This window comes from Rosa rugosa, chromosome 2, assembly GCF_958449725.1.
Source record: "Rosa rugosa chromosome 2, drRosRugo1.1, whole genome shotgun sequence".
NCBI lineage: Eukaryota > Viridiplantae > Streptophyta > Magnoliopsida > Rosales > Rosaceae > Rosa > Rosa rugosa.
The window spans coordinates 7,193,407-7,263,899 of record NC_084821.1 but is presented as its reverse complement, the minus strand read 5'-3'; the positions used below and the strand labels follow the sequence as shown (position 1 = coordinate 7,263,899).

The 70,493-nt window shown below is 39.9% G+C and overlaps 7 protein-coding genes and 1 long non-coding RNA gene across 11 annotated transcripts; 2 read left to right on the top strand and 6 right to left on the bottom strand.

Annotated features, from left to right (window-relative positions):
- Positions 1-604: 604 nt before the first annotated feature.
- LOC133730252 (uncharacterized) lies at positions 605-1,324 on the bottom strand. The gene has a single exon (XM_062157879.1). It carries the CDS (start codon positions 1,322-1,324, stop codon positions 605-607), a length of 720 nt encoding a protein of 239 aa, XP_062013863.1.
- A 5,925-nt stretch (positions 1,325-7,249) lies between these two features.
- LOC133731696 (WPP domain-interacting protein 1-like) lies at positions 7,250-10,647 on the top strand. 2 transcript variants are annotated; one of them, XM_062159094.1, is made up of 3 exons: positions 7,250-7,410; positions 7,552-8,697; positions 9,497-10,647. In XM_062159094.1, the coding sequence occupies exons 2-3, from the start codon at positions 7,638-7,640 to the stop codon at positions 10,231-10,233; spliced, it is 1,797 nt and encodes a 598-aa protein (XP_062015078.1). In that variant the 5' UTR covers positions 7,250-7,410; positions 7,552-7,637; the 3' UTR covers positions 10,234-10,647. The 2 variants fall into 2 exon arrangements, with proteins under 2 accessions (XP_062015078.1, XP_062015079.1); XM_062159095.1 differs by having other exon boundaries at positions 7,253-7,410; positions 7,509-8,697.
- An 8,800-nt stretch (positions 10,648-19,447) lies between these two features.
- LOC133734370 (uncharacterized) lies at positions 19,448-21,781 on the bottom strand. The gene has a single exon (XM_062162005.1). It carries the CDS (start codon positions 21,252-21,254, stop codon positions 19,731-19,733), a length of 1,524 nt encoding a protein of 507 aa, XP_062017989.1. The 5' UTR covers positions 21,255-21,781; the 3' UTR covers positions 19,448-19,730.
- Positions 21,782-34,437: 12,656 nt separating this feature from the next.
- On the top strand, positions 34,438-40,064 carry LOC133730251 (uncharacterized). Its single transcript, XM_062157878.1, has 3 exons — positions 34,438-35,322; positions 35,560-35,794; positions 36,046-40,064. Exons 1-3 carry the CDS (start codon positions 34,438-34,440, stop codon positions 40,062-40,064), a joined length of 5,139 nt encoding a protein of 1,712 aa, XP_062013862.1.
- Positions 40,065-40,909: 845 nt separating this feature from the next.
- Positions 40,910-45,176, bottom strand: LOC133731851 (high mobility group B protein 10-like). The gene is made up of 6 exons (XM_062159281.1): positions 44,880-45,176; positions 43,277-43,355; positions 42,772-42,934; positions 42,616-42,684; positions 41,793-42,145; positions 40,910-41,261 (listed from the first exon to the last, which is right to left on the bottom strand). Exons 1-6 carry the CDS (start codon positions 45,113-45,115, stop codon positions 41,187-41,189), a joined length of 975 nt encoding a protein of 324 aa, XP_062015265.1. The 5' UTR covers positions 45,116-45,176; the 3' UTR covers positions 40,910-41,186.
- A 3,274-nt stretch (positions 45,177-48,450) lies between these two features.
- On the bottom strand, positions 48,451-49,151 carry LOC133728887 (photosystem I reaction center subunit V, chloroplastic). The gene has a single exon (XM_062156325.1). The coding sequence runs from the start codon at positions 49,024-49,026 to the stop codon at positions 48,547-48,549; it is 480 nt and encodes a 159-aa protein (XP_062012309.1). The 5' UTR covers positions 49,027-49,151; the 3' UTR covers positions 48,451-48,546.
- A 404-nt stretch (positions 49,152-49,555) lies between these two features.
- Positions 49,556-53,998, bottom strand: LOC133728886 (uncharacterized WD repeat-containing protein C2A9.03-like). 3 transcript variants are annotated; one of them, XM_062156324.1, is made up of 10 exons: positions 53,782-53,998; positions 52,566-52,715; positions 52,204-52,371; positions 51,995-52,081; positions 51,747-51,881; positions 51,542-51,652; positions 50,992-51,083; positions 50,806-50,911; positions 50,461-50,547; positions 49,556-50,367 (listed from the first exon to the last, which is right to left on the bottom strand). In XM_062156324.1, the coding sequence occupies exons 2-10, from the start codon at positions 52,692-52,694 to the stop codon at positions 49,954-49,956; spliced, it is 1,329 nt and encodes a 442-aa protein (XP_062012308.1). In that variant the 5' UTR covers positions 52,695-52,715; positions 53,782-53,998; the 3' UTR covers positions 49,556-49,953. The 3 variants fall into 3 exon arrangements, with proteins under 3 accessions (XP_062012308.1, XP_062012306.1, XP_062012307.1); XM_062156322.1 differs by having other exon boundaries at positions 52,566-52,717; positions 53,794-53,933; XM_062156323.1 differs by having other exon boundaries at positions 52,566-52,717; positions 53,787-53,917.
- A 2,030-nt stretch (positions 53,999-56,028) lies between these two features.
- Positions 56,029-65,423, bottom strand: LOC133729204 (uncharacterized). Its single transcript, XR_009856306.1, has 4 exons — positions 64,884-65,423; positions 64,621-64,787; positions 56,772-56,858; positions 56,029-56,308 (listed from the first exon to the last, which is right to left on the bottom strand). It is a non-coding gene; the product is annotated as an uncharacterized LOC133729204 (long non-coding RNA).
- Positions 65,424-70,493: the final 5,070 nt, after the last annotated feature.

Sequence of the window (70,493 nt, the reverse complement as noted above, 5' to 3'; positions counted from 1 at the left end):
GGCAAGAACGACCCGTCATCGTTGTGGATCAACAACAACCAGGCCAGCACAATTAAAGTTGTCAAGGAATCGGTGAACATGGGTCCGGTGACTTCAGGACCCAGTACCACTAACCATCACATCTCGAAGCTGATTCAGTTCGATAACCACCCTAGTTCTAGTAGCTTCTCGAAGCTTTTTCACCAGGGAGCTCAACTTCTCTGATTACAACGGTTGGGTGGTGGATCGGTTGAGTTGTGGATGTGATCTACTCTACCTCAGTGGTCTCTGTTGTGCAGGTGGTTTAATGGAAGAGGATGAAGGAACCCTCGAGGAGGACGGAAGGAACGAGAAGGGACGAAGTCGGTGAGTAGTGAACAACCCAAATCAGGTGCATACAGTTGCAGAAGAGTGGGTCCCACGCAGGATCCAATTCTTGTCTAGGCTAATTAGAAGTGCACAAATTATTATTATTATTTTTTTTTTTTTAAGGTTTGGAATCCAGTGGGAGGCTCATCCTCACGCCTTTATTATTTTCAATCAAAACATGCAACGGAGGGGACATAAAACCAAACCCCGTAAATTAAAAACTACAAGCATACATTTGTTGTAAAACAACAATAAACTAACTAAATCGTATCCTACGAGGCCCACTCACTTCAAACTTAGCAATCACAGAATCATTATCAATGCTATCGGCAAATTCTTTTTCGATGATTACTTTTTCGATGTAGAGAACCATCAAATCATCGAAAAACTCATCTTCCATCTTATTTCGAAGTTTGTTTTTTATGATGTTCATAGATGAAATTGTTCTCTCTGTTGTTGCTGTAGAAACTGGCAGAGTCAGCACAAGACAAATCAATCTATAAATTATAGGAAAGAATGCTGACTTTCTTGATTCAACTAACCGCCGACACAAATCAGACACAGTAGTTGTGTTGGCAAATCTTGGATCCTTCTGAATATCTGCTAGAAAATACCCACACTCCATATCTAGAGCAAACATATCATATGATGTAAAATCATGAGGATAAAACCTCAAAACAAGATTGCAAACATCTTCACGTTTAAATGATCGAAAATTATCACGTGGATCAAATGTAGCACTAAGAATAAGGAACTCCAACGAATTATTTGTAAATCTACTATCCAACTCTGCCAACTGAAAGTCTATCAAAGTATTAAGTGTCTTGACCCGATAATAATGCTCATTTGTAATATTTTGTTCACAAGCCCTTGTACTTTTCTTGTAAGGAGCAGACATATCTGGCATAATAATATCATACTCACAACAAAATGATTCAACTCTCATAATCAAATCATCCCAACCATCTTCTCTCATATCTTGAAGTTTTGATTTTGTTATTAAAAGAAGGATTAAATACTGCTTACTCCCTATACTTATAGGGTTTCGTCGTTTCAGTCCCTGACGTTCGAATTTCACCTAAAAACTCCTCGAACTCTCAATTTCCTCCCAATTAGTCCCTGCCGTCAACCTCCGTCCAAATTATCCGTTAAATAGCTGACGTGGCATTCTTTTCACGTGAAAATGTCTATTATACCCTCACCTACTGTTTTTTTAATATTTATTTATTTTCTTTTCTCTATTTTTTTTATCTTGTTCTATTTTTCTCCCACCCACTCCTCTGTTTATCTTCATCTTCTTCTTCCAAAAACAAACCTAGCTCTCTCTCCATTTCCAAACCTTTGACAACGCCAACGTCAGGTTAAAGATTTGAATTCAACTCATTTGAATTCAATTAATGTCAGGCCAAAGATTTCATTCAACGCAAACAAGCAACAAACAAACTAAAACTCAAAATTGACAAAACAAACAAGCAATTAGTCAACAAACTCCAAACCTGGCCTTTCTAGGCAACAACAAAAACTAGATATAGAGTAATTGCAAGAGGCTACCATTTAATCACAAATTCAAAAGCCGAATTCAATCACAAATTTGAACATCAATACCATTTACCATCATAAAACCCAGATAAGCAACAAGGTTAGATTATCATAAAACCCATATCGAACTGTTGCTGGTATTTTTGCAGAAGCACTCGAAGATCCTAATCCAAAAAAACCTGAATTGAAACCTTAAACCCCCAAATCAACCACAAAAGAATCAAACTTTAGGAATCAGCAATGATTTAGATCAAGAAATGCAACTCGAAAAAGAAGAAGAAAGACTTACCAAGCTGTCGAGATCAGAGGAGTCTCCGGTTGGGGAAGTGAAGATGAAAGTGAGGGAGAAGGAGAAGAACAAGAACAAGAAGAAGACGGTTGAGGCGGTAATGGTGAGGGCCAGTATTATGAAAGACGGGCTTCACCGGAAGTCATTAATTCATTACCGGTTTGGACGAGAAAGGCAAAGACGCGGCTCCCAGACTTTGCCAAATACCCTGCCTTGCTGCGCCGCCGCATGGCATCATACCCTGCGTCCCTCCACCGTCAGATCACGGATCAACGCCGACACATCAAAACCCTTAGCCTCCTCGTTGGCCTTTGAATCAATTGGCCGACCACTTGCCGCCCCATCACCTCTACACCACTGCATCCGAAACAACCTCCCATACCAGATCAGATCAGAACGATCTGATTGATGAGAAGAGGAGATTACGAGCAAGGCCGCAATTGGAACCACCAAGCGCAATCACCGAAACCCAGCGCCTCGCTTATAAGTCTCCATCCTATGGCAGCGATCTCTACCCTAGCCGAGAGAGAAATCAGAAAGAATGAGGAAGATGCGCGATGGTCTGGAGACAGAGAGAGAGCAAGAAGACGTAAAAAAAAAAAGAGAAAGAAAAAAAAAAAGAGAAAAATAAATAAATAAATATAAAAAATAGTAAATGAGGGTATAAAAGACATTTTTGCGTAAAAAAAATGACACGTCAGCAAGTTAACCGATAATTTGGACGGAGGTTGACGGCAGGGACTAATTTGGAGGAAATTGAGAGTTCGAGGAGTTTTTAGGTGAAATTCGAACATCAGGGACTGAAACGACGAAACCCTATAAGTATAGGGAGTAAGCAGTAATTTTCTCTTAAAAGAAAATTGAGAGCATTCAAGATGTCTATGGCTTTTTTTTGCAATGACTGACAAAGAAAATCAGTAATTTTCATGACATCATGCATCAAATCTGCAATGTCAGCTGAAATGGGAAGCTCAAGTGAAATGGAATCAACCAGAGGACAACTCAATGTAATACGCCAAACACCCAAAATCAAAACATAAGTGGTCAAGTGGCTCTGAGGTTAAATTTGGTTCTTAAATCAGTGAGATAGCATAGAGATGCAAATGATTAATAAAAAAGTGGAGCAACCCACATTAAGAAAATCGAACAAGACAAGAAATTGGCGTAAAGGAGAATGAGAGAAACCTTAGGCAGTTGGGCACTGGATCGGGCAATGGAAGGGAGAGGTGGAGAAGAAAAGGCGGAGGAGGGTTATTTCCGTTGAGTGAAACATACGCGAGGAGGCGAAGAGAGGAGAGAAGCACTCGATGTCTCGACCACAGAGGAGAGAAGTGAGCTGCTGTGGTTGGGGGAGTACGCGACTTTTACCTCCCAATTAAATTTTTTTTTTTCCTTTGGGTATGGGCTGAAGGTAGATATATATATATACTCAGTGGTTTTTGCCCAAAAAATTGTCTAGGCTTGAGCCCATATAGTCTGCCACTTAGTTCCGCCCCTGGTCCCACGACTTCAGATTCCTTCGTCCACTCTCCAGATAACTGCGCGTGCTGTTCAGGCACACGCACCAAATATAATCGTGGTTCACCTGCACTGTGGTCTATAGTAGAATTTTCGCTTTATATGAGGATATGAGTTTGCTTAATTGATTGTCTCATAATTAGACCACAATGTAGCTAAGCTAGCAAGAGTGGGATTAATCTCTCTGCATATGCTTTTTGCTCTTTGATTAGCCTCTACAAGAATTAATTACATAGTCTGAGTAACGAGACGACAGTGACCGAAGTCCTAATTCTAAAGTATCGATAATGTGTTCACAATACTTTGAAATTTTTGTTATATGGTCATTGAAGAAGACCCATTATGCCATCAAACCTAATAAGCTAGATTGAAGGAATACATATCAGCTAAGCTAGCTTAGGAAAGAAGATAATAAATAGGTTGTGGGTGAGTAGATAGATATGAAATTTGTGCATGTATTATGTTATTTTGACTCGATACGCATTAGGAACGTGTATAGATGACACTAAATATTCTGGAAAGAAATGAGCAGACATACATGGCAGTACCTTTGTCTGATAATGTGGTATGAGAAAGAGCCATTGCCACCATTTCACCTCTTCCACTACCGTTTACAAGTATTAGCACCGACACCACCTCTCAGCAGTACCCTACTTATACAAACCAAAATCCTTACAATACTTAAAAATAACCTCCAACTACCAAGCTCCACGAAGCTTCACCACACAATTAACCACCTCCTAGAGTCGATGCCGGATCCAAACTCCTCACCGGCCGCCACATATAGGAAGGCGATCGATGTCGACTCCGATCTTGCATGGTCGTAGACATCAACGTGAACATAACCTCCAGATCGGCCTTGCATTAGCAGTTCTAGTCCAAACTCGAAAGGCATGGGAAATATGTCAGTCACATCAAAAAGTGACAATCACAACAAGGTAGAAGCCGAGCACACCCAATCTCGGCCAATGCCGAACGTCCGATGAAGCTAGCAACCTTGAAAAAAGATGATATAGGAAATGAAAGCTGATCCACCACGTAACATTCATTGCTATTACGGTTTTCAAGCACCTCCTCATTGCAAACTCTCGACGCTAAAGCTGTCTTTTCTTTGAATATAGATGGCACATCAATATTGTTGTGCAAAATTATATGTTCTTGTCATAAGTTTTCTTCTTGTAAGTGGAAGTATGTTCCTTACTCCAACCTGTTGTTATAGTATTGTTGCATAATGATTAATGAGGTCGCTTTAATTTGAAAAAAGAAGAAGAAGAAGGTATTATTGCATGATGAGGTAATATTGCAGTCACGTTAAAATATGTATATTGTTACATTGGAGGGAGTGGAACCTTAATCAACAAATTTTAACTCAATTTTCCACTCTCCCTTACCACTTGGACTAACCATAAAAACTCAATTCAATTATTCGGTTTTGGTCTTGGATAAGTTGGAATCACATTATTGTTACGAAGTTGGACATGTTTTTTTTTTTTTTTAAAGGAAAAGTTCATTGAATTAGCGATAGAAATCGCTCATGAGGGCATCCCCATAGGGAGCATACAAAGGCCATATCCGACATGACCCTAGAGCTAAGAAAGGACAAATCAGAAGGTGTACTACACCAACGTACAAGTTGTCCTTGTACAATAAAACAAGGCTCTGAAACACTAACAAAGAAACTAGCAAAAACTAAAGGTAAATCCTCAGCCTCCTCAAGATAATTACCAACAATAGCATTGTCCCGACCTTGAGATTTGTAGACCATACCATCAGAATCTGCAATCCGGGTGTGCAAGAAATCGGCGAACCAATCAAAACTAAACTCGTCCCAGCCTAAAACACACTGCTCGCCAAGGCACTCAATTGTGGTACTCACAACATGATTGTACTGAGACTCTTTGTAGAATGTAGAAATGATCAATCTACCTGAAATTAAAAGCAGCACACCCAAAATAGAGATAATAGCAAACTTGAGCAAAATTACAATCAAGATGTCTCCTGGGTCCCAAATCCTACGAAGTTGGACATGTTAAATCACAGATTCCTTAAATAAGATAGATATACCACTATTTTGGTGTGTACTACTCTTTCACATTTGCACTCTGTTTCTAATTACTTTAGAGTTCAAGTTTTAAATTTGTCGGGAGAATATCACAAATGGTCACTCAACTTTTACATGTTTGACACTTTGGTCACTCACTTTTTAAATATATCACTTTGGTTACTCACCTTTAACTTTATTATTCACTTTAGCCACTCTGTTAATTTTTTTCATTAAAAAAAAAAAATTACAGTTTGGGTGCTGTAATTGCGGGACCGTTGTAATTACAGTTTTATTGAATGATATTTCACTTGATAAAAAAAAAAAAAAAAATTATATATATATATATATCAAAGATATTTTCGTCCGACCAATTGTAAAAAATTGAGAAGTATGAATTGGAATGATTGGGAGAAGTGATTAAAGCGAGACAAGATGTCCATTTGGTGACTAAAGTGATTGACAGAATAATAGTTGAGTGACCAAAGTGATATACTTGAAAATTGAGTGACCGAAGTGTCGAATGAGTTATAGTTGAGTGACCATTTGTGAAATTCTCCCAAATTTGTCAACATGTAATTATAATAATAACTCCCCTAAGAAAATAGACGTAAATTATGACACAAGGTAACATGTGTTTGTATATTTGGTAAACATGTGTTGGTCAGTTGTGGTCTGTGGGTTATTTGGAATAACCAACACCGTGTATGCCACTAGTCTAAATCTTGCGGATATCATGAAATGGGCAGGGTGGGGATAAGAATTATTGTTTTTACCAACACAAAGAAGAAGTTCGTTTGGATAATTTCGATTTAGTTTATTTAGAATTGGATCAAATCAAATTGGATATTTGATTTTGGTTGTTATGTTATCAAGGTTACGAGTTAGTAGCTTAATTAAGTTACATTCGGTTGATTTTATGATCAAGCATTCATTTTGCACAAAAATCCCAGGAAGAAACAATGGAAACAACATTATCCAGCTTCTACCACATGAATTCTCACTTACTCGCCCGTCAATTTTGAGAAAATATGTCTTTGTCGATGCATTGAGGTAGTGGCATGGAAGAAAGAAGAATTAGATAAATGAAGAGAAGAGAAAGAAATTCAGTGTTATGATCTCATAGCTAAATTAACGTCGTTTTGAAAAAAGTATCAAGACGACGTTCTTTTCACTAAACTGAGTTCGGTTCGATTTGAAATTTTGATCATACAAAATCCAATACCTACCTTGATCGACTTCGTTTCGGTTCAGTAGAAACTTCAAACCTTCATTAGCCGGTAACAAATACGTACGGTCGGGGGGTGGATGAAATACGAATACGAATACGAATACGAATAGAGACCAGAGAGCAAAAACAAACCATGGTTACAAAACCAGCCGACCTCGTCATAGCCAGCGGTGCCCAAATGTGGGCCACCGCCGTGCATGTGGCTCTCCTCATTCGCCCCCACGTTCACATCCCCCTCTTAATTAATTAATTTCTTTCTTATCGTAATTAAAATCAAAATCATTACAAAAAAACATAAATATTCTCCCTTAATAATAATATTAATAATCTCATCGAATATAAAACCGCAAATCCGATCACCGTTTAGGGTTTCCAATGTCGTCCCAGTTTATCATCACGCTTCAATCTTCATCATCATCTTAGCTTCATTTAATTCCAACAATGGTACGTACCCAATTCCCAGAATTCAATTATTAAAGCATATAATTTTTCAATCATTTTGTGGTGTGGGATTTTTGTTTGATTGTGGTTTTGATTTCTAGAGGAAAGATCAAATTTTGATTTGGAGTTTTGAATATTTGGTAGATTTGGGCCATGAGCTGGAATGATGGTTGTTCTTGTTCTCGATCTTGATCTAATTGAATTGGGGACCCTGGGTTTTTGTTTGTGTTATGGATTTGGGGAGTGAATCTGTGGATGATAATCATGTAAACCCAGAACCTGTGTCCCATGGTGTTGATGATGATGGGGATAGTGTTGAGGTTAGGAACAATGGGTCCTGTGCTAATGGGATTGGAAATGGACCTGGGACTAGAGCTCCAGCGGTGGATTTGACTCTTTCGGCGGGGAAATCACCTGGTGGTGGTGGAGGGTCGAATCCTGCTTTGAAAGGGCAAGGCTTGAGGAGGTGGAAGCGAATTCCGAGACTTTTGGGTAATGATGGAGGTGGCAATTCAGTAGATGATTCTAGTAGGAAGCGGGGTATGTCGGGTCCTGAAATTCCAGTTAAGGCTAGGAATGCTCCGGTTGAGGTTGATCATAATAACAGTGAGGGCTCGGTTGGATCCGTGAATATGGTGAGAAATTCGGGAGGTGCTGATGGCTTTGGATTTGGTGGTGCTAGTCTGGATTCTAGATTTGGTGTTGCTCCTGTTTTTGCTGCTCGTGCAGATTCTGATAACAGTGAGGATCGGAGTAGTAAGTCTTCCACAGCTGCCAGTGCTCCAAAGGGCAGGAGTGACGTGCCTGTACCAGTAAGCCAACCACGGAATAGGGTGAAGAATGCTAGCACAAAGAGCTGGAGTAATTCAGCTCAAAGTGCTCAACCGGGGAGGGGACGGAGTGAAAGCAGTAAGAAGCATAGAGGGGTCAAAATCGAGAAGGAAAACTCTCATTCCAGCATGGAATCTGACTCAAGAAGCTCCAACTTTGTCTTTATGCAGGCTGCACCTCTGTCTAGTAACGGGAAGCAAAGTAGAAGATCAATGAGTCAGGAAGGAGAAAATAGTGATGAAGCTCATGCAAGTGAGCAACAATTCAGTGAAGAAGTTCAAACTGGTTATCGGAGAGAGAATGCGGTAGAAGTTGAAGATTTTTCACAAGATTTAGATGCCGACTTGTCATGGGAGGGTAAGCTACGCAAAAGCAAGAAGCATGGGTCCTTTGCGGATATGGATCCTCTAGCTGAGTCTATGTTCAACTTCCAGACTGTACAAGAAGCACTCCAGAAAGGTTAGTCTACCTCAAACCTAGAAAGATTTCTTATGGCAGTTCTGGTATTTGCCACATTGCTTTTCTATTAGTATACATTGTTTTTGTAAAGTCTACTAATCTTCTTTTTCCTTCTCCGGTGTTTATTAGTTCTCAACCTTAAAATGTTTTGATTTAGTCATTTCTGGATGATCAGGATAAGGTATACGTAATCACATAAATATTAGAATTAGGCAACATTATATTAGATGGCTGGATACCTCGTTATGTAAAACTGTGCTGTTTGCTAGTTACATTTACAGGAACCTAGATCTCAATTTTACTATTTGCTAATATATGCCCCCATGTTCATTGAAGTTCTAAGTTTTAGCAGTCTTTCGTGTTCTCAGAACTCAGAAGTGGTGCTTCTATGATCTCACTGTCTTTTTTTTTTTTTTTTGAGGGAAAAGTGTCCATATTTTCTCCATTCTCTCCAAGAAAATGTGTATTATCCTTTTTGTTGTGTCTTGTTCTACACATGTTGGTTATCATATCTGCTTTTTGGGGTTCATTTTTTGCCTCCTCCAAAAGTAGACCTGATGCACAATTTCTCAAATTCTTTAATTGTTGGGTAGAAGCTTTGCTTTTTTTCATGGAAATGATCATTCTCTTTCATTAAGTTAATAGTGTATTTCTTCCATATTCCTGCAAAACCTATTTGTGACTTCTTTTTTACAACTTTTGGAGGGGCCAGTTTTTTTTTTTAATTCGAAATTTGCTTCAATTTTTGGGGAAGTTCCTGCTATGGCTTTTGTTAATTGAATTATGTGTGCTCATGCAGAGGTTCAGAAATTTGGGGAGATTGGGAAAGAACCTATATTACGAGGTGATAATTCAGTCAAGCCTATTGACCCCTCTTCAAGTGATCCGGAAATTATTGAATCCAATCTATCTGACCAGTTGGGTTCTGAAAAGATTGGACGAACTTTTTCGAATTCCTTGGAAGCACAGATATTGAGTTTGAAACAGCATGTGAAACTTATGGAAGGTGAGCTGGATGAGACTAGGGCTAGGCTTCAGGTGAAGGAGTCCAGGGTTGCTGAACTGGAAGATATTGTTAACATTAGCAAGTCTTTTAAAGAAGAATCAGGTAGTACTGTAGAGTTACAGGAGGAACAATACAGAGAGCTAGAGGCTGAGGTTGAGAGCTTGTTCAGGCAAAAGATTGAAGCGGAGGTTGAGTATATTGTAATAAAAACTACAACACAGAAGGTGAAGTTTGCTACAGGTGACCAAATTGCACTCATTGAGGAGCAAGAAGCAGTAGCTGGAGAACAAGCGCAGATACTGAACAAGCTTGGGGAAGCACAAATTAGGGCTTCAAAGCTAAAAGAACGAACAGAGGAATTGGGAAAGTATTGCGGAGATGTTTTAGGGACAGAAGAGGTCTTTACTATGCAGAAGAAATTATGTAAGGTTAGCTCATGTTTTTTTGTCCAGTTGCTTTTGTTGGCTTTAGCCGTCTGGTTTTTTTTGTTGCAATCATCTCCCCCTCAAGGGACGGTTGTACCCACCTGAGTCTGAGAGTAGTAATGCCTTTTTTCTGTGTATTCTCAACCACTTTAGGCAGATATTTGAGTGTTGCATTTTATCCATCTATTATTATTAGAACTTTTTTTTTTGTCCTTTCTCATTCTTTGCTTCTCCTTTCCTTTCTTTTGTAACATATATTTATAATTCTAGATTTCTTCTGGGAATGCTTTCATCCTGAAATTATAACCTTGATACAAAGCCATGCTGTATTTACCTTCCCTTTTGGCAAGTTCATATAATAAATTGGTTGGCTAGTTCTTTGATCGACATTGAATCACCTGTAACTTATGTTCTATTACAATTGTAAAGATGTGATTACTCTTCTTGTTTATGAATTTTGATTGACATTGAATTCACCTGTCTTATGGTGGTGATATGATTCATATTATTTTATTTTCATTCTTGTTGGGGTTGCGTTTGCTATGTAGTGGAGTCCTTGAAGGGATAGAATGTAAAACTTGGGTTGGCATGCTGCAAAGTGCAAACCCATACTATATGAGAATATGAGATATGTGCTGTGACTTCTATATCGTCAGAGTTTTAACTTGAGCTGATCTTCCCAAATTTTACTTTTATTATGTTATATTTTTTTGGATTAAATTCAGTTTACCCCCCAAAGGTTTGGGGGTAATTTCATGTTAGTCTCTGTCCTTTCAATTTAATCAGTTTACCCCCCAAGCTTTCTAATTTCTATTATTCCATCCAATTTGGACCGTTAAGTCTGACTTTTGAGGGCTAAAAACAAAAAAAATGATTTTTTTTTTTTTCATTAAAATTTTTTTTTTCCATCTTTTTTTTTTATATATAAATTTTGTCTTCAACCTATACACCACAAGTTATAATAGGCAGGCTCAGTCCTGGGAAATTCAAGGCCCGGGGCGAAAAATAAAATTGGGCACTTTATATAAAAAAAAAATTAAAAATATTTTATATTGATAAAAAAAATATGATACAACAGGGGGGGGGGACAAAAAACCAATACCCCGAAAAATAAACATTACATCACTTTATATCAATCAAATCTCATATAAAATGATTTCTTCTATATATTGTAAACAATTGCCCATCAATGCATACTTTGGGGTCCAAAGATCGCACTCTTGCTGTTCCTTTTCTCATATTCCTAACAGAAATACATTTTTTTTTTTACCCATCTACTGCTTCAATTTGGGCCCTAGGCCGTCACCCTTCAAAACTTGGGCCCTGGGCTATCGCCCTGCCTGCCCTGGGCCAGGGCCGGGCCTGATAATAGGTTTATAAAAACAAAAACTCAAAAAGATACTCTAGGTGGTTGAAAGTCTCTCGCTGATCTACGATATTTATGATATATCTCCGATAAAGAGAAGAATTTTAGGATATATCCCCAATAAAGTGAAGAAATGTCTGTGTAAAATTATTTTTTACAGATATTTATAAATAACGTGTAAAATCGTTTTTTACAGATATTTCTTCACTTTATTGGGGATATCTTCTAAAATTCTTCACTTTATCGGAGATATATCACAAATATCGTAGATCAGCGAGCGGCTTTCAACCACCTAGAGTATTATTTTAAGACCTATTATAACTTGTGGTGTATAGGTTGAAGACAAAATAAAAAAAATAAAAAATGAAAAAACAGAAGAAAAAAAAAATGAAAAAACAGAAAAAATAAAAAAATAAAAACAGAAGAAAAAATTAAAAAAAAATTATTTTTTTCTTTGTCTTGAAATGACCATTTTAGCCCTAAAAAATCAGACTTAACGTCCAAATTGGATGAAATGGACACGGTTGAGGAGAATTGACAAGCTTGGGGGGTAAACTGATTAAATTGAAAGGACAGGGACTAACATGTAATTACTCCCAAACCTCATGGGGGTAAACTATTAATTGTTTTTATCTTTTTTGCATAAGAAGCTATGTCCAACTTTATGAGCCTTTGTTCTCCCAAAAAATAAAAACAAAACTTTATGAGCCTTTGAAAAGATTAACAGGCCTTTAGGAAAAAAAAGATTAACAGGCCACTCAATAACTTGGTTGAAGATCGACGGAAGAACACATAAAAGAAGCACCAAAATTATAAGTTTAAGTTGACCTGGACATCCTGTTTCTGATGGGGTATCGATCTTGCATTCTAACAAGGACGCTGAGCTTTTGATTCTTTTGATGCTTTCTTCCTTGCTTTTGGTCGAAACTCACTAAACCTCTTATTATTGAATACTTCAACACTTTTACCATGTCAAGCAGAAACGAACATTCAGACCCAGATTAAGGTTTCTCTGAAGAAGACGAGAACGGGGTGATCTCTCCAACTCTACCTCAACCATGTCATGCCAAGTCATAATAGGCAAGAATGAATCATGTGAAGCAACATTTGGCTCCTTGAGCACATGATGCTCATTAAGCTCATGAGTAGTCTCAACATCCTTTTCTAAGGTTGATGCATTGACAACAACCTTGGCAATATTATCAGGGAAAAATTCACCAACGGTGTCTAGACACTTAGGGGACTTTCAAAATGATACCTGAACTTACAAAGTTGTCAATGTGATACCTGGACTCATATTTTCGTATCAACGTAGTACCTACGATCAAATTCCGTCACGGAACAGTTATCTAGAGGCACGAGTCCGGCACGTGAGGCACAAAATAAGAGTAAAAGACTAATTTACCCTCAAAAATATTTTTTTATTATATTTTTATTCTTTATTTTTTTTTTCTTTCTTTCTTTCTTTTTCTTTCTTTCTTGTTTTTCTTTTTCAACTTTTTCTTCCCTCTGGTTATGCAGAAGAGACAGCGATTTTTCTGGGTTCTAAAGACGATCGGAAAATCGCTGGCGATTTGATGGAATCGATCGGAATCGCCGCTGCGTTCCGGCCCGGGAGAGGAGGTTGGCCCGGGCGTGCTGCTTGGTTCTCTGGCGAGGATCGGCTCTGGGTTGGCGGTCGGTGACGGGGCAGATCGATCTCGATTTCCTCCTCGCCGGTCATGGTTTCGCTCCTTCTTCTCTCCCTCGTTTCCGGTTCGGTGGTCCTGCTTCTGGGTCTGTGGCGGATGGTGTGCTTCCTGCGTTGGATCTGTGTCGGTTGGGGTGGCGTTTTTGCGCCGGTTGGAGGTGGTTCGTCGGCGGTCCTCTGTTGATTGTCTTCGTCTCCTGTTCGTGGATCCATGGTCGTTCGGTTCGTGGGTCGACGGTGGCGCTCGTGGACTGGCTGGTGGGGTTGTGCTGGTGAGGGGGATCTGACGCTGGTGGTGTTGCGGAGGGGTTGGTGGTTCACGGTGGATGTAGTGGCTGTCGTCCCATACTCCTCTCTGATCCCATACTCCTCTCAGCCCTTCGACCCACTTACCTTCATCTCCCACAACGAAACAACCTCTCCAGGCCGCCATTGGAGCCCTCAACACCATGAATTGAACACTGAACCTAGCACATACAACCCAAGCACAACACCAGTCCAACAATAAGGCGTACTCGCGCCGTCGGGGAAGAACTCCGAAGAAGAAGAAGAAGAAGAAAGAAAGAAATAAAAAAGTAGAAAGAAAGAAATAAAAAAAAAAAAAAATTGAGGGTAAATCGGTCTTTTTGCCCTCTTTTTCGGCCTCACGTGCACAATTTAACGGAGTCGTGACGGAATTTGATCGTAGGTACTACGTTGATACGAAAATATGAGTCCAGGTATCACATTGACAACTTTGTAAGTTCAGATATCATTTTGAAAGTCCCCTAAGTGTCTAGACACCGTTGGTGAATTTTTCCCATATTATCATTAGGTAGCTCATAGTTAGCACCACTCATAACCTCATTAGCTAAAACCTCGATTCTGTTACTTGAGATCTTGTGAACCTCAGAACCTCCATGCTTAAAGAGTTGAGTTAGGTTCAACATTCGTTTCCTCTGAAAACATTGCATTCCTTGAAGGGGGAGTGACCTTGTGAATTGCTTACATGACAGGGAGAAGGTGTACCAGACCCTTGGTCATCAGTATTTGCAGTGTTTAATTGCATTTGTTCAATAACTAGCTCAAAAATATTATCTGCTGCCACCTGAACACCTGCAACAATCTCCGAAAGGTATTGTGGGTGCCAATAGTGAATAGTCTTGACAGTTAAAATCAAACTTGTCTTCTGCAAACTTTATCTTTTCTCTCTCCTCTTTCTTCTTTTCTTTCTCCCCAAGTGAAATCTGGGATAAGAAGAGCCAGAGACATATCTAGCAGTGTCAATGGTTCTAGGCGAGAGGCGCGCTGCCTAGAGTTTTGATGTACTATTTGAGAATGTAGTGCATTATCTATTGCTTTCAATCTCGGCACAAAAGATCCTAGTTAGAAATGGTCAGATGGAACATGATTTTTAGTAGCTAACGAGTGAATGATAATTAATAATGTTCTTTTAGTTACTCTTAATGTGGTATATATAAGAGTAATAATTACATCAATATAGGTTTTTATAAGTAAGGCTTACGCCTTACGCCTCAAGGCAAACGCCTTCTTGAGGCTCACCGAAAAACGCCTCGGCCTACGCCTCAGCGTTTTAAAACATTGGTGATAGCCACAATGGTTATTCCTTCGTCTAGACAAGCATGCACGTGTATGCAAGACATACCTGATTGATGAGAGTTGTACATGAAGCTTGAAGCATTCCATTTTTTCTGAGGATCCAAGAGTAGAAAACTATTACATGAAAACATGACTCTTGGTTGTTGCGCTTAGGAAATGCCAATCAAATAAACATTGCACTAATAACAACTAAGCAAGCCTCAGATAGCTGTTGGAGTAAATTAGTTTCATTCAACTCATTTCTAGTGCCTAAGCTGAGAATAAAAAGCAAAAGACGAAAAACTTAGGGATAGAGTAATAATGATAATCCAGTAAAACATAACAAATGGCAGGGGTAAATACGTCTTGACACTATTCATAAGCAAACCTTCCTTTCGTATCTATACTATTATTAAGAGAAGAGGCTTTGTTAGCCAAAATTGAAAATTTTGACAGATTTAACCTTGAAAGATTAAAAAACTTTGACAATAAATTAAATTATAAGGGTAAATAGGACAATTATAAAATAGATTTTATTAAGAAAATTGAAAAGAAATTATCCCACAACCTCCACTTTTCTCTCCCACTATTTTCTCTCTGCAATAACAGATCTATTTTCTTTTGTAGATAACTTTTTTTTTTTTTTTTACAATTAAAATTTTTCTTACACATGCAGAGCATGTGATTGCAGACTAGTATAGTATAATTTAAGTGATGGACCCTAAAAAACCTATTTTTTAATTTAATTTAGTTTATGAATTTTCTCCTTTTTTTACTTTTAGAAAAAGTAAAAAAATCAAGTCGATATTTTTGAGTTCTGTCAAGTAGGGCACATTCTGAAAATTATGCTTTGATAATTGTAGATTATGTCACAAGAAAATTTCACAAATAAAGGGTCTTGACATAGTTTGAGACTTTTTAGGTGTCATGGGGACAGTCGTGACATGTCTAAACTTGTCAAACCTTATTAGCACTCTTTTTTAAATAATTTATCCTGTGACATAATCACTATTATTAAAACATTATAAAGAATGATCTTCACTCGACGAAACTCACAATTCACAATCTGATTTTTTATTATTATTAATTTTCTTGTTTTCTAACTTTGGAAAATCATAGAAAAAAATTGGGTCAAGATTTTTGAGTTCTATCAATTCGAGAATTGCTAAAAAAATCATGACGTAGGAATGAAAAAAATTTGGTGAGAAAATAAGAACATACATTTTTGGGCAAAAAAATGGGTCCACAGTTTTGAATCAAAAATCATAGACTTAGAATTTTTTTTTTTTCCAGAAAGTGTCGGAGTCGGTTCTGTAACACATTTTTGTTGTGCTTAGCCTCATGAGCATTACTGACCCTAAATTAGAGACGAAACTACCAACTAGTGATTCTCCAACTGACGTACATCGGCAGTCACTGAATGCGACTAGGTTCTCATTCCAGTCCTAATCGAATTAAGGACTGCCCTCCATGGTCACAATCTCACTAGAGTGTTTATATAATTCTAGTAAGTTTTACAGGAAGTGATAATGGAAATTAAACTCGAACTTCAAAATCCAAACTGGAGTTGCAGTGGCACAATGTTTCTCTTTCAATTTTGCGATTAGGGTTCATCAACTACTCACATATACCCTAGCTAGGTTAGTTCTACATATTCAAACTTCAGCCATGTTCTTATCCAAAACAAATACGGACATGTAAATAGGTATTGATCAGCTAGCTGATATTAATTTCCATTTCGAAACAACATCTTATGAGTCTAAAACGAATGGCAAAGTCGATTTAATAATTTGATAAAAAAAAAAAAAAAGAACAATAATGATTATACTGGCGATGGTTCGCGAATAGGGATGGCAATGGGGCGGGTTGGGATCCCCATCCCCGCCCCAATCCCCAATAAAAATCTTTTGGGGATTCCCCGTCCCTATCCCCACTGGGGATTAAGCCTCCAAACCCACCCCAAATCTCCAATAAGAATTTAATAAATAAAATAATTTTGTTCTCCTATTGCATTTTTTAAAATCAAAATCTACAACAAATAAAATTAAAACATGATTGAATTCATAAATCATAATTCAATGAGTGCAAAAGTCAAAACATCATTAAAGTTAAAATATAGCCATTAAAGTAAAGTAATAAATGTATATATTTGTGATTTATATTATAAAAAATAAATTAATATATATATAAATTAAAATATATATAAATTAAATATATGTATATATTATTAGGGTGGATTTGGGGATGAGGATCACAATACCATCCCTGCCCCATCCCCAATCTTAGATATATAGCCTATCCCTATTCCCCATTTGTCCCCGAATTCTTCCCCCATTAGGGGTGGGTATCCAATGGAGCTCCGCCATGCTAGGGATTTTTGTCATCCCTATTCGCGAAGAATGTGACGAATCAATTTGCAAAGATGAGCTCTATTTCTATGAGAAATGTCATAACAAATATAGAGTAGAGTAAATTGTTCTGTACGTTATGAGTATAAACGGAAGAAGCCAGCAGAATTTGTTCATTGTTTGCGTGGGATTTCAATCCATTCTATAATTAAGCGGTTCATGAAAGATTTTATTGCTTGGAAATCACACATTTAAAATATGGTTGTCTCATGCCAAACTAAAGCCATGTTCATGCTTAAGCATATTCGTTCAACATTCTTAGGAGCTTTGATATAGTCACTGGATTAATTCGTCGATTGGTAAAGAAATTAATCTCATGATTTATGCACAAATTTTAATTTTGCGTCCAACAATTGGTCAAAGAGATTCAATAGCTGGGCATTCACAGATTAAATATGTAATTACTATATTAAAGTGGATACAATGCATGATAAGGAAGCTTCTGGAGATGTAATTACTAGATTATGATGTTTCTTTTACATCTTGATAACAGAAGCTTTTGGATCACTGCAATTGAGCGCATTGGCAAAGAAATTTTTCACACAAAATTATCTCTTTGTAGGGTAATGTTGTAGTTTGTTAGGCTCCTTGATTAAATGAGCTTCGATGTCTTAAGTGAATGGTGCATGATTCTCGTTTCTGGGAAATTTGTAAATCTCGTTCTAGCTTGCGATTATCAATGAAATCTTCATTTAATAATAAAAAAAAAAGGTGGATACAATGCATGATAAGATTAAAATTTTATAGGATCTAAGATTTATTGTGTAAATAAATCTCACGCCTATCAGAAATATTTCTAATAAATATGGTAAACACTTATGCAAATAAGAAAATAATGTTATTACATCAATAGATTGTATATATGTATGTGAACCAACATTGTAAACCCTAGAGCACTGATGGAATCCCAAGTCATATTAAGATATGAACACGGTTCTGTACATTATTATCAGAATCAGATAGCAGCTGAAGTCAAGCGAACCAAAGAAAGGAAATCTGAAAAAGAACCATGTGCATTGAACATATTAAGTAACTTAATAGGGTACATTGGTACTGTTTGGAAGTTAAGAAAATGGCGTGAAGAAGGTGGCAATGTCTTTAAAAAGTCAAATGATTTTGTATAGAGAAAGTTTAAGGTCACGAGAATTTGTCAATAAAACAGTTGAGAGCTATGTAGCCTCTACCTACTCTCTTCTAAGTTCTAATCACTCAACACTTATCATACAAGTATACATGCTATTTTACATGTAAAAACTGTTACCCAAGACATTCATGACATTTTCTGCCTAATTGTAAGGTTTAGAATCGATCAACATGCACAAGCGAGACTCACTTATGCAAGTCAAAATGATGGATATGAATAAGATACATTTACATTAAGTAGATTCTGTTTCTCTGAAAATAATGCATATCAAGTTTTTATCGGTATGTACTTGTGATTTACGATGAGGTACATTTGATTTTGATATATAGGCAAGCATGTAATGTATATACAATTCCTATTTAAACTTATTAACTGAATCTAGACACTTTCTTGTCTTACTATTTTTCTGACCTGGTCATACTAAACTCATCTCAAGGAAGAAAGATGCTAAATTAAGCTTGAATTGGAGAGGAATTAACAATTGTTTGTGTCTTTGGAATTAGTTTTGTTTAAGAGTGACATGTAGTTTCTTCTTGTTGATTTTGATATTGTAATTAAGGTAGATGATGTAGAAGAAATTCTACATCTCTATCAGTTGTGTACACTAGGATAGGACCTTTTCAAAACTGACACCAACTTCCCAGGCTCTAACAAGTTGCTTTAGGGGGCTAATTGGATTGCTTCTCTTTGTTCTCTCTCTTTATGGTTAATTGGTCTTTATCAAAAACAAACAAGTAAACTGAACAGTAAAAAAGGGATGGTTTTTGCAAGGGCAAGTTTAAGTTGATGTGTAAAAGCTTCTATAGGTAGAGAACTATTGACTTTTAGAAAAATGACTCCATATGATGGAGTTCCACCACATATTGTCATATTTAGTGCTATGTTATTAGCCTCACATCACCTATTAAAAAAAAATCATAACCAAATGCCAACAACACACAACAATAGATACTCATGGCTATAATATTGCTTTTCGCAACAATCTCAAGGCCTTTCCACACTACATAAGAGAAAATAAGGTTTTTGAAGCTTTTGGAATCAAACTAAGCAATCAAATGTACCATAATGAACTTTATTAAAGAAAATAGTAGACAAAATGAAATTCCAAAAGAAACCCATGTATATATTCAGATTCTTTACATCATTATGATCCCAAAGTAAAACACTATGACCTTTAAGATCTTTAAATCTTTCCCAGGACCATCATACTTTCCATGAAGAAATTTAACACAAGAGGACAAAGTACCCATTCCACCCTACATGAGCAAAAGGGTTTCCTATCCAAAGTGTCTTTCACTAGACTACAAAACAAAAAAAAGGCAACACTGAACTATCAGAAAGACAGAAACACCAAAGAGTACGACTACTGTAGCTAGCTAGATAGCTGCCACTGAAAGTGCTTGATGAAGTCATGAGCTAACTTGAAGTAACTGAATTATAAGAAGAAGTTGCATAACCAGCTCCAGAGTAGTCTATACCTTGTTCATACTCCATAGGTGGAAGCTCATTGAGGTCAATGTCGAGGCCTTTGCGCCCGGTCTGGCTCGATTGAGCTGGATCATTTGGACCGGTCCAGTGAGACCTCATATGACCTCCCAATGCTTGACCTGTTGGAAAAGTCCTGTTACAGATTCTGCATTGGTGACTTTCAGCTTGATCATGGTCAACTTGGGTGGCTGCGTTGGTGAGATCAGCATTTCCATTATTAGTATCGTCAGAACCAGATTGATGATGATCATGTTCCACAGGGTACTGGATGTTGTTCTTGAACTTGTTGTGGCTTGACATGTGTCCTCCCAATGCTTGGTGGCTTTGGAATGACTTGTTGCAAAGACTGCAAGGATAAACTTTGTGATGATGGCTTTGATGTTGATGATCTTGAGCAACAACCGCTCCTTCCAAGTCTTCCAATTTCATCTTCCTTCTCTTCCTCCTCCTCATCATGTTTGCAAGCACAATGCTCTCGGAGTTTTCACTATCCGATAACTCCTCCTCACTGTCCTCTTTCAAATCCACTCCCAGCTCCAAGTGATTCCTAGACTTCCCTAGATCAAACCCACTTACAAAATCCCCATCCTCCTCAATTTCAAGCTTCTGCTTCCTCTTCCTGGCTACACCCACATAGTCAATTACCGTTCTGTCCTTTACATCACGATCCTCGTTTTTGGTCATGAAATTGCTGTTGGTAGCCTCCTCAGCTCCTTTTGGATTGGCTTGAGCTAACATCATCAGATCATGGACAGCTTCACTCAAATCCAACTCATCATCACAATCATCATCAGTCTCAGAGTTGGTTTCAGAAAGACTAGTACCTTTCGTACCTCTTTTCGCAGTTTGAGACCAGCTAGGCACAATCTTAACCAGATCAGGAACCACTTTCGGATTAGGCCCGAACCAGATTCGAGCTGTCCCAGCAGAATCAATCTGCTGATCCTCAGCTGCCTTGTGATTATTTTGAGGCAAAGCATCAGATAAAGTTGAAGTGGAGCTGTTCTTGGTTGATTGAGGAGGCTCAATTCCCCTATAAGGCCTATCCGGGTGTGACCTCATGTGTCCATAGAGAGATTTCTTTGACGGGAAAATCTTACCACACTCTATGCAGACAGGTTCACCACTGGAATCAGTAGTACTAGTACTGAATTCAGTGGCACTATTTTTCACCACCACCGGCTTCGGAGATTTCGAAGAGCTCTTGATCAGTCCCTTGCTCTCTTGGACATGCATTCTCATGTGACCTCCCAGAGCTTTCCCGGACTCGAAACCTTTGTGGCAAATATGACAGATTTTAGTGAATTGAGGAGCAAGGTTTTCGGGTTTCCGATTACCTTGTTCCGAAAAAGGTTCAGCCTTTGCCATCTTGAGCTTGATCAGTAGTCCTCCTCCATTGTTGTTGCTCTCAGTGATCTCAGGGTTAGTGATCTCTTGGTGCTCTATATCCATTTGAGGAAAAAACAAGAAAACCCAGCTCAGAGAAAACACACAAGATTGAGCTATCTGTGTTTCTTTTTTGTGGAGTGGGATTTGTGAACCGGTGGGCTGGAGTAAAAGAAGGAATACAGCCCTAATTAAAGAGATAGAGATAATATAGGTAGCTTGGCTAGGAAGCAAATCCACTTAATTTGATCTTATTGTTTTTCTTTCGGAAATTTATCTCCCTAAAAATCCTCTTTTTGCTCCTGAAATCAAGATGTGCTCAGAAGGCAATGAAAGCACAGAGATTCTGTGCATCTAGCTAAAGCAAAATGGATCAGCTCAAAGCTTCAAGCAAACAGTTAAGGAAAAACCCAGAACACAAACAAAAGAAAAAACACAGAGAGAGAAAAACAAAGAGAGGAAGATAAAAACTGAGGCTTTACAAATTCTGCAGTTGGGTGTTTTGGTCTCTTTGAGTTTTATATAACTGCTCTTTCTTTTTGTGAGAGAGAGTTTTTGGTTCGTGGGAAATTGACTTGTCACTGCCCTCCTCTAATTCCGTTCTTTCAGAATCTCCAACTCTCATTAATAATACCAAAATAAAACCCCCACTCTATTTCTTTGTTCTCAGAATTAAATTGTGTTGAAAATTAACCTTAACCAACCAGCTAAGCGAGTTAGTATTTTTTATCATGAAGTTGAGGTTGAGGTTAATTTGGCCACTCTCCCCCACTATGAGACTATTTAGGACTACATTACTTCACAGTTCACACCAAAACCCTTTCTAGGGTTTACCACTTTTTTTTTTGTTCTTTTGTTTTTTTTTTCTTTGGAGCTACTCCAAGGATTTGATGGTATCAGAAAATCTCAATCTTAAGCTTTCAAATCTTATAGTGTAATGTTTCGACTTTCGACCAATCCCAAAAATTAAATTTCTCTTTTTAGTTTTTACTATTGGTAAGTAGTAATTGTTACTACTTTTTCTCTCATTAAGATAAAATTTCTTTGGGATTCTTCCTACTCTAAGAATTTGAGAGGAAACCTTGCCATTTGAAAACTCTTGGGTTTCAAAGTGCGTGCCTATCTCTTAATGATTCCCGGTAGAATGAAAATCTCTTCAATTCTCTTGAAAACTATTGATTATGAGTTGATTATTATCTTCCTTAATTTTTCATTTATGTATATTTCACATATTCACACCACTCACACCACACGTACGTACACCACTCACCACCCACAACTTGCACCTGAGTTTTCGGAGACGGACTTTGGATCAAGGGAGGAATAAGTTCTCACCCCCATGATAAAATATCATAGAGCTTTTGTTTTTTTCTTTGCAAGATGAGCTATATATATATGAATGAGGGGAAGAGACAGCTAGATTCTGAAATAATTCGATGTGATTTTATGAGGAATGATCTTGAACAATGCCACATCCATGGTGTTGTTCCATGGATGACTAACCATTATTCAAAAAACATTATTTTGGATAATGATGACGTATCATTATCTAGCATATATCTCGAGTTCTTTGGACATGCATTTTCTCTATTAAAAGTAAATGTGAAAATAGTAATTATCGTTGTATTAACTATTAAGGCACAAAATCTTCTAATAACACAGTATACAGAATGCAGTACCATGCCCAATTTCGATTCATACATCTATGATCACGATGGCTACATTCCAAGTAATATTTAAGCATATAAATCTTACAACTATAAACCACTGATAAATACACATAATTTCAGTATGAGATCTACATTAATCAATATGTATCAATCAATCACTCAAATGTGCGCGGACAATTGATTGACAAATTTGTTAAATGACTTGAATCTGTTAATACACTATGTGACAATGGTTGATGGGTTGATAACTTGATATATATTACTTACATTATTCTAATTAATAACCAGAAACCCTAGACCTAGGGCTTTTGTGCCAAAGGTAGCGGTGTCCGACCGTGTCCAGCGCCGGTCTAACCAGGTGAGAGTGTCTGGGGTTCATTCCCAGTGCGTGGAGAGCGGTTTCAGAGGGTGAATCTGATCCAGCGAGCTAGGTTGCCTTCGATCTCAATCTGGGCCTTTGAAGATATGACAAAGCAAGCGGCTGCAACATAAGTACTGTAGCAGATCGGCGACTCGGTTGGACTTGTGGTCTTATCAATGATCGACATTTGTTAAAGTAGAAGCGTCGGGGATCGGGGTGCAGCAGATTGACAAGTACTTTTGCGGGCATGGGCTAGGCCTTAGTGTATTCTGCTCAGTCAGTGGTGGGCAGACTTTGAGTTTGGCGACCGATTGGATCATGTTGTGCTGGAAGGGTAGGCCACTGGAAGGCTCGCCGGCGGCATGTTACTCGTGCTTCTGCTAGCTTTACTTGTGTTTGGGTTTGGGCCTCTAGGCTTGGGCTCAAGCTTGGGCTGTCTGGGCCTATTTTATGGGCTTTTAAATCACATGGGTTGGCCTGGCCTAAGAGTTGATCTTCTTAAGCTTTTTGGGTCGATCTATGGTTTTTAAGTGTCAAGCTCTTTGAATCATGATTCCTTTAGGAGTTGGTAACTGTCTTGAATGTGATTAGTGTATTTCAAGCGACTTATGAATAAGTAGTTACTCTTATTTGTTTGCTAGAAAGTGGAGTTCTATTAGTATCATAACTGTTGCAGGCTAAAAGGAGGTCAGTCGATGATTTTGCCCTAGAATACACGAAGTTGTTTCTTTGTTTATAAGCTCGCTAAAATAGCGAGCTCAAAATAAATTTGTAATGAGTTGCATTTGCTTGATAGAGTTTCAGAAATCACTAGTATGTTATCCTATTGAAGTACATGTTCAATTCTAGCCAACGACCTACTATTGATTCTAATGATATCAAATTCTATTCAATAAATAAATAAATAAATTCTAATTAATGGTGGTGCTTCAATATTGGGTGATGCCGGCAAAAATTATCTTAGGTGAAGGAATTTATTGGTCAAAAAGGAAAGAAAAATAGCTCTGCCATGGTTAGTACTTAGTAGAGCGCATGGCGGCAACAAAGTCCTTCTGAGTTTGAAGGTCAGGAGGGGTTGTCGGAACCTTCCCTTTGTCATTGTTTTACTTTTTTTTTTTGGTGTCTTCTCCTCTGGTAGAGGAGGCTTTCTTTCATTTTTTTTTTTTTGAGAAAAGGGCGGTGCGGCAGCCCTCAAGCCTTAGTAGCCATGATTAGAGAAACTGTCGAATACAAGGGGGGGACATTGAGCCTAAACCCCTGATTACAATAAGTAGAACAACCTGAAATACTATCCTGAGACTCTACTAAATGCTTGTACTCAACAACGCACCAACTAGCAAAGAGCGCTCTACTGGCGACTCTATTTGCTTTAACTGCATAAATGCAGCGGTGACACAACGGAAAGATAACTTGATCTGCAACTCGAATGCAGCAAAGCATAACTACCATAAGCACAGCTTTCCTATCATGATGCCACTGGAAACAACTTCCAGTGACACATAGTTTCACTTTGCTACTAGGAGGCTTGGGTTTTGGCGCTATTCCATCGATCTCTTCTCGCAGTTCACTCAATCCAAGCCAGATCTTTGCTTTGAGTGTGGATCGGGCATGAGTTGGTGGTGGGGGATAACGGCTTTTGGATTTGGGTAATGGAGTTGATTAGTGTGTCGCTTGGATGTGGTTCAAGGTTTAGGCTATAGCACATGCTGTTTTCGTCATCGTCACATTTTCTTATTTTTGGGGTAAGTTTTACTTGAGCGCCAAAAATATGTCCTTACCCTATAGAAACTAGCCGAAAGTATATTCTCCAAGGCCAAGGCTACGTCCACTTGTATTGTGGGCTATAATACACAACATACTAGCGGTATTTGTCTTTAGTCAATAAATTATAATTTTCATATGTCTAGATGATTAAAAGAATAACACTGTAATTCAGAGTGAATTTGTGAGATAACAATAAAATGTCAAATCAGTGTTGTTTATATCTTTAATTATTTTTCAAAGTGAAAAGAGTAAATGTATCCTTTGATAGACGCTTGATGGTATTGGGTAAGGGATCGCTAGGGATTGGCTTAAATGTTGGCGGCCGGAAGGGTAGAGGACTGTTGGTCGTTGGGTTAGATGAGGGCGACCACAATGAAGTGGTTTGGTGGGCTTTTTTCTAGTTATTGACATACTAGAGGTTTTTAGTTGTCCTTAGAGAGTTGCAGTGAGGGTTGGCGTGTGCGCGCGCATGTGTGTTTTAATTTTTTTTTTTTGGAGAGAGAGGAGAGAAGGGGGGTATTCTAATTCCATTTCCCACTGCCAAAGACAAAATTACATAAATTATCCCTCCAAAAAATTTATATTCCCCTGCCAATGTTCCTTATAAGTAGATGTAATACTTGTACTTTAATTAATAAAATGGTGTTATTGAAAATTATAATTTTAGATTTTGTTTTTATGACTTACCAAACACTACAAGAGGAATGAAAAATTAATTTCAGAATTTTATTTCCAGTAATGTTTCAAACACCCACATGAAAATACTAAAACCTATTCCATGTCATATCGGTCTGGAAAGGAAAATAAATTATTTTCTATTCTGACATTTCTGCCAACCAAACAGGGCCTAAGAAGATAGACATGTGTCAAAAAATATACCAGTTTATAATTAAGTTAAGATTCTGAAGCATAGCTTCCTAATTATTCCATACGAAGACTTGTCCTTATCAAAATAAGTGAAACCAAGAACTAGAAATAGGGGCTTTGGAATGTTTCGACCTAGCAACTCTCTGCTAGGGTTGGGAGAGCGCCGCCCTCGGGTTTGGCCTCTCTGTACCTTTCTTCATCTTGTATGGAGTACACCTACGGCGTCTCCTCTGGGGGTTCCTAAATTAAGATTGGCTTGCACCGTCTCTTCTCCGTCGCCGACTCCTTCTGCGCCATGGTGGCTGGTAGGCACAGTGACATGTGTACTATCGGAGTTTCAGCCTCTTGATGTTAGTGGTGGCTTAAGGAGACCACGGCGGGCGAGGCTCAAAGGTCGAGGAACGTTACCGGCAGCGCAGGGTGTTCTGATTCGATCATGGCGGAGGGGATTGGAGTTTTCGTTCGGGTCGGGTCAGATTCTATTTGAGCCTCCTATCTACGACTGGCTGCAACTCAGACATGGCTATCTCCTGGCTCTTCGGCGTCTGCTGTTTGTCGGGCGGCAAAGATGCAGAGGGGTGGTCGTTGCTCTGCTATTTGGGTGGTCCTATTTCCAAGGTGTTGGCGTTGGTTTGCTTAGATCGACTGGTTCACACTTGTCATCTGGCGGTGTTGGAGTCGGGAGTTGTCTGGATCATTGGGGCAAGTCGACCGGAGGCTTGGTGGCAGGTGGGTGCGGCGATGGCGGCAAGACCAGAGTCCCTATTGCATTGACTACAATGGCAAACCCTAATTGGGTTTGGGCTTGGCTCTACTTTTCTGACTTGGGCTTGGGCCCTCATGGGTTGCCTAAGGCTGCAGAGTGTGGGTTTCTTCTATTCTGGATTCGAATTTGGGATCCCGGTGGATTTCTTATAAAAATTTGGGATCCAGGACAACAACCTCGACTTGTCAATTAATTTTGTTAGATCGCAAATATCATAATCTCTGAGGGTTTTTTATCTTGCTTCGGAGATTACTGATTTTTGTTTGGAATTAATGTGCGTGAACTGTCTAAAAGGTGGGTGTACTGGGGGTAAAAAAAAGAACTAGAAATAGGGAACCACTACAGGTCTACAAGTGGTCGAGTTGGCAAGAGTCTGTAGGTGTAAAACTCCCACAGTCGGGTTTGAATCCCGCTGCCGCTTATTGGAGTTTAAATCTCAATTTGTTCTCGGTGGCCATAGGGGAGGAAGCTTTTGGACATAACCCCCAGGGCACAAATTAGTCTCTGGGCCGAGAAAGTCTTTGAAGAGTGGGAGTGGGGTGGAAATTAAAAAAAAAAAAAAAAAAATTGGTGAAGATGGCTATGGAGTTTTTGGAAAACGGGAGAGACTAGAGAGAGACAAAGAGAGTGAAAATATTAAATTATTCTTTGAAATATGAAAAATAACATAAGGATTAACGGTGTTATTGACGACTTGTACCAAAAGTGTATCGGATTTTTAATTTCAGACACTGTTTTTCAATTTTGTAAAGCATAAAAACTTTAATTTTCAGTGATTCATCTCTCATGTACTATTCTTAAAAATTTTTCTTTGAGAAAACTCATAATCCCCCTGTTATCTTACTTAATGGATTGAAGAAAAGTGTTTTTTTTTTTTTTTTTTGACGATGAAGGTTTTCTTTTCTTTTTTTGCCTTTTTACAATTGGGTCTACAATATAATCGCTAACCGTTTCATTAAGAAAGTCCACCACTTCAGTATTTAAAAAAAGGGCTTATGCAATAGGAGAGCCAAGCCAATTATAAGACCATAAAAGAATACTCTTGCCATTACCCATAACTCACTGTACACCAGAATAGAATGACTTCCAAAGCTTTTTCAAACCAAGCCACACTGAAGATTTGGATATTTGGTGGTAAACTCTCCCAGGTACAATAACTGAATAAAGTGTATGCGAGTGTATATTGTGAAGGTTTACTACCACTTTACTTCGGAACTATGTGGTAAATAAATATTTTGTTTACCATATCAAGTGTATGATGATCATAGCAAACACGTGCAGGTACACATAGAAAAGATCTCTGGTTACTCGAGTTCATTAAGTTTTTGTAATCCATTTGTGGTACAGAAGTGACGCTAGCTAGTTTGAAAAACAATGTAATTGTAGATACCAGCAAATACCTCTCGACTGTCACTTATTTTCATACTACCGCCAAACCCCGCAGGATCACCCAAGTACCAGGTCAAGGGCCAGAACCGGTACCCAACAAGGCGATGCTCACAATGGGTGGCACTTGGGGTGGTACAAATCCTAGCCCAGTCTGGTAGGGCTAACCAAAGGTCACACCAGAACCCGACATCAGTATGTAAACTGTGGATTCGCATCCCACATCGAGAAAATGGAAAACTCCTTTCCCTTGCCCAAGATATATAAACCAAGCTCAACCACCTTAAGTGGAGTAATAACTTCTTGTCTTTATTGTTGCCCTATTAAATTACATACATAGCCTTACTTCAACATCAGAGACGCATAAACCGACTGGCTCGGTTTATACATCTGACGTTGTATATTTCATTTGATAGGGTCTTGGAGTTACGGGTACTGCATTCTGCCTGGTTACACCAGAGAAACCACCAGAAACAATAATAGGGTTTAGAAGTAATTTCCAATTATAACCATTGGATTGTATATTTGTAGGCATGCAATTAATTCAACGATCTAAACTGATATGTGTATATCATTTATATTTAGTTATTTAACTTGTGCGAACAAATGCAACATCATGTTGAAATTGAAAGGAAAATCATGGCTATTTATTTGTAGATAGAGGTGGCAAACGGGCCGGCCCGGCCCGGCCCATTTTAAGCAGGTCTAGTCGTGCTTCGTGCCATGCCTGGGCCGGCCCATTTATTATCGTGCCGGACTCGTGCCGGCCCATTTACTTAAACATTAAGCCCGGTCCGGCCCATGGCCCGAGCCCATATCGTGCCGGGTTAATAAACGGGCTGTGCTCGTGCCTACTCACTAAAAGCACGATTTTAAAATCTTAATTTGAACAAATAAAAATTAATTTTATTTAACTATTTAGAAAATTAAAATAAATTAAGTTCTACAACGTTTTTCTATAGTTGTATTATGATGAGGTAATAAACATATATTTAATATTTAGAAAAAATACTTATGTTAAAACAAGGATATAATGTTTTATATCACTATTTTGACAACATAAAAGAAATAGCATTGGTGGAATTGTCATGAGATTTTAAATAAAGAGGTCTAATATTCAAATCTCATCATTGTAGTTTTTTAATATTTTCAAAAACAAAATGAAATTTTGTGTTTGTAACGGGCCGGCCCACAATATGTTGCGCTCGGGCCATGCCGGGCCCATTACGGGCTCGGGCCGGGCCGGGCCAATGGGCCAATATTCCTAGGCCCAAAACGGCCTGTTATTCTAACGTGCTCGGGTCGTGCCGGGCCACTAACAGGCTTGGGCCGTGCCGGGCCATTTTTAAGCATGCCGGGCCCGTGCCGTGCTCGTGCTTAGCGGCCCGTTTGCCACCTCTATTTGTAGAATTCATACATGAATATGAAACTTTATGATGATTAATTTCGGTTAGTTAATTAAAGTACTCTATAATTAACTCTTTTTTTTTTTCCTATTACTTCTTTCGAATCCAATAATTCAACAATCTAAATTGTTTATCATTTACACTCTTATGCTTGAATTATCTCTATAAATAATTAGTCAAATTCATAAGAATTTTGTCATTTAGTTAATTAGACATTTTCTAATTTGGCTAATTTTTCGTAGGATCCATACGTGGTAGGGCTGGACGTCCGAGCCCGAAAGACCGAGGACCCGATCCGAACCGAGGAAAAAAGCCCGATTCGGTTCGGTTTTAATATTGAAATTTTCGGTTCGGTCTAGAGCCCGACCTGAATTAACATAATCGGTTCGGTCTCGGGCTTCAATATTTCAGGGACCGAAAGCCCGAACCGACCCGAATATTATATCTGTTGCCACATATCAGCCTCCCTCTCTCTCGATACCATCTCAGATTCTCAGCCCCAGCTGCCTAGAAATCTCCCTCTCACTCTCTCAGTTCCTCCCTCACGGTCTCACCCTTCTCTCTCTGTCTCTCCGTTCAGTACCAGCTGCTGCTCCACTATCCGTCTCTGAAATCCCCTCCGCCAGCGACATGCACCGTGATTGGATTAGAAGCTCCCGATGTGAGCCTCCGCCATTTAGCCGTTTCGATTCTCCCGTCGCTGGCGCCGTGACGCCGTCGCCGCTCCGCACAACTCAGTTTGGTACTTCGGTGAGTAATCTAGATTGAAATCAATGAATGAAATTGATCTACGGGATAAAATTAGTCTGTGTTATTCAGTAATTCCAAGTAAGTTGCTACGATTCTCACCTTTGCTGTTCTAATACTATCAAGTTTCGCTTGCAAATTGTTCTAGTAAACACCTTGGATATCCAAGCCGCTGCCTTGTGGGGTGTCGCCGCCGGCACCACCGCTCTTTGGGTCGTCCAGGTCAGTAAAGCTCTCATCTTTTTGCCTATTTTAGATCTGGGTTTTCGTTTTTGAATTAGATGGAACATTTCTTGTGCTTAGATGTGATTACAGTATGTATCTTTTTACCCATGTTGGATTGATTTTGATGAAAAGGCTATGATTGAGTTGCAGATTAGAAGTCACAGAAGTGCAGTTTGGAAAACAGGGAAAATAGCCGAAGTTTGTTGAACTGGCCCGAAAAGCCCAAAAGACCGAACCGGCCCGAACGGGTTCGGTCTCTGTCGGTTTTCACTTTGAAAAAAGCCTGAACCGGCCCGAACTGATAGTCTCGGTCGCGGTCTCGGTCTTAGTGATTTTCGGGCCCGACCCGACCCGCACCCAGCCCTAATACGTGGATATGAAATTTTAGGATGAATGATTTTTATTATTAAAGTAATGTACTCTTTTTTTTATTGAAAAATGTCAGTCCGATATTATATTCAGCTAGTACCAAAATGGCCCACTTCTATGGAGTTGATAGAAGAAGTCGTCTCTTAGAGCATACAAAACCTTATTATAAAAATAAATAGAATCAACATACATACCTCCAGTACACCAACCGTTTTAGAAAATCCACGCATAAATGGTTGAATAGAGCAACTGATCTTTGCGAACCAAAAACAAAATTAAACAGTACGATGGGTCGAAGAGAGCTAATCCACCCCAATCGGCCAACCCACATAACCAAGAAGCCCACCCAATGCAAACCCTAAGTGAGAAGGCTCCTTCCTCCACAGCACAACCGCCGCCCTCAGTCACTACGGCCGTGGAGATCTCTCTCTCTCTCTCTCTCTCTCTCACGATTCTTCCGAATCTTCTGATCAAAAGGGAACCCAAAAAAAAAAAAAATCAAATCAAATTGGACCAAGTGTTGGGCCCACTATGCCCCCCAACATGGGCTTGATTTGGTTGCGTTCCAAAAAAAAAAAAGTCAGAAGCCCGCGACTATAAATAGATAGATCCATCCATTTGCATCGATAAACAAATCTCACTTTCGCTAAGCCCATTTTCATCGCACCTGACCCACTCTTCTCATCGTCTTCGAGTGTTGACCTATCAAAATGGCGGGAAACACCATTAATGACGCTACCATGAAGGCCCTACAACTGAAGGTCGGAGGACTTCTCCGCTGCATCCACAAGGTGCAGAACACAAAGAGTCTTCTCAGGGATTCTCACTCCATCAAGATTTTGGAGCTCCGATCTGAGGCCTTGGAAGCTCGCACCAGAGAACGACTAGATCATTCTCGTAAAATCCTGACCGAACATTTCAAGGATCTCCTCCATTCTGTGCTCGATGCTTCTGGAATCTCCAATGTGGAGCATGAAATTCCACAATCCGATTTGGATTTTGAGACGCTCGAGTTGTTCGCATCACTGATCATGGTGGAGTGCGATCCAAACCTTGTCGCTGGTGCCTCATCGGTGATCGCGCCAGCCGCCGTCGCTCCAAACGCCGAGGCCGGGGCCGATTCGGTTGCGACCTGGTTCAAAGCAAGAATGGAGAAGCTTAACACAGTGGTTGATCTTGTTGTGTTGATCTATGGAATGAGTGCATTGATCTACTGCATCGAGCATTTCTCTGGAAAGGACATTGGTAAGTGGTTGAATGTTAAATTGATAGAGGACTCAATCTTTTAAAATTGTTGTTTGAATGGTCCATTTGCTTGCAGGTGCCTTCACTGATAAGCTGAGGAAGATTAAAAAGATTTGAGTTAGCTGAATTACTGACCTGCACAAATTAGTGCTTAATTTAAAACCCTATCAATGTAGTAAGAATAAGTAGGGATCGTTCTCCACCGAGGATTAGGGCCTAATTAATTCATGAAAAATAAAACGTTAGCAAAACAAATTAAAGAATAAATACATATTATTTACGAAAATACAATTAAGGGGATTTAGGATTTTAATAAATTTAACAACTAAGTAATTATATATACATATGTGACACATCAAAACCAGAATCAAGTAGAAATATATGAATGGAACGATTTTAATTGTAGTTAACTACTATTAACACGTTGGCAAGGTTTCAAACATCAAATCACAAATCAAAATATGTCAAGGCATAGAATCAATCAAGAACAAAGATGAACGCATACAAAGTTCTTATTACTTCCCTTAATTAAATTAACTAGATGAACGCACCATAGTTAACCCTATTAATCATGCAATTACTAGTGGTAGCTAATCACTAACAAAAACACACTCAACGCATTAAGAATCATGGAATTTTGATCAATTCAAGTCAAGAACACAAGTTAGAACGCTAATCAAGCATGCAAGACTCATTGTTAATTTACCTAAGTATTTATAGGTTTTCCACCTAAATTATTAAAGCCTAGAACGCTAGCACCTTAATATGGATTCAATTACATGTTCATCAACCTAAGTATGCGTCCAAAGACCAATTAACACATAAAAGATGAGGTTGAAGCTCGAAATTAACAATCATGCAAGAACATCATGAAATCGCAACTTTTCAACTTGAAAACCTAAAACCTAAAACCTAAAACATGCTTCATAGTATTCGAAAACTACATATCTAAAATCAACACTTCATCAACCATAGAAATCGCAAATTATCAATCCAATAAAGAAAACCAAAATCGAAATTTATATAAAACCCGAAATAGTTTACATAGCAAAACCGAAAACATAGAGTTGTGTTCATGGTTACACTTTTTGATCTTCAAGGACGCAAGAAGCTTCAAAAGGTGATGGAATGGATGAGGATCACGGCAAGGATTCTTGAATGGAGAGGATGATGCTTCACGGCCTTAAACTTGGAACTTCTTGAAATTGCCGAAACTTGGAAGAGAAAGGGAAGTGTTTATGACTTTTGATTCTGAATTTTGTGGTGTGTAGAAGAGCTTCACAAACCTCCTTTATATAGTGAACGGCAAGGGCTTGAGAATCTAGGTCGAAATCTACTTGCGACATCATTCAACCAATGAAAATATTCCTTGAGAAGTAGAGAACAAGTCACCTTTGTATCCTGCCGAATTCACCATGTACTTAGAACTAATTAATTTAGACCTCATTGTATGTAGAGTCATAATTCAATACTTATTCCTCTATTTTCTCTTTAAAAATTCTCAAGAAAATCCAAAATAATCTCAAAAAGATATTGCCGAAATCTTTTTATTATTAAGAAAAGTAGACATATAAGCATTAAATCCCTTCATTGACATCCTATTACAGACAAAACCAAGTAACCCTTAAATCAAGCAATCCTAACTAATTACCTGTTGTTTGTGTTCAACTACTGCACCTAAGATTGCACATTCCATTGATTTAATTCATTAGCTTTATATAGCAAATTCCATGGATCAACTTCAGCACTCCCATAATCCGCTGCATTAGCTTTCACATTACCTGGCCCCTACAACATTAAATCAAATTAACTCATTCATCACCCTAACTCATTTAAATGACATTGAGTGCTACGATAGATAGTTTAAATACAACAGTACTTACTTGTTGACTTCTAACAGATTGGTCTTTTGAAATGCAAATCCTACTGATCGAGCTTTGTTTCATTTGGTGCAGGTCACTGCAACTCACCAGCCAGCTTCTCTAATCCTCAATTTTTCAGTTCTACCTTGGTCGTTGTTGCCTGAATGACAAAACTTTAGACCAATAATCATCATATTAGATTCAAATTAAAAGAGGAGATGCAGATTGAAAACGAGTCTGTTAAAATTTCACGTTTTCAGTTATAGGATTAGAACATATTGAAACTCCATACCTTACCACTCGTACTACGGTCAACTAAACTTCTTAGACCCTTTCTAAATACATACACAATCCTGGCACTTTTCTTCAAATATATCGTATCTCGTTGTTTTCTTTTTTAAAAGGTCTAAGATTTATACAATGGCTAAATACATACACAATCCTAGCACTTTTCTTCAGATATATCGTATCTCATTGTTTTCTTTTTTAAATAAATTGAGCCAGGAAGAGAAGATTTTTTCTCTAGGTGTATGGTTTTGGGACAAAGGAATATTCATATGAGTTTGTCAAACATATGAATGATGCCTCCTCCACCTTCTTCCCCTACCGACCCTGCCGCCGCTACCGTGGCTGGTAAGACACTTCCGACGCCTACACCAACGTTCGCTTCAGTCCTCTCAGCCGCGCAACCACTAGGGTTTGCAATTGATGACCTCCCAGCGCCTACAGTTGTGCATGGGGTTGCCACAGTTCAAATTTCGGAAGACTCTTTCCAGCGTGGGTTGGATCGGTGCAAGACAATTCTCGTCGGGAAACTCCTCTCGCCACCAAATGGTGTGATGCCGAAGGCACCTGAGTTAGCGAAGAGGTTGCGTTTGTTCTGGCATAACGTTCCAAATTGGAAGGTTGCCCCACTGGGCAAGGGTTTCTTCTTGCTACAATTTCAAACCCTTGATGATATGCAGCGCATTTGGTCATCGGGCTCTGTTAATTTAAATCCGGGAATCTTGAGGTTAATCAAATGGTCGCCGTCGTTCTCTCCGGCAACATACAGGAACACATTTGCGCAGATTTGGGTGCGTTTTTGGCACTTAGGGTTTGCCTACTGGGATCAACAGACACTTTTTGAAATCGCGCGGGGTGTTGGTACTCCAATCAAACTGGATGAGCGGACTGCCAGCAGGTCTTTGGGTCTCTATGCAAGAGTGTTGGTTGACGTTGATCTTTCAAAACCTCTTTGTGAGCAAGTTAGGGTTGTGCGCGCACATGGAGAGTCGGTGATTGCCTCAGTTGACTATGAGTCGGTCCCAGTTCTCTGTCAAGCCTGTGGCATTGTTGGTCACTCTATCAACAAGTGCAGGAACAAGAAGGAGCCACCGAGCTGTGATCAAGGCGGTGAAGCTTCTAATCCGCAGCCCAGCAAAGCTCATAGCACAGACAGGCCTGATGGTGATCCTATGGCAGATGTACGTGGCCGTTCCCGTTCGCGGAGGAAACGCTGTACACGCTGACGCTCACGACCGGTTTCTATGCTGCCAAAACATGACCTTGTGGGGGCAGAAAGATCGCACCTTCAGCAAGCACCGCCCTCCTCTGCCGGCCAGCCAACTGGTGTTACACATGAAAATGGAATGGTTTTAATCACCCAAAACCTCCCAGAACAACCAGCCTCGACGGTCTTTCACGTTGATGCGGCATTGCAGACAGTGGAGCCGGTTTTGTCTAACACTGAGGTTGGAGCGGCCTCCTCCTCCACTGTTTCGGTTCCTCCGGGTTTTCATACCATCATTGAACAAATTCCATGCAATGTTCCAGCCCTAGCTCAGAGGACTAACGCGCCATTAAGTGAAGACATTGAGATCACTTCAGCTAGTGCTTTCGATGTCTCTAACCCGGAGGTCGTTTCTGAAAACTTGATCAATGGTACGCTGGAGGAAGGTGAGTTCATTCCTGTTGTGTCCAAAAAATCTATGAAGCTAGCTAAACCGACAGTGAAAGCTAAAGTCAAGACTAAGCAAGGGGCTAATAACCACAGTACAAAGTTGGCACTTGTCCAAAAAGGTGCCAAACATAAACTTTTCTGATGATTGTTCTCTTCTGGAATGCTCGGGGTTTGGCAAGTGTTGACACGCAGCGAGCATTAACCAACATGGTACGTGCACACAAACCTCTTATTGTTTGTATTTCAGAGCCTTTTGTTTTAGTTGATTCTATTCCGGTGGCTTTCTGGAGATCCCTTGGTCTCCGTCTCGTAACTACTAACAACAGGGGAGAATTGGCTCCAAACCTCTGGTTCTTCTGCCATGAAGCTATTGGTATACAGGTCTTGCATGTGACTGCTCAGCAAATCACGGTGTCTTGCTCATTTGAAGGTGTTCATGGCATATATACATGTGTCTACGCTAAAACCACTATGGCTGGGCGCAGACTCCTCTGGTCAGACTTGTGTTATGTCAGAGCAAACTGGGTTCTTGGGCCTTGGCTGGTCTTTGGTGATTTCAATTGTGTTTTTGGTGCTCATGAAAAACGGGGAGGAAACACACCTTCTGTAAGATCCTGCCTAGACTTCCAGCAAATGTGCAACTCTTTTGCTTTGCTTGACATTCCCACTAAGGGATTGGCTTTTACGTGGACGAATCGTCGCACGGAGGTTCGGTTGGATAGAGCCCTTGGTAACTTAGAGTGGATTGATTCTTGGGCGGTTATGGAGTGTTGCACCCTCACTAGAGCCACCTCAGATCATTGCCCTATTCTCTTAAGATGTTCGAAGATCAGGAATGCCACTAAGACTCCGTTCCGTTTCCAAAGTTACTGGCTACAACAGCCACACTTTCTGTCTCTGGTTAGAGATTTTTGGGACACGCTGAATTTTTTTGGGTGTCCTCAGTTTGTACTGGCTTCCAAACTACGGGCATTGAAGGTGATGCTTAAGTCCTGGAGCCGGAACTCTATTGGGGATGTTCATTTAAGGGTTAAAGCTTCTAAACAGACTTTAGATGCGGTTCAGGAGGAGATTTCAAGATTTGGCCCTACAGAGGACAGATTCTCACGGGAAGACCTGGCCCATGCAAGGTTTTTATCTGATCTTTCTTTGCAAGCTACTTTCCTTCTTGATCAATCCCGTATCCGATGGTTAAAAGATGGGGACAGAAATACCTCTTTTCTTCACAATATGGTCAAAATCAGACGCTTAAACAAATCGATCACTTCGCTTTTGGTGAATCAAGAGGTCATCAATGATGCTTCAGCCATTGAAGCGCATGTCGTTCAACACTTTGATTTATCTTTCACAAGGGATACTAACATAGTGAACACAGGCATGGTGGAGCGGCTCATTCCTAATCTTGTGACTGAGGCTGACAATGTAGCTCTGCTTTCTATTCCTACTGGTCAGGAGATCTTTGATACTGTCAGAGGCATGGATGAGTTCAGTGCTCCGGGGCCTGATCGTTTCAATGGTAGTTTTTTCACTTTCTGCTGGCCTGTGGTGGGGCCTGATGTGGTTTCAGTAGTTCAAGCCTTCTTTCAAAATGGTTTCATCATGCCACACTTTAATTCAAATGTTATTATTCTTATTCCCAAGCTGGAGGAGTCCGAAAGCATTTCTGATTTCAGGCCTATTGCCCTAGCCAACTTTGGGTTTAAAATTATCACAAAAATATTGGCTGATCGTTTGGGTTCTGTTGCTGCTCGGATACTCTCTCCAAACCAAAGTGCGTTTATTAAAGGGCGTACTATTGTTGATCCTATCTCCCAAACCTCAGAGTGTATGAATATGCTGGACCGCAGCTGCAAGTATGGTAATGTAGCAATCAAATTGGACATTCGCAAAGCCTTTGATACTCTGGATTGGAGCTTCTTATTGAGAGTTCTAAGGTCTTTTGGTTTCAGCTCTACTTTTGTCGGGTACGTTCAAAATATTCTAAATTTTGCCTTCCTTTCTGTAAGTGTTAATGGCAAGACTTGTGGTTATTTTAACTGTTCACGGGGAGTCCGTCAGGGGGACCCCCTTTCACCACTGCTTTTTTGCCTTGCAGAGGAGGTCCTGAGTAGGGGCATTGACAATTTGGTTGCGCATAATAAAATTAAGCGCATATCAGCCCCTCTGGGAGTTACCCCTCCTTCACATGTTCTTTTTGCAGACGATGTCATGATTTTTCTACAGGGAGGTTCAAGGCATTTAAAAAATTTAATGTCATTCATGGAGGAGTATGCCATGAATTCGGGTCAAGTTGTGAACAAGGCAAAGTCCAGTGTCTATCTGGGTAAATTTGCGATTCCAATACAACGTCGTATCAAAAGAATTCTGGGGGTGAATATTGGCAGTCTTCCATTTACCTACCTGGGGGTACCAATTTTTATTGGCAGGGCCAAATCTGAATATTTCCTCCCCATTGCTGACAAAATCAGATGTAAGTTGAGCTCTTGGAAAGGTAAGCAGCTTTCACAGGCAGGTAGGTTGCAACTGATTTCTTCGGTTATTCAAAGTCACCTCATTTACAGTTTCCAAATTTATGAGTGGCCACGTGAGTTACTGTTGAAGGTGCAGCGTTGGACTCGTAATTTTTTCTGGAATGGGGATCCTTTGAAAGATGGTCATGCTTTGGTGGCCTGGAAAACTTGCTGTAGACTCAAGGAAGAAGGTGGATTGGGATTGAAAAACTTATTTGCACTGAACAAATCCTTGCTTCTGAAGAGGTGTTGGGAGGTAGTTGAGAGAGGGTCACCTTCTGCTTTGTTATTGCATGAAAGATTCCTCACAGATGGGCTTCAATGCATCACTTCCTACAAAAAGTCATCCATTTGGCTCGGTCTCAAGAAATTATGGCCCTCACTAATTGCAAACCTGCAATGGGTAGTTGGGGATGGTACCGTGGTGCGGTTATGGAAGGATAATTGGCTGGGTTATGTGCTTTTAGAGTCTACCAATTGTGACCCTTTGTTTCATCCTTTTCTTAATGACAAAGTGTGTGATTTTATTGAAAATAGTGAGTGGAAAATTCCATGGAGTTTTAAGAGGTCTTTCCCTGAGGTGGCTAACGACATTTCGGTTTTGCCAATCCCATCTGAAGAGTGCATTGATAGACCGGTATGGGCTACTGAAAGTTCAGGTACTCTCACCACCAAGGCAGCTTATGATTTTCTTTCTATGCAGCAGCCTAGGCCAACTTGGGCTAAAACAATTTGGCACCCTGCTATTCAGCCCCGTAAGAGTTTAGTAGCCTGGAAAATTATGCTGGGAAAGATTCCAACTGATGTGCAAATGCAGCGACGAGGCAGGGTCCTTTGCTCTCGGTGCCACTTATGCACGGCGGCGACAGAATCGCTGCATCACCTTTTTGTGAACTGTTCAGCAGCTGCTGGAATATGGGATTGGATCTTCCCACTATTCAGGCTTCACTTCAATCCAGCCTATGAGACCAGGGAGTTTTTTCATGAGAATTTAATTTCTACCTTCTCTGTCTCCACTAAGCTGCTATGGTTTTTATCAGTTTGCAATATTTTTTGGTGTGTCTGGACTGAGAGAAATAGTCTCAAGCATGATGGGGGGGTTTTCGAGCCCAACAGGTTTAAACAAAAGGTGATTCTTTCAATTGGTGAATCTGCTAGATTAATCTTTAGCTCTTCCTCTGTTCCACAATCTGTTCCAATTTTTGGGTTTTTAGGTTTGTCTCAACTGCGGCCTACGGCTCCAAAAATTATCCAGGTAATGTGGTACCCCCCTCCTCCTCTTTGGGTTAAAGTAAATACAGATGGATCATACCATGATCAGCTTCAGGCAGGGTGTGGAGGTGTTTTTAGGGGTCGTGAGGCATCCTTTTTAGGTGCTTTTACTAAAAAGGTAATTGTCCCTTGTGCTCTTGACGCAGAGTTGATTGCTGTAATTGAGGCGATTCGCCTGGCTTGTTTGAAAGGGTGGTTGAATTTGTGGGTGGAGGTGGATTCTTTGATACTGCTCAGTTTTGTTAATGATCCTCTTAAGGTTCCTTGGCGTCTGCGCACACAATGGAGGAACTGTTTGCATTTGTCTAGACAGTTGAATATTCATTTTTCACACATATATAGGGAGGGGAATTCAGTGGCTGATAAGCTTGCTAATTATGGAGCCTTGCATGGAGATTTTGTCTGGTGGGAGGTGGTGCCTCAGTTCCTGCATTCGGCTCTGGGTGGTGATTTCTCTGGTCGCCCATCATATCGATTTGCTTAAACTAGTCGACTTATGGTTTTCTTTCATGAGTTCTCAGCTTGTATTCTTTGTTCTGTTACTGTTCTGTTTGGTTTTTTGGGAATGGTTTTGGCCTAGTCCCCCATTCCCTATCCTTGTTTTTCTTTTTATTTTAATAAACGGAACCGGGCGTGGGGCTGAGCCTCCCAGCTTGGCTGGGTTCCAAACCCTTTAAAAAAAAAAAAAAAAAAAAAGGTCTGAGATTTATAAAATGGCTAATTCAAATAACAATAAAGCTAATTCAGTTGAGTATCACAACTGCACCAAATCATGTAATTAGAAAGCAAAAGCTACTTTGACTATGACAGCACGAACACTACGTTCAGTGTACTCAGCACGAACACCTGAGTCAACAGAATCAGAATCCATGGAGGGGTCCAACAAATGAAAAGATGATCAAAGATCGAGTAGTGAGATTGCTGGGATCTGGGTTACCCATTCGAATTTAGTGACTATGACTTCATTATGAGTGTCACCATGCCACAAAATCCACATTTTGCAAAGATATCATTTATGTACGGTTGAATTGTATTTCCAAGACTTATTTCAGCCTGAAAATTTTATCACCTTGGCCACACAAATTGAGAGAAGAAAATCAATCCTTCAACCCAATATTCATAATACATATTATGTCGTCAGAGTTTCGCGCATTCTCCGCTTTCTTCTGTTCTTTGCTCGGTTTGTTTCTTTTGCTAGTTTGTTTAATACCAAAAAAAAAATAATACATGTCAAGAGTTTATTAGTCAATCTTCATACACTCATAAATTCTCATTATCATCTAATCAATACTGGTTGGTTCAGGAAATGTAATTTGGCTTTGGTTAATATAAACGAACTTAACGAACTTGGATTCATTACCTAGATAGATTTTGTGCTACAACTAAATACACCAACGGATTTTACTACAATAAAGTTATTTGTTTGAAATCCCAAATGCTACACAAATTCAACTGTTATGTCAAGTCTTCCACAGTTTCGCAAAAGGGGCACACCGGCCGGGGGTACAGCCTTCGCAAAGAGAAATGAACTTGAACCATTGTTCCCAGCTAATGCTACAACAAGAGCATACAAAGGGAAACATGTGTCTACCTAAACCAGAGCCTACTATTGTTGTGCTCTATATTCCATCATCTCGGACTTGTATCGCTCCTTGTCCTGCAACCCCTTTTCCTGATAAACCTGCATACCAACAATGGAGGTGGAGTGTTATTTTTTATAAGAAATATCCAGAAATGGGTAAACGAATCATCATATATTATATGAATAGAACACATGATTAACCTTGAAACAAGCAAGCTAAACAATCAAACCTTGATTTGAGCTGATAAAAAACTTAGTTCAAGTTAAATGGTATACCATATATGTATGACAGATTGACAGTTATTATGAGCAAATGTACCCCAACTTTATCATAATGTAAAATTGACACAGTGAGGCACTCAGAAGGGTTGAAAATCAAGACCAAAGAATAGGAAACTTCTCTTGATAACCTCATATCTAAACCATGGTATGTCACAAAATCAAACCGAACCCACATATAGGAAAACAAAAGCTTGAGGATATGTAATTCTAGAAATCAGAATGAGAAACCTTCCTTTAAAATTCAATCATGTCACAAAATCATCCAAAACCCAGATATCAGAAAGCTTAAAAATGCTAAAAGTGAAAAGAGTAGTAATAGGAAACGGATGGGTCACCAACTCACTATACCTGTTTCTCATCCTCTGTAAGGTTGTTCCATAGATACCCAATTTGCTTGCTAATGGCTCTCTCTTGGCCATAATACAAAGGCTTTAAGCTGGCATAGTGCTCAGCGAAGAAGAAATTATAGCCACTCCTGTTGGACTTGGGCCGAGAGGGATCACGTGTTGCCAACCTAGATCTCTTTCGGTTCCGTTGAGTAGGAATCTCAGAAAAATTCTGAGACCCAGCCACAGGATGATGGTACAAGATACCAGTCAGCACTTCAGAACCCAAGTTTACAGTAATAACATATCCCTCCTCACATTTTCTGTCAATGGTTCCCATAATGGAACCGCCCGGTTGCATTGCTATCGGGGTGGCTGTGTCGAAGATAGAAAAACAGATTCATATTGTAAATATTCATGATTAGTTGCTCAGAAAAACTAGATGCTACAAGTAAGATTAAAGGAATTTGGGAGTTATAATGAAGAACTAGAAATCTTAAAGTTGAATTCCTTAAAGCAAGCCATTCATTATTTTACTAGACAGACTGCCTAATGAAAATTCCAGTGTTGTTTACCTTTCTTCATAGCAACTAGCACTATATATTTAAAAAGGGATGTCACACAAACTTGATAACTAATGTCCACTTTCTTTACTCAACAATGCCAACTTCAAGAAGTTACAGAAACAATAATTATACAGCTTTCAGTCCGATTACAAAAAATTGCAGGAAATTTGAAACTTCAGATTTGAAGTAGACACTAGAAACTTCCACAACTATTGCACAAGTTCAAAATCGACACGCTATTACAATTATCACATTGAGAAGGAGGTTGGTTGCACTTACCCTGACCTTGAAACCGGATGGTACCTTGCTCCCGTGCTGACCCATTGTCAAGGTTCCTGCCTTCTGGATCTGAAAAATAAAATAATAAAACCATATAATCATTTTAATCAACAAAAAAGAACCCACTAAATCAACAAGGACCATGTCTTCATTTACCATGCACTGGGATTCTAATAACTTCTTTATGGAAATAATAGACCTGCTCAAAGTCATAGAGCAAAGACAAGTAGTACTTCCGTAAGACAAATGATGCACTGGTAATAGTTGTTGGGAAATTGAAGACCACAATCACTTCTTTCCATTGGCGATCTCTAATCACCTGCAATCAGTTTAATAGAATTTAAAGGAAATAAAAGACAAAAAATCTGTGGAGTGACTCCTAGACAGAACTGAAAAAGGAATATATGAGTACATAGAACATAGGTAAAGTTGGACCCTTTCAGAAGCCTAAACTGCTTTTGTCTTAACTAGACTTAGTATAGGTATAAGTCGGCCAGGCATTCAGTCAACTGTGACCACATCCCCCACTCATAATAGCTTGAATTTCTTAAAACACAGTGAGTATAAATTACTAAGGCTATTAACCACTTTTCAGACAATAGAATTTTAGTTTTAGCTTCAAGAACCTTATATATGAACAACCAGATAGAAAGATAAATACCTTTTCAATGCCACCACGAGATGTGACTTCTACAAAAAGGAGATGCATATCCAGAGCTTTTCCTCCAACAGTAGGAATCCTACAAAAAAGAAGCCGTTAGCATATAAAGGAATGCCAGCAAAGTATATCCTCATGCACTTTCTGTTTTTCTGCACTCCCATGAGGCTATCCTAATTTCATATGAAATGCTTAACCAAAAACACATAACGGAAACAATTTCGACAGTCAGCAGGTTAGGAAAGATTTATGGCAAAAAAAAAAAAAAAAAAATCATAGCACGATAATAAAAGTTAATCATGTGCACCCATTAGTAATACTGCATAGCTGGAAACTTTAAGCTGACTAGTAGATTTCTGAGAAAGTTAAATCACAATTTATTGAAGCCATCCAAGGGAAATAAGAAATTAATAAAAGCACAGGAAGATTCACTCTCTCTTCAATGAATCATCTCTAGTGAATGAAAATTTCAGATCTTGGAAAAGAAATAAAATCTTCCTAACAGAGAGAAGAAAAAAAATCAATATAATTTGGTATGCAGATAAATGGTGGAAATCATGATGTAATAAATGTATAGATTTGTCAATTAATATGGTTAAAAAGCATCATAACATCATTTACCCTAGATAAAGATCCTAAATTAGCTAAAACAATCAAACTATCTGGACAATGCAGCTTCAAAAATTTCAGAACTATGCATGCATATTGTCTAATCAATTCAAATGAAGGAAAGAGCAACATTATGATTGAAAATCATTAATTGAATTACACAATGCAGTTTTGTTGTTGTTGTTATTTGAAACCAGTATCATTGACCCTAGATAAAGATCCTAACTTAGCTAATACAATCAAACTAGCTATGCAATGCAGTTTTCACCGCCAATTAATTCAAATGAAAGAAAGGGCAAAGACAGTTGTAGTTGAAAACCCATTACCTGAAGTATGCAGTGCAGTTTAGTTGATGTTGTTATTAAAACCAACATCACTAGCCATAATAAAGATCCTAACTTTGCGCATGCACTCAAACCAGCTGTGCAATGCAGTTTAAGATTTTCAAAATTCACGCATTCACTGCCAACTTTTCGAATGAAAGAAAGGGCAAACACAGTCGTAGTTGAAAACTCATTAATTGAAGTCTGCAATGCAGTTCATGGTGTTACTGAAACCAGCACAATTAACCCTAGATAAAGATCCTAACTTTGCCAAGACACTCAAACTTGCAGTGCAATGCAGTTTGAAATTGGCGTTCACTGCAAAAAAAGGGCAAACACAGTTGCAATTGAAAACCCGTTAATTGAAGTATGCAATGCAGTTTAGTTGATGTTGTTATTGAAACCAACATAATCAACCCTAAATAAAGATCCTAACTTTGCCAACACACACAACCCAGCTGTGCAATTAATTCAAATCAAGGGAAAACACAGTTGTGAAATTGAAGTATGCAAGATGCCAAAAAAAAAAACAGTTACAATACATCAAGTGGGCATAGAATTTCCCAACTAGGCCAACATCTTAACACCAAACGATCAAAGCAAATCAAACCCATACAAACAAAATGACAAAACAAGACATAATCAAAGCTGTAAGAGCAAACCCAGGAACTTACATGAATTTTTTGGTTCCTAGGGAATCGTGAAACTCCTTGAGCTTTTGCCAGAAAAGGTCCGAGCTTTGAACCACATCCTCAAACTTGGCCGAGGCTGGAGGGTACACCTTGGAAGTAGAGGTGAGGGATGAAGAAGACCCATTAGCGCTGTGAGTGAGCACTTGGTGTTGTGGAGCTGGAACAATAGCCAAAGAAGCCTCCTTTCCTGTAATTGGTGTTGTTGGGACCTCAGACATGTTTAGTCAGAAACAAAGAGGGTAAAGAAAGGTTTGGGACCTTGGGGTAGATTTATTTTCCCCTATTTCTATCCATTAGATCTCAAGTCACAGGTTTTATCGAAATATAAATTATAAATTACCCATAATATCCTTCGTAATAAAGATAAAATTCCCTTTATTATTTAAAAAATAATAATATAAAATCTATACTATTATTAAGAGAATACAGTTTGCTCTTCATAACTGAAATTTTTTACTAATTTACCCTTTATATATTAAAAACTTTGAATGAGAAATAATCAAAAAGGATAATAAAGTCAATTTACAAAATAAAAACAAAATTAAAATAAAAGTAGTGGAAAACTTTCTATGAGAAAACTCCCTACACACTTGAAGAAGAAGAAAAAAATCCTCCCTACACACAATGTGTGTAGGCCCATGCTAGTTATCTATGATCTGTAATTTTTTTCTTGATTCAAATGCTACCGAACACACTAACAAATACACTTACTATAAAACAGGTTTAGCTTGCTTATCCAAGAAAAAACGAGCCTACCAAATTACTAAAATCCAGACTAATCTAATCCTCATAATTTTACTCTTAGAGACCTCAATTGGTGTACAACTAGAAGAACTAAGAATTAAGTAGATCAATGACCAAAGTCCATTTGATAGGCTAAAACAAGGAAAAAACTAAGACTACATCATGAAGAAGCCCACTAAATCCCAGCAGAAAAGGTAAAAGCGCAACTTAACAGGTTCAAACAACCATATGTATTAAATTTAAAAACTAAAACTAAAACAATTTAAATTTAGCCGTCTGATTTACTTTTTTTTTTTGAAAATATCATATTGATATATTAATTCTCAAGCCAGAAAGAGTCATTACATATCCTCTACCATCTATGGGTAGATAAAGAGTTTGTGATAAGAACCACATCGATACATAGATTAGGTCCAATCATTTGATGGTATCCATGCTCACTTATTCAAACGAGTCTATGAACTACGTAACAAAGACATAGTGATAGGCAAAGTAAAATAAAACTAAATAAAGGATTTAAAGAGCTTAAGACTAGGCCTAAACCAGGCTCTTAAGACTAGGCCTAAACCAGGCTCAATCAAAAACAAGAAAAAATTAGAAAAAGTGTCAATATTTTCAAGTTTTGTCAGTTTGTTTACCATTTTTTAAATCATGTTATACCTACGACTAGTTCATGGCATGGAAGAATTTGAATAAATATATGAATTGACGAGACTTTACATGTTTGGATGTGTGTGTCATCTTTTGAATTTCACGTGTCATTTGAAATTCACATGTGCCGTGAACTTAGTATCCATAGGACATGACTTTTAGAATATGTGTAGACTTGTGGAACACTGATATATGGAATGAAAATTTTCCTTTTGAGTTGAATATATAGGTTAATCCCATTATACTATTTTAGCAAGCAGTACAATAACGACTTGCCCAGAGGGTTGTATGTAGAAGCCATTACATAGAGCACACAATCCTAGCACACCCCTCACACGAGTATACTACTTAACATACCTCTAGCACACCCACTTTTTTTGATTAAGCACTAGACAAGAAACTAAGTAAACTCTGAAATCAATAAATTACCATCGAAGCCACTTGTTTCTTGTCGATCCTCCCCACTAGAAAAAATAAAAAAAATAGGCCCATCATCCTTTTGTAAAAAGGATGGAGACCCAAAACTAAAATAATAAAATAAAATTCTGAAAATCCTAAAATCCCAACAAAGCCCAATGAGCCCAATAGGCTCAGCTTTGAGAAACCCTAGCTAGTAGATATCCCAATTTTTCTTTATGAATTTTATTATTTTCTGACTTCAAAATTTGTTACCAAAAAAAAAATTTCTTTGTAATCGTTGAAGTAATTGAGGGTGATATAATTTTAATGAGAAAATAATAACATGCAATCTTGACAAAAAAATCTTGTGTTATAGTCTATGGAGTCTTAAGAATTTTTTTTCTTTTACAAAAACAGAAGGTGAAGTATTTAATTTTACAATTTGACTGTATATCCCTCGATCAATCTCTATGTCTGAGATTGTAGCTTATTCCGGTTTTGCCGTGGAAGAGTTCAACAAAGAAGAGGTGTGTTAGTGTGTATTATTTTAACAATTGGTTTCTTTTTTAATTGGTTTAATCTTTAAGAATGCCCCAATGCAATATGTGAGAGGGGTATCTCCGGCATTTCTTAAATCTGGGGTTGAATGTTTGCTGATCGTGTGGTTAAAACTTACCAACGAGCTCAATTTCTGTGGTCTATGGGAGTTTTCTGATCAACTGTTTTAGTTTGTGCAAGCATAAAGAGCTCCATTCCTTAGTAGACAGTCTACATTTTAGTTGATAGCTATGCAGTATGGGAAATTATACCATTTTGTTGTTACATAATGATCGAGAGCATTATTATGCTTTAGGGTGGCTGCGTTTCTAACTTCTTGAAACCACAACGCTGCCAACGCAGAAGTATTTTGTTCTCACATTGCCTTGGAGCCGTGCTGAGAAAATAAATGATCCATCGAGAGCTTTAACATGTCATGATTTGAATCCTTATCCTTGTCTATCTGATTCCATCTCAAAAACCTGCAGAAGTGAAAAGTGCTTGATGCAACTTTGATTATATGAACGCAGGCATTTCAGCCTGGCTATTATCAGAAAGTGAGTACGAGCGTGCGCAATTACTCTTCGACTTGTTTCAGTTTTCTGTTCCAGATTACATTTTAAGAAGAAAGAATTCAAACAGGAGCACAAGGTAACTAATGTAGCATCAGAATGACTACTCTTGCTTAAATGAGCTGCACTATAAATGATTTCGAGGATTAGTATGGCAATTTCAGTCCTTCAGCATTCTCAATTTACAAATTTGGAAGTTTTATTCTCAAGTAGGCTGGTTTACTTGTTGAGTTGTTGTTTCAACTATGACCATCTAGAGCGCAAAAATGCTATACAAGCTATCTTTGATTGGCCTCTCTAGTCTCTACTACAAACTCAAAAGTGTCAAACTCGCACAAGATATCAAATGATATATTATATTATATAACATATGAAGACACTCTAGGCATTCTGATAACAGCTTAGAAGCACAGTGAGGGAAGACAGATCTATAGACTCCAAAGAGTGAAAATTCAAATTAATGAGCTATCTTAGTTTTGTTGAGTGTGTTGTATTTCTTTTGTTGTTTGTATATATTGGCAGAACTGCAGAAGCACCAATCAGATAAGAACACATGGAATAAACTCTTTAAATTCCAAGAACACAGCATTCAAACAAACTCCACACAATGAGCTAATAAATTTTAAAAAGTAAATAAGCAACACAACACAGAAACTCTCCAACTAGTGATTCATTAATAGGCTATACAAATTACAAGCAAGAGAAAAGAACACCAACATGGTGGATCAAAACGAAATGAAATCACATCAGTCAAAGAACTTGGGATCATAGCCATTGCTGGAGGTTGCCAAGATGTAGTAGGCCACTATGTGACCAATTGAACCCCAAGCCAGAACATCCACAATGTTGAACCCAACTGGGTCATTTGACTTGAGGAGGCTCACATACTCCTTAGCCCTGGTGTCACCAGCCTCAAAATGAGTCACTCCATTCTGCTCAGGCAAGCCTTGTTTGGCAACATTCTCCCTCTGGAAGTTGAAGAACACAAACCTACCCAAGAATAGTGATAGACCTGTGCTGAGGCTTATGACCAAAGGTGTGCTCAGCTCAGCTCTCACAACACCACTTGATCTCTTGGTGGTTGGTGCAGTGAAGCTCAACTTGGTGCTTGGGGCTGCAGACCTGGTGAGGGGTCTGAGGCCTTGGAAGGAGATTTGGGTTGGTGAGAGTTGTGGCCTTGTGATGGAGGGTGAGAGGAACAAGGTGGAGGAGGAAGAAGCTGCCATTGTTGAGGTATGGTTGGTGCAAGTATGGGGCTATGAAAATTATGATGATGATAAAAGTAGGAGTTGGATTGGGAAGAGATGAGATTTGTATAATGGTGCAAACAAGCGAAGATGACTATTTGTGATTGGAGTAGAGGTGGAGCAAAGGATTGTGAGGATGTGAACCAGTGAAGAAAGATTTTGGAGGGTGAGTTGGCGTTCTCTCATTGGTAGCTTCTGGATCAGAGATTGTTGGCTGAATCTCTGAGTATCAACCAAGTAAATTTAGCCAACGCCTATAAACACTAAAACAATTCCTTGTCCATAGTAAGATGACTAAAACTTTGACCATGTGAAAAGGAGCTCATACGGTCATACCTGAAATTTCATGGCAAACACACTTCTTTCTGTTCCTCTTTACTACATAGTACATACAAACAAAGCCAAAGGTAACGGGAAATCAAGATTGTAGACATCCGAGATTGAATGCTTATTATTGAGCGCTTCATGGATTCAAACGAAGAGGTATAGTAGTGCGACGAGTTAAAGGTTAGGCAAAAGAGGAGCTTTCGATTTCAAAGTTACATGGAACATGAAACACATCATTTATGATCCAAGAAACCAACTGGATGATTGATAGGTTCTCAGGTCTCACATAACAAGTCTTATATTAGGATAAAATTTCTAAAGGTAAACAGGCAACCCTTGCACCCTAAAGACACCCTGGTCTTTCCTATTTGTTTGGAACATTCTGGCCTTAGCCTTCTGTACATTCCTCCCTTTCACACACTTTATGGATAGGAACATCAAACAACACTACAATTACAATGATACTAATGTACACCTACACCCTCTTCTTCAACAGCGTCAATTATGCTACTAGGCTTTCACAGTTGCACTGATGAATCAGCAACACCAAAACACTTATTCGCAGGTTGCACATTCAACTTAAATAAGAGAATCTAGGTAAGAGTAATCCCGGTGTCGTCCATACTCGAGAAGACTACCATACGTACGATCCCACACTCCAATGAAAAGTGATTCTGTGTCTGGACTGAATGATATGCCAGATATCTCACCAAAGAAGTCGATTTCCTGCTCCTTCTCATACCCACTTTTCACATCATAGACATGCACAAAGTCTGCTGGCTCTGCCATCATCATATACCGACCATCAGAAGTATAACGGATTGACCGAATAGCTCCAAGGTTTCCCTTTAAAACAGCAACCGACTTAGATAGGTTTCGAACATCCCAAACCCGACAAGTTTTGTCCTGGTTCCCAGTAGCAAAGGTGATACCATCAGGATGCCACGCTGATGCAAATGAGAAATCCAAGTGCCCAGATAAAGCCGTCACTGTCTGCAAGAATCTCATCCAGATCAGTACACATTCAAGTCCAGGCTCCAAACGGATAAACATTAATACGTAGTTTTCAAGTGAAAAGTAAATTACCTTTCCAGTCTGAGAGTCCACCAACATCCCATCTGGATTGTCACCAACAATCACAAGAAGTTTGCCATTGGGACTCAAAGAAGTATGCTACAGAAGAAAGCATAAAAGCGCAAGGTAGCTTAGTAAACTCAGTGAAGGAAGCAATTAGTGAACAAGTTTACTAAAGTTGGAAGTAGCAAGCACTTAATGACTAGGTCACCACACGTAATAAAGTAACTAATACACTTGCGGGAAAAAAAAATATTACAGAAAACCGCCCATGAAGCGCAAGCAACAATAAATAATAACATAACATCCAACAATGTTAAGCAAACACTAAAAGAATGCAGAATGCAGGAAGCTCACATTCACTGGCCAAGGAAAACGGAAATGCTTAGAAAGCTGAAATTTCTCCATGTCAAAGTCTCGGACTCCACAATCATTATTTGATGCTGTAAAGTGAACTGCACCACTGAAATTCGTAGATACTAGATCAGTTTAAGCTCATGTTTGGAACTAAGAAAATCTAATCCCTAGGAAAAGAGCAAGCACCTGGGACCATCATAAATCTCAACAGCATTTGTAATGGCATTATCATCGTAAGTTGTCCTTGAACAAAAGCTAACTCCAGGCCGATCAAGATGCTGCATTCCAGTTAAAGGTTAAATAGTTCATTAGTTCTTCAAAAGGAAAACATTAAACTAAAAGGAATCATCTGGCACAGTGGAGTGACCAAAAGAGTATACTGGAGGTATGCAACTGCTGAATAAGCGCTCATCCATTCTTAGTTATATTGCTTTTCTAAAGTAATATACATTTTTCAAGAAGTAATTTAATTACTTATCCCATGCAATAAATAAAATTTTTAGTAACTCACCTTACAAATAACCACTCATCCATTCTCAGTGATACTGTTTTTTCTAATGTAATAAACACATTTTGAGAAGTGACTTAGCAACTTATCTACTGTAATAAATAAAATTATTAGTAAATAAGCACTCATCCATTATCAGTCAATACTGTTTTCTAATGTAATAAATACATTTTGAGAAGTGATTTAGTAACTTATCTAATGTAATAAATAAATTTATTAGTAACTCACCTTACAAATAAGTTCTCCCTGGAATCCTCCAGCAACTAGCAACTTATCTTTTACTGCAAGAGTACTAACTTGAGTCTGCGTAAATCCCTCCAAGAGACTCCCAGGATGTTTCTACATGGTGAGTATAAATGGATCAATTACCAGTGAAACATTGTCAAGTAATAAAAAAAATTTAAAAATAAAAAGTTGCATAAAAAACACTCACCTCTGATGGTGCCACATGTCCTGAAACATTTAGAACCTCAGACTTGTTGCAATTCAATGAAGACCAATGAATGACAGAAAAATGTGACATAAGGTAGACATCATGCTTTGATGTAGCCCAGACCAAGTTCCGCAACTGTATCAACAAGCGAGTGAAAGAACATTCAGTCAAACAAACCACATCAATAGGCTACATTACCAGAAAGCAAGCATAGCCCAAGTAATAATACATGCTTGAACTCAGCACACCTGAAAATGAAGAATAGTTGATTTCACTGATCTTGCATTACGTCTAAACTCATAATATACAGATCCCTTCTTTGTAATGTTGCAATCCTGTTACCCAAGAGAAGAAAATCATGATCAAATTACTCGTACAAGCCAAAGTTGATACTTCCACATAACCAAAGAACTTTGAAAATAAATAAATCAATAGAAAAATGGTAAATGGTTTTTACCTTCCCTGACCCTTCTCCGGAATTAGGGATGTTTTCATAATTCTTGTACTGTTCTAACCTAGTTTGCCGGTATTTCTCTCTAGTAATGCTAAGTCTATCCCAAGGAATACCTTGGATGTCTTTTCCTCTTCTTGCTTGAGCAGCAGTTGTATCAGCTACTTTACTATTCTGCAGAAGATCAACAAAAATATTTCCAAATAGATAAGTAACCACAAAGAAACAAGAAACATTCACTGCTCATACAAAATTCGAATTTGACCATATAAAAGGGTATTGCAAAAATAGTAAGATATATATAGCAAACTTTTTTAAAGTGTCATTATCTGTATATATCACGTAGAACATAAATATATATCACTAACCGCATATTCAAATTCATCAACATCAGACTCGGAGCCAGCCAGGTCTCTTCCACGAAATTCGTCATCCATATCATCATCTACATCTTCCATTTCATATTCATCTTCCACGTAACCAGCGTAGTGGGACATATTCTTCCCAACAACCCACAACTAGCACCAAAAAATATTCAAGCCAGTTACTTGACAATCAGCAAAGAAAGAAATAGTATAAATCAACCTACATTATAAACAGAAAGGTGTGAAAAGGTTTACTGGCTAATAGCTAAACTTAATGACTACATTACTCATGTTGTGATGTTGCTAATAGCAATCCATAAGTTTCGCCACTGAATAATCAAAACATGTCTAATGGAGTAGTTTATTCATATGTAATGGTAATTTTCTAAATGTGCAATTGACTGCAACACACAAGTCAACAATGGAATACTTTATCTATAATGAAGTTTCTGGACTACGCAAGCTACAAAGATACAAGCTCTTCCACGTTCAACAGTGATAAAAACTTCTCTATAAAAAAAGAAAAATCGAGCACTCAAACACGTATCTCATCCATGATATACTTGGGGAATGAAACAAACAGGATGACACCATCAAAAGTAGCTAAAATAAATACTTAACCAGCAATGCTGTATTACTTCTTAATTTCAAAGATTGAAACTTTGATGGAGGCAACTCGACAAAGCCCCCATTTTTATTCATTTTCATTTCTTCCCTCACCACATATATAAACCTTCTGACCTAAGCAATCCTCTGCAATTTCCCACCAGCACATAAAACATGCAAACACAATTCACTGCTTCACATGGTTCTAACACACAAACTTTAACCATTAGAGAACAAAATCAATCCGAAAACCAAAACCCTAATCCAAAAGTCAGGAAAAAAAAAATTCCTCAATTTTACAATTGCACTCAAAAATCAAAACAACACGACAAAAAAAAAATTAAACACTCCAAAATAATCAAAACAAATACGAACGACTTCTTCAACTTCAGGGAAAACGACGACGTTTAACAAGCATCCCTCGCCGCCGATCAAAATTACCAAACAAATCAAAAACCAAAATCGGGAAACACAATTGAACCAGCAAATCCCAAAATCCAAAATCAAATTCAAACAACAGATAACACATCCACAATCCAATCCCCAAAATTCAAGTTCGAATTCGGAAGCAAAAATTGAAAAGAGGAACCCCAGATAGAACGAAAGAATTCACCTTTTTTTTTTTTTTTTTTTCTGATGGGAATTGAACAAGCAGCAGTCCGGATCTGAAAATCCGAAATTGGGGAAAATCCGAAGAGAAAAATCTAATTGAGAAATTGAGATCCAGAGAGAGAGAGAGAGATGGGAAATTGGGGGATTTGTTTTTATCTCTCCATCTTCTATCCACTGGTTTTTTCTGATTGTCGTGCGAGTGAGAAAGGTGGAAGGGAACCTTGCGAAAAGGACGTGACTTTATTTTTGTTTGTGTGTATAAATACACAATGTATATGTATTGGATACGTATCATGTCGTATTTTATTACTGTTAATTTGTGTATTTGAATTTGTACGAGGGTCGGTAACAATTTTAGAGTTGGTTATTCCCTCGGTGATTTTCTATTTTGGGACACACATCCACCCTAGATTTACCTAGTGTCTTGCCTTGCCCATTTTTGTCGATGAGAACGCTAATATTTTCTACTTCGGTTGACGGAAAAAGTTGTGCGTAGGCTGTGTGAATAAATAAGGTAGAAAGTAACGTCTTTCATACTTTATCTTGATTTATGGTAACGGATTCAAGTGTTTTTTTTTCTTTACGGAAGAGAGATGAAGAGGCTCTCACTTGCTTGCTTTGAATTACGTTAAAGAACAAGTAGTCCAACAATTTGTTTCTACACTTGGGAGAGAAAAGGCAAAACATAAGGCATTGTTTAGCACTTCCATATATACATACGAGGTTGTTAGTATGTGTGCTAGAATTTTCCTCCTTGAGATATTGATTTGGGTTGAGACTTGATACATGGTGAGAAATTTTACGGTTTAGAAAAGTCTATTTATGATGATTATAAATGCATGAACGATTGACACTAACATTTTTCATTCACCAAAGACGGTGAAAATAAACATAAACAATGAATATTTTGTTGTTTGGCATTGAAAGCAAGTGATTTGATGTGTCTCTATCATGATTATGAGAGGGACATGTTGTCCTACAAATCAACCAATTTGGTTGCGAGTCCTATCCGATTAATTCAAGGGATCTACTTTCAACTTTTACTAATTTGTACACCAAATGGAATAAAGGGAAATCATTTCTTATGTGAGACTTGTGCAAACAGTCCAGTGAGTCCACTATTATAATCAAGATGTAGATAGTTTTCATTCTTCTCAATTCTCAATTTTGGATGCTTTCTTTTCTTTAAGACTTGGGCCGCAAGCTATCCCGCAACCGGATATATGCGGTTTTAGGTTGACTCCGGCCAATTCAAAACAATCTGGCCTTCGACTTATGAGATATCAAGTTTAATTCTTGTAAATGCATGGCTAACTTGTCTCTGGTGGTGAGGGGGTGACCAGCCAGTTCTCCGCGGCCAGTTATACTGGTATGATAGGCCAGCCGGTTCTTCAACCTTAGAGCTAGATTCCACCTGTAGGAGTTCAAGTAAATCGTTGGAGCTGCTTCGGGTGCTACCATGTAGAGCTGCTACTTCATTAGGTTTTAAGGAGCTGACGCGTGAACTTCAGGGCCACTCAGAACAAGCTTCATCTTGAAATGCCAGAACCAACATCTTATTTACCATCTTTGCTACGATCTTACTTTGTATGAAACTATGTAATTTAGAGCTCAGAACATTGAAAGGATGTACCAAAACATTGCTCTTGAACTATATATGAAACGATCGATGGAATAACCTTGGTGATCTTCTGACGTTCTAGAGAAAAAAAAAACATGGAAACACCAATTGCAAAAATCTCAAGCAGAATTTGATAACTAGCTAGTAAGCAGGTACCCAATATAGTAGCCAAAAAAGGCACATAATATCTGATTATTACAGACTCAAACACTCCACTTCACAATTCAAAAAGCTGCCTAACCAAATTGCCAGCACCATTTCAGGGCTGTACCTTTTTGGTGATAAGAAACTGGAACAGCCAACACTGGACGTGATTAGAGTCCATGAACAGCTAGTCTTGTTCGAAAGGAAGAGCATGTCTTCAAATTTCCTTTTCCACATAGAAGCTGAAAACAACTGATTCGATGAAACTCTCTGTTCATCTCTTGATGTAGCAAGAAAAGTTTCCCAAATTTTACCTTCGACAAGATGCTCTAGCTAGCACCTATTAGTCACCCAAGATTAACCAACAAGGACCCTCACAAGGAACAGGAACAGTAACAGTAACAGTAACAGATAGACAATATAGCACTTATTTAAATCAAACGAGTTAAACAGCAGTTATTTACACAGTACGTATAGCTTTCACTTCACTGACTGCAAGGATATCACAGGATAAAGAAGTCCCACAATTACATCCAACAAATATGACATTGAGCTAACAAAACGAAAAGATCAAAAAATATGATAAGAAAGTAAGAAACGATCAGTTAAATATCAGGATCTCTTAAGCAACACACTTTTGTGTTCCATACTCGAGAAGACAACCATACGTAAGATCCCGTACTCCAACGAAAACCGACTCTGTGTCTGGACTGAATGATATGCCAGATATCGCACTAAAGAAATCAATTTCCTGCTCAAGCAACTGCAACAACAAGCAAATAAGAGAAATACTTATCAAAAGAACCGCATCAAGTGGTTACATTGCCAGAAAGCCAGCCTAGCTCAAGTCAATTTCTTGTTGTGGGTAGACAAAGAATCTTAACAATGAAACTATATAATTCTAAATTATTTGGTTACAACTCAAGCATTTTGGTATTCCTCTTGTAACTTTTGAAAATGCATTCTCTGCATTTTAGAGGGGATGGCTAGTTAGTGAAGGTTACCTAAAGACCCGGAGTATGTAAAACAACTGCTATAGACTTCCATAAACTTTTGTTATTAAGGCAAGAATGAGGGTTAAATCATTTGAGCCAACTAGGCTACTTATAAGATATCAATGAAAACATAATTAATAATTTGGATGGTATGTGCATGAGACAGGATTCACAACATATGCGGAAACTTTAGGCAGTAAGTAACTATACATGTTTGTCTCATCAGCACACCTGAAAATGATGAATAGTTGGCTTCACTGATCTTGTGTTGCATTGAAACTCATAATATAAAGATCCTTTTTCTGTAATGCTGCAGTCCTGTTTACCGTACCAGAGAGAAGAATCATGATCAGATACTCTTACAAGTCAGTTTTTTTTTTTTGTTTTTTTTAGGGCAACGGAAGACTAATCCATTGATCGAAATCATGACGACCTCACTCGGTCAAGCATGAAGGGTACAAGCACCCCTCATATTACAATGCAAGCTCACGAAGAGTACTAAATCCAAAAGAAATCCATATTTGAAAACTAAAATCCTAAAGGAACTGCTGAAAAAGAAAATGCAGAATTGAAAAAAATTCCCTAATCCTACACTGCCCAAAAATGAAACCAATGTCCTGAACATCTTGACGCCTAAGACCCTTTTGGTGTACGTCGCGACATTCAACACACCCACAACAACATTCTAGGAGCAGATGCAGGACAAAGAGCAGGACAGTCCATCCCAAAAAGCCCAAACCCGACCCAAGTGTGAGAAAATAGGGGGAATTGGGCTATAGACCCAAGTCTCTAGACTACATCCCTGCAGCCCAGAAAGGCAGAGGCCCAAGGCCCACTACCCACACCCTACGTGCCTCACACCCAGATGCCGAATCTGGCCCTTCCGAGAAGCCGCCCGCCACCGCCAAATCAGTCCGGCGGCCTCCCCAGGCAGGAGACCGTGGCAGCCATCTCGCCGCCCACCAAAGCCTGTGCTAGCCGCCGATCCGAACGCCGAGCTCTAGCAGGAAAGCTCCGATCTCGCTCCTCCTTTAGTCCCAAAACCACGACCGATCTCCTCTTCTAGTCCCGACGTCGATTCACTCCGACTGGAAACCGATGATGCAGGAAGAGCCTCCCCCAGAAGCCTGATGCCGACCACGGCCGTCGACCACAACGCAGCCCGAAAGAACCAAAACCGGGCTCAACCACAACGCAACCCGAGATCGAAGTCTTGTCCTCCTTGGTCTGGAAAACGACGCTGGAGCGCCCTGCTGCAGATCGGAGCCAAGGGACGCCGTCGCACTGCTCACGAAACCTAGGTTTAGGTTTCGAAATAGCTCCGACTTTTTTGGAGCACCTTTTTTGGACCACCAGTGCACTGCTCACTGCAAACCGGTGCTTTGGATAACTTTCTTCCTTGTTACTACTGTTTGTTTACTCTTACAAGTCAGTTGATATTTCCACTGTAGTAAATAACCAACAAAAAGAAGTCAGTAGTGTTGAAGGAATATCGATTTAGTGTGCCTTATCAAACTAGGAGTAGCAATAGGGGAGAAGGTTCTAGATTTCCCAATCCTACACGGATTGGTATTCCTTGTAACATTAGAACTAGTACTTTGTAATCCCTATATATAGGGCTCCTATTCTCAATAATAATACACACTTCTCTCTACAATTCTCTCTCAATATCAATATACTTAATCACGTTATCAGCACGACTCTAGCCACAAAAACCGAAACCAACTATTCTGCCTACCTGCGTGCCTACTGCCCCAGCAGCCCCTAGCCCGAGCTAGCCAAGCCTTCGCTGTAGCCTGCTCCTTGCGCGCCCCTGCCCTCCGTGCTGCCCGCCTACGCGCCCGTGCGTCTGCAGGCCCGCGTCGCTGCACTGCTGCTCCTGCAGCTCTGCCGCACATCTGCTGTCCCTTCAGCACCTACGCGCCCCTGCGCACGCATCCCTACTGCCCCTGCAGCACCAACGCACACCGACTGCACCTTTCCCCTTTCCTGTGCACGTCCGTCTGTTTGCAGGCTCCAAAACATCTAGTTCGGAACCTCGAATCAAAATCTTTTCTTCATCAAAGTTGTTCATCTCTGTCTCTTCCATCTGACCTCCGAATTTCAGCCTTATCGGAGTTATTTTGAGACCAGTACAACAATCAAAGTGAAAACTGTTCAGAAGAGAATTTGCTCCGAATTTCAACAAGCTTGACCTTATAAACATTCGCTGCACGCCTCTACTCGGATTGCTTCGCTCCATCATGCCTGCATCGACACGCGCGTGATCCAAATACATGTAAGTATTCAAAAGAGTAAGTTTTGAAGTTCCTATAATTCGGAATTTATATTTCTTCTTCTTTTCTCGGGGACTTGAAAACCTCCCTTCTTCTACATCCCACCTTTCTTATAACGTGGGTTCGATCATTGAAAAGCGGAATCGTGGGGATTCACGCAATTAACGAACTAAGAGTGTTCGTAAGACTTCGGACTAAAAGCGTCCGTAAGCATCGATTTACGACCATACAAACATCATTGTTTCGGTCTAATCCAATCATTCTTGGAAATCGATTTCTTGGTAGCATAGCTCGGAAATCTTATTAGTTTTCGTGGAAGCATTGACTCCGAAACTAACTTGTCCCTGTTTCATCTTTCAGGATGTCAAACATGAACAAACTCGATTTTGTTCCATTGGATTATGCAGGCAAAAGGTACTTAATTTGGGTCACTGATGTCGAGATCCACCTTATTGCCCGTGATTTATTGCATACAATCCAAGAGCTTTGTCCTATAGAAACAGCTCCAGACCCTCAAACTGAGAAAGATAATTCCAAGGCACTTGCCTTCATGAAACGTCACATGGATAGTGACCTACAGTTTGAGTTCATAAATGAGGATAGCGCCATAAAGCTTTGGCATGCGCTTCGCGAACGATATGGCAATGTTCGTGACTCCATACTTCCAAATACAGAAGCAGAATGGAAAGATCTTCGCTTCTCTGAATTTGACACTGTCATGCAATTTTATTCGGAAGCTCTCAGCATCAGAGCAATGATGCGTCTTTGTGGAAAAACAATCACAGAAGACCAGTTAATTGAGAAAACCCTCAATACCTTCCCCGTCTATGCTATGAGGTCCTCTGACTTACTCTGGACTCATGTAAATGCAAGACGGATCACAAGTTTTCAACAGCTTATTGAAGCTATGGCCACTACTGAAAGACGTGGCAAATGAACTTGTGCAAAGAAGATTTGATAGGCTTCAAGATAGCTATCAAGAGCATCGTCCTATGGCTAGAGAAAGTCGCCATCGACGTCATGATCCATACGATCGAAATGCTCAAGAAGGTAATCGCTCAAGGCGACAATCCCACGACCGTAGGAGGCGTGATTTTGAGGGACATAGGGTTGGAAACCATGGAGCCAACGTTGGCCATGGGCACCACTTTCCAACGCCACCAGTCCTAGGGACTATGCATATTGCGCCAATGCGCCTCAATCAAGGGAGAATCCTCTTTATGGTGTCTATTTCTGATATGGAACGTCTGATCAATGGACCTGAATTTGCAATGTACCTACGAAGGTAGTCGCATCAGGGTGATCAAGACATCGAGTTCACAAAGACTTTAAATCTGGCGATGAAGACAAAATGCCGCAGATTTTTATAGTCTTTATTATTTCCAAGAATCATGTAATGGCAATTATGCCTTAAATCAATAAAATGACTTATTGTATTAACTCTTTCCCTCTAGGCGTACTCAAGAGTACTTGTGATGTCTAGGCAAGGTTTGATCTGAGAGAACGGTTTTAAAAGTGAGCAACGCTCCACCAAAATCTCGCCTTACCTTACCTGGTCACAACCAAATTGAAATTACCGAACGGATTGAGTAACTACGATTTGTCTGCGGTTTGATTTTTATGTTGGATTAGATTTTGGTCAAGAAACTTTGATGTAATCATTGGCTATCATATTTTTTCGAACTTTATTACTTCAAAGATATAAGAGCCAATGGTTTTCATGTGGAAACACATTGTGAGAATGGACAAGAGTTCCTTTGCATCACCTCTAATGACTACGGACATAAACGAGTCTTAGAGAAACTTATGTGTCGCTCTAGTGGGTTGTATGCAACCACTATTCGAGTCATTGAATCCAACCATGTCATGAGAGATGATTTATGGGATTCCGACACATATAGGCTTTGGCACGACCGTTTGGGACACCCAGGTCGTGACATGATGATCCGTATATTAAAGACTTCACACGGACATCCCTTTTTCAGAACGAAAGGAAGTAAAACCCGAAATTTGGATCAAGGAGGAGCACCTGCGCCTCATGGCGCCTTCCCCCTTCAAGTCCGGCAACCACTAGCCGGCGCCGCCATCCCCCTGCGGCCCAAGGGTGGCTTTGACGCCCCCTCTGCTCCTCTAACTCGAATTTCTACTTCTACAGTCCATTGTGACTTCATGGCTCAACCAAAATCCTCATTGGTTGTTTCTAAAGCCCATCATTCGTTCTGCAAAGCCTGCTCTTTAGCAAAGTTAGGATCAAGACCATCCTATGCAAAGGACACCAAAGAAAATATACCATTCTTGCAAAGAATCCAAGGTGATATTTGTGGACCTATTCAACCATCATGCGGACCATTTTGATATTTTATGGTATTGGTTGATGCATCGACACGCTGGTCACATGTCATGCTATTGTCCACAAGGAACGCTGCATTTGCTAAACTCCTAGCACAAATAATTAAGTTAAGGGCTCACCACCCTGATCATCCTATTAAGTCTATAAGATTAGACAATGCTAGAGAGTTTACATCAAAGACTTTTGATGATTATTGCATGTCCATTGGGATTGATGTTGAACATCCTGTTCCTCATGTTCACACCCAAAATGGTCTCGCAGAAGCCGCCATTAAATGACTACAAATGGTCGCTAGGGCATTGGTAATGCGCACCAATCTCCCTATTTCTGCTTGGGGCTATGCAATATTGCATGCAGCTGTGCTTATTCGTCTGAGACCCACTGCCACTCAACCCTTCTCTGCGTCCCAGATGGTCACTGGGTATGAGCCTGATGTCTCACACTTACGCATATTTGGGTGTGCAGTTTATGTGCCTATTGCGCCTCCACAGCGCACCAAAATGGGTCCTCAACGACGATTAGGCATTTATGTTGGATATGATTCTCCAACGATTATCCGCTACATAGAACCCTTGACAGGCGATCTCTTTACCGCTAGATTTGCGGATTGTCACTTCGATGAGACAGTCTTCCCGTCGTTAGGGGGAGATAAGAACATCAATGTTCAACAGGAACGACAGGAATTGTCGTGGTCTGTCCCCACTCTGTCTCATCTTGATCCCCGAACCGCACAGTCCGAAATTGAAGTGCGGAGAATTCTCGATCTTCAGAACGTAGCAGAATTGATGCCTGATGCGTTTTCTGATATCGCTAAAGTGACGAGATCACACATACCTGCTGCAAACGTGCCTGCAAGGATTGATGTCCCTAAAACTAGAGGACATGACGCCAACTCAAGAGGATATGAGCATGGCGCCAACGTCCCCTCTCACAGTGATGGTGACGTTTTGGCTAGGCCCATGGCTCCTGCCAGGAAGCGTGGGAGGCCCATAGGTTCGATGGATTCTCGCCCAAGAAAGAAAGCGAGTTTGGCACAAAATAATCCATTAATCATCGATGTGAATAATCCATCTCATGAGAATATTCCGGATTATGGTTATGTCCAAGAGACATCATTGGGGGACGCTCCAATGTCAGAACCAACTCCAGAGAAGAGAGAGATCTCCATAAATTACACTAGTGTACATGAGATGATGGATAGAAATTCTATGGCGATTGATGATGCATTTGCATATCATATTGCAAAAGGAATTATAGAATATGATGATATCGAACCTCGCTCTGTTGAAGAATGTCAACGAAGAGCAGATTGGCCTAAATGGAAAGATGCGATCCAGGTTGAATTGGATTCACTAACAAAGAGACAGGTATTTGGGCCTGTAACGCAGACACCCCCAAGTGTAAAGCCTGTTGGCCATTAATGGGTCTTTGTTAGAAAGCGTAATGAGAAAAATGAGGTGGTAAGATATAAAGCCCGCCTTGTGGCGCAAGGTTTCTCACAACGCCCTGGAATCGACTACGAGGAGACATATTCTCCCGTAATGGACGTTATAACGTTCCGCTACCTTGTCAGTTTGGTAGTTTCCGAAAAACTTGACATGCAGCTTATGGATGTGGTTACAGCATATCTCTATGGGGATCTAGATTCAGAGATATATATGAAGGTTCCAGATGGACTTCAATTACCCAAATCAAGTGGCTCTAAACCACGGAGCGCGTTTTCAATAAGATTAAAACGCTCACTATATGGATTAAAACAATCCAGACGGATGTGGTATAACCGTCTAAGTGACTACTTGATTGGGAAGGGATATATTAACAATGAAATATGCCCATGCGTTCATTAAGAGAACAAGTTCCGGATTTGCAATCGTAGCAGTTTATGTCGATGACATGAACCTAATTGGAACTCTAGATGAGTTGAAGGAAACTGCTAAATACTTGAAATCCGAATTTGAGATGAAAGATCTTGGGAAAACACGGTTTTGTCTCGGTTTAGAACTCGAGCACCGTAGTGATGGGATTTTGATCCATCAGTCTGCATATACTCAGAAGGTCCTAAGGCGCTTTAATGAAGATAAAGCAAAGCCTGCGAGTACTCCCATGATCGGCCGTAGTCTTGAGCCCGGAAAAGATCCGTTTCGTCCAAGGGATGAGGACGAAGAACCATTAGAGGCCGAAGTGCCCTATTTGAGTGCAATAGGCGCATTATTGTACTTAGCTCAATGCACAAGACCGGATATCTCATTCGCAGTGAACTTGTTAGCTCGACATAGCTCTGCGGCAACACACCGCCATTGGATTGGTGTAAAGACCATCTTTCGATACCTAAGAGGTACGATTGATATGGGCCTATTCTATCCCTACAGAGAGAAAAGGAATGACGGAAAGTTGGGATCGGACCCCAAAAGGCAAAACGCCCCCGTCCATGGAATGGTCGTCGGCCATGTTGCCGCCGCCAGCGCCGCCGCCGCTCATGGTGGCCGGCGTCCTCCTATCTCCCTCCATCAAAACGACAATGATGTTTTGATGGGATTTGCTGATGCAGGGTACCTCTCTGACCCTCACAAAGGTCGCTCCCAAACTGGTTATGTCTTTACCATGGGAAGCACTGGGATATCTTGGAGGTCTACAAAACAGACCCTTGTTGCTACTTCCTCGAATCATGCAGAGATTATTGCTCTACATGAAGCCGTTCGTGAATGTATATGGCTAAGATCCGTGATTCGACATATTCAAGGAAGTTGTGGTTTGAAGTCTACCACAGATGAACCTACATGCATTTATGAGGATAATGCAGCTTGTATTGAACAAATGAAGTTAGGTTTCATCAAAGGCGACAACACCAAGCATATATCGCCTAAGTTCTTTTATAATCAGCAACAACAATCACTTCTAAAGATTGAAGTGAATCAAATCCGATCAGAGGATAATGTAGCGGACTTATTCACTAAGTCGTTACCTAAATCCACCTTCGAGAAACATGTGAAGAGCATCGGATTGAGAAAGATATCCGAACTCCCACGATTGTAGCAATCAGGGGGAGATATCGACATCAGGGGGAGTTATGATGTTTACATGTTCGATCTCGAAGAGTGAAGGACGTGTTGTGCTCTTTTTGTCCTTCGACCAGGGTTATTTTTATCCTACAGGGTTTTTGTTACCTGGCAAGGTTTTTAACGAGGCAACGGATGAAGCGTCACCACCAAGTTTGAAGCGGCACAAGGGGGAGTGTTGAAGGAATATCGATTTAGTGTGCCTTATCAAACTAGGAGTAGCAATAGGGGAGAAGGTTCTAGATTTCCCAATCCTACACGGATTGGTATTCCTTGTAACATTAGAACTAGTACTTTGTAATCCCTATATATAGGGCTCTTATTCTCAATAATAATACACACTTCTCTCTACAATTCTCTCTCAATATCAATATACTTAATCAAGTAGTGATTTTTACCTTCCCTGACCCTTCTCCGGAATTAGGAATGTTCTCATAATTCTTTATCTTTCTAACCTAGTTTGCCGGTATCTCTCTCTAGTAATGCTAAGTCTATCCCAAGGAATACCTTGGAAGTCTTCTCCTCTGCTTGCTTGAACATCAGTGGTATCATCTACTTCACTGTTCTGCATGAGATAACCACAGAGAAACAAGCAAAGGTTCAATGCTAATACAGAAGTCTATAAATTTGAACATATGAAAGTCAATATTAAGTTGTCTACCTGTACCGCGTAGTCCGATTCATGAGCATCAGACTCCGAGACAGCCATTTCTCCACCACGAAATTCACCACCCACATCATCATGCACATCTTCCATTTCATCTCAGTGCCACAACTAGCACCAAATTAAAGTAGTCAAGCCAGTTACATAACAATCAGCAAAGAAAAAAATCAACCTAAATTGCAAAACCAAGGTGTGAATAGGTTGGAACAGCCAACTTAATGACACCATTACTCATGTTGTGATATTCATAACAGCTATCGATAAGGTAATTAGAAAAAATTTCACCCAGAAACAATCAAAACATTAGTATTTGATCAATATAGATCAGTAATCATCAAGCTTGTGGACTTGACTGCAATTCACAAATCACTAAAAAGTACTTTATCTATAATGTGCATTTTAATTACCTTCCCTATAACACACGAGTCACCGAGTTACCAAACAGGGTATATTCAATTTACTTTCAATATCCTAAAACATGTGGCTCCTAGTTTCTCGACTGCGCAATACAAGATTTTCCATCAACCACTAACATGCATGCATGCATGATGCATCTCATCGTTGATATTTTTAAGGAACAAAAGCACATGCACATCATGACACCATCAAAGGTAGCTCAAAGGAATCCAGAATAAGAATATATAGATTTGTTTCTTAGATCCAAAGATTGAGACTTTAATGGAGGCAACTTGACAAAGACCCTAGCTTTTTTATTTACATTCATTTCTTCTCTAGATCACGCATATTTACCTTCTGAGATCAGCAATCTTCTGCAATATTTTCTCACCCGGCCAGCACATAAAACATTCATAAACAATTCATGGTTTCACATGATTGGACCAACTTGATTGCCAAAATTGGTTTAATCATTGGAGAATAACATCAAGCAGTGAAGCAGATAACCAGATTACCAACTATAAAAAACGGAATCTGGGGAGACGACGATTAGAATAACCTTAACAATCAGGTATGAACATATAAGCAATGAAAAAGAAAAAGAAAACCATCAGAGATCACATTTTGTTATACTGGAAATTTAGGACTCAGAAGTAGCTTCATATCAGGGACTTTGCCCATCAAGTCTCAACTTTGGTCTTCAATGCGGACGTCGACCCAACTTCTAGTTAAGAGGAATAAAAACGAAAAAAAAAAAATTACTTTTGGGAAATAAAAAGGGGGAAATAGAGACTTATTGGGAAAATTGTCACTTAGGAGGAACAAATGTGAGAGAATTAGACTTTTGAGACATTTCCATATGGAATTTCAGATATTGTGGACGGAGCTTTTGCTCTACTTGTTGCATGTTCGACAGACTTTGGGGAAAGGTGAGAAGAGCAAACTCTTTCTTTTGTTCCAGTGATTAGAAGCTGACTCCTCTTTTATAGATTTATTATTCTCTTTTTTAATTTCTAAACGTGGTGCTGCTCAACTCTTATTCCTACGAATCAATCTCTAGCAGATCAACTAGTACGAAGAAATTTAGCTGAACCTGACTAGTGTACGTACGTTCAACTTAATTGAGAATCATTTATTATGTCAAATGACTCAAATCAATTGAACAGAATGACAATGGCGTGAGCTGTAAGTAAAGGGTGAACGGCAGATTTATTTAATTGTTGTTTGAGCCCAAAAGTAATTTTGGCAGTATCCTTTAGTGGATCTAGCACAGTGGGCCGATACCTGCGGCCTAAAAATAAGCCTGCTATGGTTTGGGTTACAGCTTCGCCCATTCCGGAATCCATGAGGAAAACGAAACCTTATTGGAGGTAAGTAGCAGAGATCGATTAGGAAACTTCAATCAATAATCCTTCTACAACAAGGAGCAGTCAGAAACCCTAGGTATATATACCGGGTTTCAAGGACGAATTAAGGACCTCTCTCATATCAATCAATCCTAGCGATTACAAAGCCTCCCCGGAGCAAACCTTCAACCTTGTTGAAACCAGGTGACCGTGCGCCAGTCCTAGTCTCTCCAAGAGCCGACTGTCAGCATCACCAGACCAACCCGGCGACCGTACTTCCAGTCCCAGTCTCCCAGCGAGCCGACTGCGAGCGCAACCGCCACCGTTACTGCCAGCGAAGCAAGGGTAACGCCCTCGCAACCCAGCGAAGCTAAAGTCACGCTTTAGCGCAACCCGTGCTTTCTCCAAACTTCCCAGTGATTGCTCTGCTTAGTCTACAATACTAAGTATCGATTCGGTGAACGCAAGAGATCACAACCAAAGTCCTTATCCGTAAGGCAAAAGTCCTTTTCCGAAAGGCTAGAGAAGAACCCTGTGACGAGGTTGGTGCTCTCCTTGTCCACAGCGCTTGAAGAAGAAGTCAGGTCAAGGGACTACCCCAACGACTGCACCCCGCGGTGCTGGCACGCCTGCGCAATCACTCGCTCAAAAGAGACAGTTTGCAAGCCAACTGGTTTTGGAGCCAAACATTTTGGCACGCCCAGTGGGACTTACTAAGTGTCTCTTCGTGAACGTTAGCCATTGGGAAGTCAAGCGAAAACCCTTACAAAAAGGGCTACGCTAACTGCTCAAAACACAAGACCTCCAGTTACAAACCGCATCCTCGCGCGGATTGTCGTGGTCTGTCAGAAGAACAAGTGATTCAAAGATTCTCCCTTCATCCTCAATTCTCCGATATGTCAACTGAATAGGGAGAGAGTCACTCGACCGCTACTGAGGGTCAAACTGTCATCACTAATCAGGCCAGTGAGCCTGTCGCTACCCCTGTCTCCAATACGGTGGAGAGTGAGGAATCAGAGGATTTCGTTGAGAAGCCTATTCCAGAGGGAGCGACCGTCGAGGTTGCATGCGCGATCATCTCAGAAAACATTGAAAACCATCGCAAGAAGATGGCTGCTGATCTGAAAAGGGAGAACGCGAAAACAGATAGAATATTACGCGAAATAAACCAGCGTATTTCCCAACAAGCTATGGAAACTAAGCAACTGATGTCGCAAACTGAGAGTACATTAAAAGCTCAAGCTATAAGCATCGCAGATGCCCAGAGTCAACAGCAGAAAAAGATCATTGATGCTCTTGCGAATCATACCAAGCAAACAGCATCAGATATGGCAGGTCTTCGCAAAGATGGAGCAACTCTCGCAACCGAAGTGGCCATGCAAAGAGCTGAGTTGAACCAAGCCAAAGAAGTGTTGAATAAGACGTTAGGAGATCCTAACGCTATCCTTGGTTCCCTGGGCCAACCATCTGGTTCAGGTAAATATGTGCCGCCAAATCAGCGGGAAAAGGGTAGCAGCAGTACAGCTACGCCTGCCGCTACACCTGCCGAAACCGCTGCTACCACGCAAGTGAGAGATAAGGAGCGAGCTCTGGTTATTGGCGGCAGCAAGGAAAAAACCACACCGTCAGGTGGACAGACCGCCAGACAGAAGCAGCAGGCATCGAAAAATGCTGACACTTCGTCCGACCCCGCTGTGTTCATTCAGTACGACAGCGATGGAGCAGAGAATGTATACCAAGAGCTGCCAGGAAGCTATTATGGGATTGACCAGGCTGGTAACCCGATCAAGATAACAGCTTTGGCGAAAGAGATGTCTATGCCAGCAGTGACTCTTCAACAACCCGCTACAACCCGCGTTGTGCAGATAGGAGAAGGGACAGCGACTGTAAACCAAGCAATACCTGTGCAGCCTGTTCGCCATGCAGCGGCCATACCACCTCCTCCTCCTCCGGGTCCAGAATATGTGAGACGAGATGAGGTAGAAGAGATGATTCGACAGGCTAACCCTAGGGCCCAGATGGAAGGGGTCTATGAGGGACCTTTCCCACCACACATAATGCTCGCGCCTTTCCCCAGGGGTTATAAAAACATCATATTTGTCACCTTTTCAGGGGAGGATACCGAGAATGCGGCAACTCATCTGGCCAGGTTCAGGGTACAATGCGGCCAGTACCAGAATGATGACATCCTCAAGTGCAGGATCTTTGGTACTTCTCTATCAGGGGCTGCCTTCAGGTGGTTCTCCAAACTGCGACCAGGAACTGTGGCAGATTGGCCTGCAATGGAAAAGCTCTTCCGAGAGACTTTTGGGGCCACAGAGCCTGAGGTAGACTTGGCTTCTCTCACCCAGATGGCCCAACAACCCACGGAGTCCGCTGTGGCCTACCTTCAGCGCTTCCAGATTCAGAAGGCCAAACTGAATGTGATCCTGCCGGAGAAAGAGTTGATCAAGTTGGCGATCAAAGGATTAGAGCCGCGCCAGCGAAAGAAGCAGCATGGAAGCATGATTCAGTCAATGGGAGAGCTCATCACAGAGGTGGGAAGCTTCGAACATCTCCTCAGAGAAACTGATGCCAGGAAGAATGCGTCCAGAGGGACGTATGTACCAGGGAAAAATCGCACCATAGCGGCCCTGAGCTACCAGCCGGCTACGTATGATCCTTACTATAACTATCATAGTGAGGATTTGGTTCAGGAGGACGATGAGGAAGATGAGAGCGACATCGCTGCTTATGAACTGACAGGGAGAAAGAACCCAGCCTTGAAGCAACTGAAAATCTCCAAGGAACCTGTCAAGCTCAAATCGATGGCCTTCACTAAACCTGAGTTCGCGGCATATACATATGATGCCAACAAGGCACACGAGATTCTAGATGAGATGATCGCCGCGAAGATGGTGAAGACCGACTTTGGACCTTTCCCTCGACCAGATCAGCTGAAAGGAAAGAAATATTGTAAATTCCATAACTTGTGGAACCATAATACAGCTGACTGTGTGAAGCTCAAGGACCAGATTCAGGTATGGCTCAATAACGGTAGTCTTCAAGTGGAGGCTCCAGTAACTGCAGCAGCGCTTGTTGACCTAAACCCTTTTCCTGATACTGGGATCAACATGGTTGATGTGAACTGGACCAAGCAGAACCAGAGGAAACCAACCCTGGATTTGAACACAAAGGGGCGAGAAGGAGAGCTTAACGAGGCCCCTGCCCAGAAGAAGGCTAAACCATTTAGTCAGGCCTCGCCCGTCGTGTTATGCTCGCGGTGCAAGGAAGAGTGTGGCATCCAAGTGTCGCAGGAAGAGGTCGAGCAGACATTTTGTTTTGGCTCTCTCCCGCCCATCAAGTGGGCCTCGCCATCGCGAAACTATCAACCTTCCAGCCCGAGAGAAAAGGAAGAATTGGGGTCACCTACAAAGGACTCCAATCTATTTAAGAAGCTGAGGGCGGCTACGGTTGATCAGCAGACAGAGGCGAAAGCTACCAACAAGCACAAAGACATTCTGACAAAACCCTACATCCCACCTGCTTCAACCGCTACTATCAAGGAAGGGAAGTGGTACACCAGGGAGAAGGGGAAGGCAGTGGAGATAAGCCCTTCCAGAAAGCGAAAACTGCAGCGCAGGTTTGGGGAAGCCAAGCGCGCGCTCGAGGCTTTAGACCAGGGCCTGATCAAACCTTCACAATTGGTCAAATCGCCTGAGCAATATCAGAAGGAAATGGAAGCACTTGCTGCCAAGCCATTAGTGGCCCCTCGCAGTTTGCGAAAGCAAGCGAGCTCAGCGATAGGGGCTTCTGAGCCCAGTGTTTTTTGCAGAATTACCAAGGAAAGAACACTTCCACCAGCCAGGAAGGAGAGCTCGCCGTC

Coding starts and splice junctions, on each gene's coding strand:
- LOC133730252 (XM_062157879.1), bottom strand. CDS start 1,324: ATGAGAGAAGATGGTTGGGATGATTTGATTATGAGAGTTGAATCATTT.
- LOC133731696 (XM_062159094.1), top strand. CDS start 7,638: ATGGATTTGGGGAGTGAATCTGTGGATGATAATCATGTAAACCCAGAA. Junction 8,698..9,496: donor ACAAGAAGCACTCCAGAAAG/GTTAGTCTACCT, acceptor GTGCTCATGCAG/AGGTTCAGAAATTTGGGGAG.
- LOC133734370 (XM_062162005.1), bottom strand. CDS start 21,254: ATGGATATAGAGCACCAAGAGATCACTAACCCTGAGATCACTGAGAGC.
- LOC133730251 (XM_062157878.1), top strand. CDS start 34,438: ATGCCTCCTCCACCTTCTTCCCCTACCGACCCTGCCGCCGCTACCGTG. Junction 35,323..35,559: donor ATGGTGATCCTATGGCAGAT/GTACGTGGCCGT, acceptor GCGGCATTGCAG/ACAGTGGAGCCGGTTTTGTC. Junction 35,795..36,045: donor CAATGGTACGCTGGAGGAAG/GTGAGTTCATTC, acceptor TTTGTATTTCAG/AGCCTTTTGTTTTAGTTGAT.
- LOC133731851 (XM_062159281.1), bottom strand. CDS start 45,115: ATGTCTGAGGTCCCAACAACACCAATTACAGGAAAGGAGGCTTCTTTG. Junction 42,146..42,615: donor CATCCGGTTTCAAGGTCAGG/GTAAGTGCAACC, acceptor TCTTCGACACAG/CCACCCCGATAGCAATGCAA. Junction 41,262..41,792: donor TTACAGAGGATGAGAAACAG/GTATAGTGAGTT, acceptor GTTGGTATGCAG/GTTTATCAGGAAAAGGGGTT.
- LOC133728887 (XM_062156325.1), bottom strand. CDS start 49,026: ATGGCAGCTTCTTCCTCCTCCACCTTGTTCCTCTCACCCTCCATCACA.
- LOC133728886 (XM_062156324.1), bottom strand. CDS start 52,694: ATGTCCCACTACGCTGGTTACGTGGAAGATGAATATGAAATGGAAGAT. Junction 51,882..51,994: donor CAACTATTCTTCATTTTCAG/GTGTGCTGAGTT, acceptor TTGTTGATACAG/TTGCGGAACTTGGTCTGGGC. Junction 50,368..50,460: donor TGGACTCTCAGACTGGAAAG/GTAATTTACTTT, acceptor AGATTCTTGCAG/ACAGTGACGGCTTTATCTGG.